General features: G+C 36.2%; 2 protein-coding genes and 1 long non-coding RNA gene across 3 annotated transcripts in view; 1 reads left to right on the forward strand and 2 right to left on the reverse strand.

Moving 5' to 3' along the window:
• The window catches only part of LOC136800739 (von Willebrand factor D and EGF domain-containing protein-like), an 18,507-nt gene extending 1,303 nt beyond the window's left edge, over positions 1-17,204 (reverse strand). The window contains exons 1-23 of the mRNA XM_067057396.1: positions 17,104-17,204; positions 16,584-16,868; positions 15,866-16,048; positions 14,657-14,863; positions 13,258-13,317; positions 12,326-12,585; positions 11,461-11,547; positions 10,457-10,623; positions 9,530-9,689; positions 8,564-8,701; positions 7,949-8,134; positions 7,353-7,584; positions 6,058-6,252; positions 5,109-5,392; positions 4,545-4,656; positions 3,771-3,902; positions 3,342-3,478; positions 2,805-3,068; positions 2,363-2,477; positions 1,846-2,112; positions 1,390-1,483; positions 876-916; positions 368-487 (exon numbers count right to left, since the gene is read on the reverse strand). Of these exons, the coding sequence (XP_066913497.1) occupies positions 368-487; positions 876-916; positions 1,390-1,483; positions 1,846-2,112; positions 2,363-2,477; positions 2,805-3,068; positions 3,342-3,478; positions 3,771-3,902; positions 4,545-4,656; positions 5,109-5,392; positions 6,058-6,252; positions 7,353-7,584; positions 7,949-8,134; positions 8,564-8,701; positions 9,530-9,689; positions 10,457-10,623; positions 11,461-11,547; positions 12,326-12,585; positions 13,258-13,317; positions 14,657-14,863; positions 15,866-16,048; positions 16,584-16,868; positions 17,104-17,173 (3,796 nt within the window). The 5' untranslated portion in view covers positions 17,174-17,204. The remainder of the gene's footprint in view (positions 1-367; positions 488-875; positions 917-1,389; positions 1,484-1,845; positions 2,113-2,362; positions 2,478-2,804; positions 3,069-3,341; positions 3,479-3,770; positions 3,903-4,544; positions 4,657-5,108; positions 5,393-6,057; positions 6,253-7,352; positions 7,585-7,948; positions 8,135-8,563; positions 8,702-9,529; positions 9,690-10,456; positions 10,624-11,460; positions 11,548-12,325; positions 12,586-13,257; positions 13,318-14,656; positions 14,864-15,865; positions 16,049-16,583; positions 16,869-17,103) is intronic.
• A 16,084-nt stretch (positions 17,205-33,288) lies between these two features.
• Positions 33,289-41,113, forward strand: LOC136800772 (uncharacterized). The gene is made up of 8 exons (XM_067057429.1): positions 33,289-33,722; positions 34,221-34,341; positions 34,909-35,153; positions 38,029-38,134; positions 38,577-38,771; positions 39,083-39,205; positions 39,660-39,774; positions 40,357-41,113. The coding sequence occupies exons 1-8, from the start codon at positions 33,297-33,299 to the stop codon at positions 41,111-41,113; spliced, it is 2,088 nt and encodes a 695-aa protein (XP_066913530.1). The 5' UTR covers positions 33,289-33,296.
• Positions 41,114-53,805: 12,692 nt separating this feature from the next.
• LOC136800602 (uncharacterized) lies at positions 53,806-54,572 on the reverse strand. The gene is made up of 3 exons (XR_010845733.1): positions 54,346-54,572; positions 54,117-54,211; positions 53,806-53,856 (listed from the first exon to the last, which is right to left on the reverse strand). It is a non-coding gene; the product is annotated as an uncharacterized lncRNA (long non-coding RNA).
• Positions 54,573-63,017: the final 8,445 nt, after the last annotated feature.

Consider the following 63,017-nt stretch of genomic DNA (forward strand, 5'->3'; position numbering starts at 1 on the left):
ATGAGTGTATTGTTTGTAACAGACAAAGGTTCTCCAAGGAAATCAAAAGAAGATGAAGAATAAAATAGCCCATAACAAAAGAGATTAGACAATTAGAGATAGTAGAAATTTACCTTCTTTAGAGAGATAATGGACAAAATGGGGAGATGGGGAGATGATGGAAAGACTCACTCGTTTATTGGGCAACAGAAAGTATAATTTTCTTGGAAAACATTAGAAAAAACCTTTCTTAAGGAGATAACATATAATACCTTGAGTAAGGAGATGATAGTTCAAATGCCTTGCTTATGGAGAAAATTGACAAATTGTCTTCCTTAAGGAGATAATAGATAAAATTTCTCCCTTACGGAGATAAACGACAACTTACCTTGTTTATGGAGATAATAGAGGACACCACAAGCAGCGACCAGTATAAGGATCACTAAAACAACAACAACTGCGATGATTGTTCCATTGCTTGACCCTTCTTCATCTTTCTCCTTCACAACTAAAATCGAAATAAAGAAGTAAAAATGAAATATAGTTGACGCTCTCTAATTTGGTTTTTGAGGGGGTTAGGATTTCCTCGAATATTGGAGCGTATTGATTGATAAAGCGTCTTTTATATGAGTTTCTTGTTGACGGTGACTTTCAATATTATGGAATAAGGGAGCGTATCAAAAAGTAGAATGTCGAATTAAATAGTGTCAACTGTAAATAGCTTTAGTGGACACACAGCATTGGGATCCCTGGTGAACTTCTCAATGAGTTTTAAAAAAATGATAACAAATATTTGAAATTTTGAATATTTTCTCTTTTCTAAAAGTCAAAGTTTGACTGCCGGCATGGTTATCGATTTCAAATCGGGTGTCGCTTCAAAAATGACCATACCATACCTTTAATTGCGCAAACGCGAGCTTCCTTTGCTATGGTGCACCTAAAAATAAAAGTGTATTTAGATGACTTTTATGGTGAAGTAATTGATATCTATGATGATAATGAAAGTTTACAATCTAAACCCTACAAGGATTGGATTGGCAACAGAGCTTTAAAGAATACTTGACGTATCTGGAAGTAACAAAATTGTTAAACCATCTAAAGATTAAGCACAATTAATTAATTAATTCATATGAATTTTATCCAGAAAAGTTAACGGATCTGCCTAATTTTAAAAGGTACGACTAAGCGTTGTCTGTACCAAATGGACACCTTTTTGGATGAAATTTTCAGAAAATTTCATGGCAAAAGCTCTATTATTTCAGGAGCTATTAACATCAGTTTGACCTCTGAACAGAAACATCCCCCCTAGTACGAATAGGGTTAAGACACCTTTAAGAAAAATCGAAAAATAATGTATTGGTCTGGGAAAAGCGGGGGTGAGTACCGCCAAGTGAGAAAACATTAACTTACGTAGGTGCTTGGCAACCGTCGTCAGGGCAACGACAATTCGAACCGCCCAACATCCATTCACAATATCCTCCATTGTTTCCTTCACAATAACATTCTAAAATTTACGATGATGAAAGATTATGAATTAAGATTAGTTTAAATTTTGGAAGATACAATCATATCTCAAGACATCTGTTATTAAAGAAACCTAGCCAGAAGTTTAATCATTTTTACGAACGCAGTAGAGGTCGATACATATCCTTACGTATGGTAGATTCAACTGAAAGAATATTATGGAAAAGTATTAACCTCGTCTTTTCTATTTCGTTTAAACCTAAAATCATTTCTCCTCGCGTAGTCACGTTTTTCATCTATCTACGCTTGCTTACTTAATCTCTTAAATCATCAATTGTTTAAGTCAAGAAATATTGACAATGGAATGCAATTATTATGATATTTTAAATTTGAGAACATTACTTCTAGTTTCGACAGAAAATCTCCCTTCAGCGCTTTTCCCGCAAGGGTCAGTTGCTTTTATGGTGAAAGTATAAGTTTCGTTGATCTCTCTCGGTGTCCATGTGATTACTCCAGCAGAAGAGATTTCCATGCCATGGGATTCTCCAACAAACTCGTATTTCATTGGTTGTTTCTCAGGGTCTTGTACGGGAACCTCGTAACGCCATTTTTGACCCTTGAAGATCTTCAATGGAGCACGTGGCAGCTTGAAAACTGGGGCTTGGTTCACTAAAACGAAAGTTTATTATTCTTCAGTTTGGAATAGTTTTTCACTGCCTCTTAGGTTTTGAACAAAAGTAGAGTATATAGATATCTAAATAGAGATATCTAAGTAGAGATATTTGCGGGGCCGAAAAGTCTTGTCAGATAATTTACGATTCTCTCATAGCTATAATGTAAAATTTCTCTAAATAAAATGATATCAAAAAGTCATTATCATACACACGCCGGACATTACAGAATTGTAAATGCTAATTACCTAATCTTTTGACAAATGATGTGTTGCTACGGGCAACATCACAAACTTGGCACCAATCCTCTGGATTGTAATCATTTTGTGCGAAACAGTAATTGTTGATCTTGCAAGTACCGGCCTGAAGTGAAAATAAGGGAATACCAATGGTTATCAATAACCAATGACAAATTAACCACAGGATCCAAGCATACTTGTCATGTCATTAGAAGATCACCCCTGTCTCACAGCCCTGAAGGAACTTCTTCCTACAGTGGACTCGAAACTGTAGGATATTTTTCCCACTGAATACGAATTTCGCCTAGGGGTCCCGGCGGGTCTGTGACACAGGGGTGTAAGTACACGCAGGGTCGCATTTCAAAGGTTTCAACTCTTTGAGATTTTTACAATATCTTAGTAAGTAAGTAAGTGCATTCCTTTAAACTTGATACAAAATGGTCACACTTACCTTCCATTTACAGGTTCGCTCACCAGTTTTTGTACATTCCATACATTTCGAATCATAAACCAAAAGCAACGATTTGTTTTGTGAATAATTCACCCCATCGTTTGAAAGGCGAATGAAAAATCCACCGACTGGCGTACCCGGGGTTTTTGCGTAGTCAATGTCGACGGGTACCCTGGGTAGTGGACAACTCAGCTCAGCGAAACTTAAAAGATCGGCTTCGTCAGAGTCAGTTCGACCAAGTTCTTCAACTGGTTTGTCTGAGACCTGAAATGTCGATAAATAAGTTGGATTCGAAAAGGGTAAAAAATATATTGTCCAGGAGTAATGATAATCGTGAAACTGTGTTGAATTTGTTAGTCAAGTTCTCCGTAACAAATTGAAAAGGCAGAGATGTCATTTCAATTATGTGTTTTTTTATGGTAATTGAAGACTCTCCTAAAATCGCCAAAGCTTTTGTAAAGCACTAATACTGTATCGTGAGAATGCAATGCAATTAGGATGATTCTAAATATCAATCTGAACAAAATTTAATCAAACCTTGACTTGTGAAGTTTGACACTTGAGGTTAGGTGAATCGATGAAGTTGTAACCAACAACTCGAGTTCGAACGCAATCTTGTGATCGAATGTCACACAGGCCGTCGTACGCTACACCGTACATCACTGGCGGCTCGCCTGAAACGGGAAAATGTAAAGTTAAGATTTTTAACCTTTGAAACACTAGTATTTACACAGAATCACTTTCAATTTAAGATTTCAAACTTCCATTGTGGGTCTTAAATTGGATTCCAAACAAAGAATTTGGCCCAATTGACCTCTTTCTAAAAACTGCATTTATGCTGGGAACTGCCCGAAATTTGACCTCTTGGAATACTTAGAAAATGAATACAATTATAAATACAAAGTGTTAGTCGGATTGAAAGCTTTCATGGGGATTTCCTTTGGCGCACTTCCTGAACTCACTCACCTTCTTTGATAGAACAATCTGTTGAGATGTATCCCTGGTCACAAGAGCAAGTAGCATTCAAACATTTTCCATGACCACTACATTCGTTTGGACAAACACTGTTCTCAATTTCTTGTGGTGGTTGTAGTTCTCCTGAAATGTGATGTGTGTTGTTTGTTTGATTAATGAGAGAGAATAGACACTACACGTTTTTTTTTATAAGAACAAACTATATAAGAACATAAGGCTTCGAGGCCCAAGAATTTAAGAACAATCTAAGAACATTCTAAGGCTTTGGAGACTTAAAAACATGCATTTTTTTCTTAAGAAATTACATCAAAATGCTCAAAAAATGCTGAAAATAAGAACATTTTAAGAACATTTTTAGGCTTCAAATCCAAAAAACTAAGAACATCCAAAGGCTTCGAAAATTTTTGACGTTCTTATAAAAAAAAACGTGTATCGCATAATTTCGATATAGAAGTGGTAGACTGATGGAAATGCGAGACAGGGGTGTCAATGAGACAAAGGCGTATTTAACAAATGTCAGACGGGGTAACCGTGGGACAGGAGTGTCAATACAACACTGGGGTTTAACGAGACAGTGATGTCAGAGAGATAAGGTTATTACAATGAGACCAGGTGTCAGTAAAACAGAAGTGTCAATAAGGCAGTGGTGTCTTTGTTTCATTGTTGTCAGTTTTTCAATAACAGAGGTTGTTATGGATGTTTCTGATGCAATGATACAGAAGTGCCAGTGACACCAGTGTTTTAGTGAGACATCATCAGTATTACCTGAAGCATCCCTTTTCCAATACTTGTTCACTTCGCGTAGTGTGATTTCTTCGCATTGATCTGTCAGTGTATTGATGGCTGATTCCGTTGCTACTTCGATACTGTCCAAAACCTGGTGATGAAAATACATCAACAAAATGTTTTGAACCGCGGAAGGGAGTTTGACTCCATGTGCAAAGAATCCAAATGTACACGTTTCATAAATTTCCCGCTCTTCACTCGTTCACTCAATTTATGCTTTTATATTATCAGATTTTAAAGATTTGCTATTTGGAATAATTTTTTTTCTGAACCCTTTATTATGCATTTCAGTCAGTTTAAACAAAGGTTTAAAATTCTTTAAAGTTGAAGTAACATGTCGTCACGTGTAGTTCACTTGCAGATTATCTTGCAGATTATCTCAAAGCCCAGCATTTGGATAAGACTTTCTTCGAATAACAAACAGATAAAAAAAAGTACCGGCAGTGTTTTCCAAAGACGCCTATCAGTGAAATAAGTGCAAGAGTTTCAGGGTACGAGAATGAAAGTACAAGTGGCTCTGGGTACAAGATTTGAAATTCTCACCTGTACGTCTAAAACACATTGTTCCTCAAGGTCCGAAATACTGAAACCATTTACTGTCTTCAAACAGATTTTGCCGGTTTCCGAATTCCTTAATCCTTTGTCACATTCAGAACGCGCTTTAGCCTCTGTGATGCCACTATTGGTTGGCCAGTTGGGAACAAAGCCTGTATTTTGATCAGGAGTGTACTCATAGATTGCATTTTGACCATCTTCGGGAAGGATGATGGATTTCTCGGCATCATCTGTATCTCTTCTCTTTCGGCGTTTTCCACAATTCTTAGCTCCTAAGGATTGAATATTTAATAGATTTTGCATTGGTTATAACATAAATGTTTTTGCAAAGGGGTTTTCTATTCATGCTGATTGGTTGTAAGTGATGTAAAATCAGTCAATACGTCACTTGCAAACCAATCAGCTGTTGGGTCCGATGTGTGATATTAGAAGACATTGCAGTGGTGCATATCATGGATAGTAATAATACCTTAGCCAGCCTTTAGCGTAGACAGGGGTGAAGGAGCATTTGCGTAGGAGATCAGATTGAAATGACACAGTAATTATGTTTTTATATCACGAATAGGTAAGTGGTTTTTCGTAAAAATCTGCTCTCCTACGCAGATCGTTCTTCACCCCTTCTACGCTACTGTAATATTAAAGGGTTGGTCTGTTAATACCATCCTCCAATTCAAGGACCATCCTGACTTCCGTACGATATGGGTTATCTGGATGGATATGGTTCGTTGCCGGAGAACTAATCGATTCTACCAATACCAATTTCAAGTGTCAAAAGGCACTGACACCTGTACGTCAAAGATTTTTTTATCTGCCTTGTCTCGTAAGAGTGCAGTAAATTTGGTATACTAAAGTTTGGGTAGTGACTAGTTTTAAGACGATGTAAAATTAATGGTTGTGACAAGCTGTGTAAGAGTAGAACGAATGAAAGTAGCCATACCTGGAAAGTCCAGTTTTTTATAACCTCTAAATCCTTTGATGTATTTAGGTCGTTGAGAAAAACCTTGGAAATCACAATTCACTCTTCGTTTGTCGCCACAACAATTCTCACTGCACGTGCAATAACTTTTGAAACGTTCTGCTAAACATTTCTTTTCGCCTCCCTTGTAGTAGAATAAACTTTCAGCTTGAGATAACAAATGAAGGTGATGTTAACGTAGAACTCAATTCGTTACTGTAAAAATGCTCAAAGTAGGCTATCCATGTAGATAGTCCAAATAAAAGTCTTTACAAAACTCAACTTTTAACATTGTGCGCTCTATTTGTGGTGTCGAATTTTAATTTTGTGGAAAGTTTGTTTGAGCAAGGAATTATAAGAGACACTGGATAAATGACTCATAAAACGGCGGAGAGCAACCATTGTATTTTCTTTGTTTCAGAAAACAATTGATGTTCTAGCTATGTCCGCAAAGGACAACTAACATGGCGGCTCAAATGTATCTGATTTTGAAAAATGTTTAATAATCTCATTTTAAAAGAGTTCTTTAGCCTTTTCTTTTCGTACCTTTGCAGGGAAAAAACTTTGAAAGTAAGGCTATAATACCAAGCCAGATACATTTGTGAAATCTGATGTGAGAAAAACATCATTAGACAAGAAAAATCAAACAAAATGCTTATAGTAACACGAGATATTCAATTGGGAATTTCTTTCCAAAACTGTTACCACAAGAGCTAAAAATAACGAACATTAGACTTGAGCTTCTTGGTGTCACTTTTAGAGGCACGTGATGGCAAGGTGGTTTTTTTTGTGGTTATCAATTTCTTATACACAACACATCTTTTTTACCTTTCTCACAACTTGAAAAGTCATAACGACTTATAATTGGCAATTAAATAGAAGTATCTGACTTTCACGGGAAAGTTTTAAGTCTCTTGGGAATTAGATAAGTGATTTTTGATATAAAACGCAATTAAAATGTATCGAAAAATAATTTAATGAGGGAAGGAGAGTGAACAATAATATCATTACTGCGGACATAGCTAGAACATGAGAAATCAGCAAAAATCAGGTACTTGTATATCCAGTGTATAATAAATCCTTGGTTTGAGCAAACCGGTACCGCTGGAGTACTATTTTAATGATATGAAAATCCAAATAGATTTTGGAAAGACACGATTCAACCCTTAGTCTATAAATCAAGTTATTCTTTAGCATAAATGGATGGTTTGTTTCCATGTCTAATCTTGGAGAAAAGAAATATGTCTAAAATGTAAGTTATTTAACATCAAGTTTTTACTTCCAACTCTCGGTGAATCTTGGATCCCCAATTCTTCGACTTTTCAATCCATAAATATTCCCATCTTTGGCTGTCAAATCATTGTTCTTAATTCGGTCCCATGTCCCGCATAAACCTTTTGTTTTCTCGAAATCGTCAGAGGGGACTTGGATAACAATATTTGCGTAATGCCATCTTCCAAACCATTTCTTGGCTTCAAAGCGAACATATGCTCCAGATGGAAAATTGAGCTGAAAAAAAAATCATTTTGAAATTACAGAAATGGGTTAAAGCAATCTATAATTTCACACTAGAAAATGAATCTTTCATGCATGCGAAAAAAAATTGACCTTCTCAAGCCCTAAGAAAAAGATTTCAGCTTCTAAAGCTTTTGGTGATAAATGAATGGAATAGTAGTTCCTTTGGATAGGACTGCGAACAAGAAAAAACCTTTAAGAAAAGTCAGAAAATGAGCATTAGCCTTAATCAACCAATCAATTAGCCGTCTCCGTAACTCAGCAGTAACATTGGCTAATCTTACGGCCCTAGGTAGGATTTTTATAGCCGTAAAGATGCAGGGTCCTTAGCAGGGTCCTTAAAATGATCAAATCTTACCACAAAAACTTTTCCGTTTTGACTTCTTTCAATGGTTGTCTCTTTTTGTGGTTGGACTGTGCTCGCATATCTAGCCCGTGGAACGTTATCGCGACACATGTCTACCACCAATACATCATCACCTTCTCTAGCCGCTACTCCGCAATTACACGAGACTGTGTGACAACGGAAAGTTCGCACGTGGACCTGCAAGAAGATAAAATTCATATATTCCATATTCATATATTCTGCCTACCATAAAATTCCATGTTAAGCTAGACTGACCAAGATGAAGGAGAGGGGAACCTGCTCTTTTTGTTAGATGAAGAATATAGCGAAATTTCGAAAGTATTTTCGTCTTTAGATTAACTTATAACCTAAACAGTCATCCTCCTAAAGAAACTCGTTATCAGTCCCTTTGTTCGATTTTTGTTAAACCTGATAGCATGGACGAAAAGTTCGATTTTACCGCGTCCAAATGAAGAACTAATGCGTGCATGTGAATGGTCCTAGAATACGAAATTGTTCCCAAGTAGATTCAAAAGTATGGTGGAAATCATTAGTGGTTATTAAACATCCGCTTTTTAGTCTATATGCCACAAAAGTTGGTTGAAGGATTAGACCGTTATATCTTACCTCGAACTTTCTGGCTTCGGATTTAACAAAGACGTAATCCCCGACTTGAAAATGATTGTAATAATATCCGTCAAATGTCGTTAAATGAGGATCGCCGGTAGACTTGCAACGCGCTGTTGTGACGTCACGCGTTTTAACCTGAGTTGTAAAAATAAATTTGTAAATATCGGATTATTTTGAAACATCATAATCAAAGTTTGGTGAAGGAGAAGGTGTTGGTCACATCAACAGCTTCTCGAAACCACGCTGTCTCTTTTTATATCTGTTTGGTCATAATACAAATTGTAAAATTGCCAGGGTCGGATACAGGAGGTAGGCTATCTTATTCATGGAGAGTAATTAGTTTCCATATAAGGTAATACGATAATAAAGTGCACTCTCCTCCATTGGTTATAGCCTCCCTCTGTATCCGAGCCTGATTGCCATACTTTTTAACGTGAGAGCAAAACCTCGTTATTTCACACCTATGGCTGTTTTCTAAATTGAACATTTTGCCTTCAAGAATCGCCCGTTTGCTCGATTGATTTAAGAAGAAACGAATTTTATGTGCTCTAGTTAGTGAACCCGAGTTAGAGGATAAAGATTCAACTTTGTTAGCAATCTAACGTCAAGAATATAAGAGAAGAATATTGTGCGAATATCTCTATAACTCGAAGAATAATTTCATTTGACCCCCTAGCTGTTCGAGTTATGGAGACTGCACTCTACATACACGTTTTTTTTATAAGAACAAACTATATAAGAACATAAGGCTTCGAGGCTCAAAAATTTAAGAACATTCTAAGAACATTCTAAGGCTTTGGAGACTTAAAAACATGCATTTTCTTAACAAATTACATCAAAATGCTCAAAAAATGCTGAAAATAAGAACATTTTAAGAACATTTTTAGGCTTCAAATCCAAAAAACTAAGAACATCCGAAGACTTCGAAAATTTTTGACGTTCTTATAAAAAAAAAACGTGTACATTGATATCGGAGATGTTTTTGTAGCAATTCCAATCAACAGGGTCCACATGATCAGGGACGAATAATTTTATCTTCATTTGTTGATCACCATCATCCACGAAATCACGCTTAGCAACAACTTGTAAATCCAGGGAACGACCTTTTGGCCCTGGTTTGAACCTAAAACAATTATAGAAAGATTGACGGTATACTCAATAGTCTTTCTGAACCGATCGCTGAGATTTGGCAGAGCCTGTTGAACTAGTTTTCACATTAAGAAAAAGATCTTGAATATCGAACTTGGTGAGTTTTAAAACGATAAACACTTCTAGCGGAGATTTAAAAATATTTTTCAGCTACTCATATTAGATAATTTGCTTTTCCTAGTGTTCTCAACAAGACCATTTTGCTTTTTGATAGCTGCATAACTTTTTTGAGATCTTATTTTACTAGCAGGTATTTAGGACTTTACAGCTAAAACAGTCTCAAAATCAGTTTAATCTCGTAAGATTCTGAGCATCATGGTACAAAACGTGCTATATTCATTTCTAAGGCTATTTTGAATGTTCCGATATAAATTTGGTGAGACACTTGTTGAAATCCCTTGAGTAAAGTCTTGGGGACAAGAGAAGTTGTTTTCGCGCTTGTGCAATGCAACATGCTTTATCCCACCAACCTGAAACGCTTTCTCGTGTCTCCACCCCATTTTTCTTTCTACCAATAAAAGTGAAATCCCATTTTTGTCCCAGGGACAAAATCAGCGTGTCATTTGGGTATTTCCCTCACTTTTTGTCCCATGAAACAAAAACAAAAAACCATGAGACACGCACTTTCTTTCTTGTGTTGGTGGCATGCAGCATGTTGCATTGCACCAACGCGAAAAAACTTCTCTTGTCCCCAAGCCTTAAAAGTGAAAGAATAATGATATGTTGAATCGCTCTCCTTACTTCAAAGTACAATAATCAACGAAAGAATCTTTGGCACCAGATTGTCCAACTTCAAGCTGCACGTGACAATTTTCGGTTCCATCCTGACAAACAATGGGAACTGTGGATTTGATGTTCACGTTGACCGGTTTGGCGTTTTCACCGAGAACCACCTCTTTTGGATCGATCTATTGAAAGAGATTCTCATGGTTTAAGTGCATAAACTCACAAAAATTGAAAAGATGAGAAAAAACAAAACATTAGAAGTAAATTCATACGCCTTGTATAAACATTTTGTCACTATGAACATATCACAGTTTAGCACTTCATGGAAAATTTGCAGAATTTTCTCTCTCTCTACTATACCATAAAATGAGAAATAAACTCCCAGCCCCGGTGGACTGTGTTCACAACGGGGATGATTTCAGAGTTCAATTTCATTTCCAAGTTGGGCTGAATTGTATGGTTTTTCCCACCGGGAGCCAAATTCTGACCAAATGTGCCAGGGGTGGGGGGTCCCACCGGATCTGTGACACGGGGGTGAAGGAGGGCTTATTGTATAAGTATTATTGAATCCTTTCTTCTACCATTATGGTGTTATGTTTCTAGTACGTGAAGTATTTTTCAATACTGTACCTTTATTTGCGAGACATCAGAATAAGGAGAAAATACTTATCTAGCACCCAGATGAGGAAGTTTTCATCCGACACGCTAAAGCTCTGAGGGACGGGAAAATTATCAAGATCTGGACGGTTTATATTACTGCGTCAAGGATTTTGCAGCGGGAGGCCTGGTAACCCAGCCCTGGTTTTCTGAGATCCAACTTAAGCGGGTCCAAATTAAATATTTTCAGGTTTAACGCAAGATTAGTTTAAGAATGATTGGGCCCAACTAGGATGCGGCACTCATCAAAGGCCGACAATCGTTCCTCTCCGATGGGAAATTGACCCGCTCCTTTAGAGCATTAGCGTGGGCGGCCGCCAACCCGCCATCATAATATCAGATGAAGAAAGAATCAGACTTACGATAAGACCAGCGTAATATTCGTTGCTCTTCCGTTTAAAACCAAACTGTTCTTTACCGACGTAGTATGAACGAACTTCGCAATAAATCTAATAATCAAAAATTGAACTTTGCAATAAATATATTGATCAAAAATAGAATCAAGTTTACATAATGGAGAAACATCCTCCACATTGCCTGATGATGGGAGAAAAATCTCGGGATTCAAGCAATGATAAACTTCCGATATGAATATGAGTCGATAAACTTATTTAAATTTACATAAGGTACTTTTTAGTCTGCTCAAAATAGTGAATAAGAATAATCATTGAGCTTCAAGCCGAAAGCTAAAGACAAATCTTCAATCTTCTCCAAGCCATAAAAATAGAAGCTTTGAAAATACGTGCTCTAATTCGGATAACAATCTATCAATCTCTTCGTTTCTGTGTTTTACGTTTCTCAAAATTTGGTGGTTAATGCTACTTCCAATCCAGCGTTCGTATGAAAACCAAGCGGGCCGCGCAACTTATGTAGGAGACAAATGGCTTCAAACCGTATATAGAACAATAACGTTTTTTGTCAGTTACAATCAATGTATACTAAGTATAGATGAGTCTACTACAAACGCTGTGCTTAGTTGTAGGGGAGTGACATAAGCAGGGGTGGTACACTGGGAGAAAAGCTGTAAAATGGGGGCTCAATATTAAGTGATTTTGAGGTCCAAAAAACCCTAGGAAAATTAAAGTTTTTGCACTTTTTCAGTCTTTTTCAGGAAAATTTCATAAAATGGTGGGGGGGGGGGGTCATTATAAAATGCTATTGGTGATTTTTTCCAAAAATTGCAATTTGACCCCCTACAATTAAGCACAGAAGAGTAAGTATACTTACATTTTGATTCAAGCAGAAAGTCGGTTTTTCACCATATCGATTCGTATTTTGTAAATACGCTTCCGTCGTATCACCGTTGTAATCTCCACGTGCAAGGACCTTACGATCCAACTCGGCCTCTGGGGGTCCACCATACCAGATCACCTCATGACGGACCTCAGCTCCTTTATCTTTCGGGTCGAATTTACATTTAAATCTCATGCGCTTGTTGTGAACATCCACGCTGATTTGTGGATCACCGTTCAGTTTAGGGAATTTACCTTTGAAAGAAAAGACAAAAAATGCTATCAGGTTTAAAGCAGTTTGATTTTGATTCTTTTTTTATCATACACAATGCTTTACAATTACAGCGAAATCTCCATAGTTCAAACACAAATGGGAAATTGAAAATTGTCAGAGAAAATTCTGAGTTATTGAGTATGACGTTTATAAGGGAAGGGACCAGAAAACTTGTTTGAGTTAAGGAGACTTTCGAGATTTGAATTAAAGGGGATCCACTATACAATATTGCAATATAGAAGCTTCTTGATTGACCAAGTCAACTAGCTATCTTCTGAACTCTAATTAACCCATTGGATGACATTAGCCAATTGACCGTATCGGAGTTTTTGATTTTTTTTTTAAAAGCGATGCATTGTGGGATTGTTTTGGGAGTATTACCATAGAATTCCTTCAAGGAATTCCTAAGAGATTTCTATTGTAATACTCCTGAAACAATCCCACAATGCATCGCTTTTTTATAAAAATCAAAAACTCTGATAAGATCTATTGAGAGTAGATTCACAATTAAAGGTGACTCATATTTTCCCGTATGTAATCTAATGTGAACAAAACTATTATTCAAAATTCTCAGGTGGAAAGAAATAGAATCTGGAGATTCTGGAATGGACATTACACCGTAGCATTTCATTTCTGGAGAGAAGTGTACTCACTTGAGCAAGGTGTAAAGCCTGTAGCAGAAGACTCTCCTTGAGGACATTTAGTTTCTTTACCTGAAAATGAAATACAGTAAAATCTCTAATCAACGGACACTCTAAAAGGCGGACACCTCTGATTAGCGGACAATTTCATTTTCCCCGGCCGTTTCCTAGTCAAATCCTCATAAAAAAGTTTCTAAAAGGCGGACACTCAATTAGCGGACCCTCTGATTAGCGGACAAATTTTTTCGCATGAAATGGAAAAAACCCCTATTTTAGCTCTCCAATTAGCGGACATTGAATATCAAACGGGTCACAGACGTCCAAAATCGAAAAAAAAATTTTAGATATTTTTATTTCAAGATATTTTATTTCACTTATTAGTCTTATTATTCAAATTATTTCTACAAATTTCCAGTTTTCCCTTGACCCATTCAACGAATTTAAGTGGGCCAAAGAAATCAGAAAATTACTGATTTTATTTTATTTGTTAAAAACTAAATTGTTCTCTTGCTCTATGGCCTAGTGTCTGCAGATTAGTACTTTAGACCCTAATTTTGTATTTTCGACACCCTGGGATGGCCTAATTTTAAAATTGGAGCTCCATGATCAAAAGTTTCTAAAAGGCGGACACTTCTAATTAGCGGACACTAACCCTTTCCCCCCGACGGTGTCCGCTAATTAGAGGTTCCACTGTATTAAGTAATAAATGGTGTTTTGAAATCAGAAACCATCCCAGTCGACACAAGAAATAGCAAGGCTGAAAAAACTCGTTCTACGCACTTGGCCAAATTACAATTATCTTTGTTATTAGTGATTAGTCGTCAATTGTAATTGATAATGTGCGATTCTTAATAGAACTTTTCTTAAATTACGTCACGAGCAACGGTTACCTCGTTTTCAAAATGGTGTTATGATAATTAATTCCAAGAAAAGTTCGTAAGAAGTTGACTCTTTTCATAAAAGTAATACTTGAAAACTCAATTTAATCACCGTGGCAATGGCTTCATAACGAGGTAGTTGTTGCCCTCAAAATAATTTATGCAAAGGTCCATCGGAGAATTCTATTATTTACGGTATATATATACACCTTTTCGACCGTAGTCGCCACTTTATTATTTAATTTACCACCCTAAACTCAATACAATCCGTTTTTACAATTTTTTCTATTATCTTTAGGTGCAAAAAAAGACTGGGGTGGTTTTAGTGTGGTGAAACAGACAAAAAAATACCCGGACGGCAATTGGCGGTTACGGTCGAAAAAGTGTATTGGGTCAAGAAAGAACCGTCTTGGTAGCGAGGCTGTCACACATATGGTTCGATTAATTTCCATCGAGCGTACATGAAGATAAAGTTCAAAACAACGCTGGGACCGAAAAAAATCTCCACTTTAGGGATGCTATTTAAAACTCACCAACACAATAACTCATTGCACATCCAGGAACTTCTTGCAGATTATAAACAAAAAATTCTTTTCCATCTGCCGAGCATTTCTTGACATCCAAATTCCAACTATTTGCGCAACAACTGTCTTTAGAGATTTGAACGCAAGCTCTGAGTGTCTTCTGTTCTCCAACTGTGTCTGGGTGTTCACCGTTAAGCCAGATTGGGTTTCTGGTTCCTGTTAATCACAAAGTTCAATAAATAAGCCATGTTAGTTATCTCTCTTTCTTATTTCCATTATCTTCCTTTGCTTTCAGAGGTTAGCACAATGAAGTAAAAGCTAGGGCTAGAAGCGAATCTCCTACGTCGGATTTCAGAAGCCGCTCAATCCTACAATCATAGACAAAAAACTTGCGACAAAGGAAATTTTAAACACCACAAATGATTTTTAAGCGCGTTAAACTACAGTTGGAAAGTAGATTTTTCGCTCTGAGTTTTAACATGAGACTTAAGACTTACAACCTTAGGATCGCAGGATTTAAAATCTCATCCGAAATCGAAATATCCGATGAAAGAAAGTGGAAGTGCCAAAATAGCAATTCTCGCCCAACTTTAATTCTGAAAAACGCTTAAATACACTAAAATCTCAATATATTTCGACCATGATTGTACCTAGAGTCAAGTAGAAGAGTCATCTTTATACAAATTCCAGTTTGAAAGATTTTCCGCTAGATTTCAAAAAATATGTACCACTCGAAAACAAAGAAACCACTAAATCCGTCGTCAAAAATACGGCGTATATTCTAAGGTTTCACTTTTTCCTGACGAAGAAAGGCTAAAGATTCACTTCTAACCCTTCGGGCTTTTACTTCATTGGGCCAGCATCCACATTTCAACAAGAGTTTGGTTTAGGTATATTTTTCAGACCATTAAAACTCTCGACAAAGCATCAAGTGCGAATTTTCAAAAAGAGTAATTAAAACATTTAAAATTTAGCCAAAAGTCTCTTAGGCTCATAAAACATCAAAAATCACCAAAATTTTTAAAATTCCGTATTGATCTTATTGTCCATTTTACCTTCTCGGACATTATGATCAATTTGCAGTTCTTGTAAAGCTCGGTTTTATAATTAGCAGCAAACTTGATGATCTGTGAAGGTAGTGTAGTGTCAAAATAAAAATTGACACTATCAATAACAATCTTATTAAAATGATTGCCATAAATATTGAATAATACTTACCACAAGCCCTTTCAGGGGGACAAGTTGTTGGCATCTTATTTCCGGCGCCACTGTTGAATCTATACCAACCGGACCTGAAAGGTCGATCGCATTTTTCCGTCTTACTGTTGATAGGGATGATGTAACCAGTGCTCCGTTGCCATGATGTTGTATCCGTATCCAGGGTGTAATCTTTGCACGGGTCTGTAAAATACACGAAATGAAATATATTTTGAATTTCGAACGTTTAGATAAAAATATTCTATAGTACAATTTATGTTAACGAGAGAGCGTTCGCTAATCTCGCAAATTGACTTGGTGTTATTGCAACTTTTGCTGTATACCACTTGAGTGAGACTTGATTGAGACTTTATTTCTGTAGTTATCATTGACGGTGAAAATTAAATTATATAGTGAGCTCTCTAGAAATCTATGTGAAAAGTGTAGCAATGATTTCGAAAGCCTTTCCCATACTTATTCTAACCGCTATTTATTTTCAGTTTTGCGGCTGTGTACTCGGCACTATTCTTCGCGTAGTTCGCGAAATCAGAGGATCTATAATTGATGCATTTTGTGTTCGCTTTGCTTTTTAGTAACTGCACGTTCTGAAGCTCCATTCAGATCATAAATAGCCGAGTATGTTGGCAGTGCACCCCACAAAGAAATCGGAAGACTGTGTTGAATATATTGTAGGTATCAACGCAAGATATTTAAAATCACTCCAACGTCAGCCACTCACCTCCAGTTTGAACAGGAGTTTTCGCCTCACAGACATAATCAACTTCAAGATACTTCTGTACATTGGGGCATGTGTCCCCGAATACTGGACTCTCCACTTTTACGTCACACTTTTGCTTCGCTTCGCACCTTGATTTCATTTGTTCCGTAGTTTTTGTCGAACGGCAATTAGTCCGCCCGGTGCCACATATATTATTTTTTGTTCGACCATAATTAGCGGATTTTATTCGAATGATTTGTGTATCAGGACATTGTATTTTGAGCGTTTTGTCTTCGCATGTCACGACTGAATGAATGAATGAAAATGAATGAGTGGATGGTATTTTTAAATGCTGCGTTTCAAACGCTCTTGATAATTTTTTTTGGGTGGCAAATCGAGCTGTTTTGACATTTATTTAACGTTTGTGGACGTTAACAGCGATCTTAGCAATGCGGAGAAACAATTTGTGATTGGGATTATGAAAAGACCTTATATTTGAATATTGAATTATTTTCGAAAATGAATTGAACTTTGGGCTTACCGCTGTTTTGAACTTGTGAAACATTGATACAAAGAATGACAACATATAATACCATCCAAATCATTTTCATTTTTCTAATCTTCTTTTTTTTTAATTTTCTTTTGTGTTTCTAGAAATACAGAAGACCCAAATTCATTCCAACCTTTATTCATCCAGCCAGTTAACTAGGTTCTTTGGAATGAAGAGGCGTCCCCTGCTGTTAGGGTTTCTGCGTCACCTTGTTACATCAAGCATCTTTTTAGGAGCTTGATTTGAAAGTGTTTTTTTTTTCAAGTATTCACTTTACAAAGCCTTTTTGACTGCTTGAGACACCGTTTCAAATCTGAACAATCAACGCAAGAAATTCACCAAACCTGAAATATCCCACACTTCACTCTTTAGAATTACAAGTACAATCAAGGTCGTAATATTTTAGAAATATTTTAGGAAATTCACACGAATTTTCAAAAACGCAAAAAAAAAATTGGAAGTGCTTTAAGTTAGGTTGGAAGGGTAGAGTTAAGACCTTAGGATCTGAGGATCCAAAAGTTCAAAAATGGTCTAATAAGGGTCAGAATATAGCCTGGAAGTTTATAAGCTCATGCCAAATTGAAATATCTGATTAAATTTAAGAAATGGCCCACTTTCTCGCCCGAATTCCAAATTTCGAAAAACAAAAAAATAAGCTAAATTCTCAAAAGATTTTTTCGAACCACAGAGGGATTCAAAGTGAAGTTTTTCGGGTTTCCACAGCAAGTACAAACGCCTCTTTCCTCATAATTCTCATCAGCTGGGTAGTAAAATTCTAACCATGTTATGTGTAGAAGACTCAACCCAGCTGGCACGCAACGTTGTTTCAACGTTCATCTAGCGTTATATGGACGTTATGAACGTTAGATTAACGTTGAAACAACGTTGTGTGCAAGCTGGGAAACATAGAAAATTATAAACGAAAATCAACCTTACCAAAGTGACCTTACAAATCAGAGAGTTTTTTTTTTTTTTTTTTTTTTTTTTTTACTATTTCTCAATATATTTAATCGCACGGAGGCAGTTCCGGCACGCCAAATATTAGACCTTACAAATCATAGAGTTTGACGTCGCAACCCCGGCCTCGATTTATAAACGACGGCATGTGACACCAAAAAAGTGGCTTTCAAAATTCGACCCTACCAAAAGTACTTGAAAAACCTACCATTAAGTGCAGCACTTGCCGTGGACATGAACCTATTATTGCCCCCTCTCCCTGGTCGAAACGCTGTGAACGCCTGAAAAACATTCTACGGGATACTAAACTTCGGTGCGTAGAGGTCTGCAATGGAACGGGTGCTTCTGATATTGGAGGATGTGATAGTTTACGCCGGTTGTGTGAAATGTTAAGATATGAATGTGTGGGGCATGAAATAAAAGATTTTGCGTGTGTATACATATGTGTAGTCTAAAGTAAGAAGTATATCTGTATGTGCGTGCTTCGTGAAAGTTGCCATTGAATCACATTTTACTCACAATTTGTAATGCATTGGTATTCGACTGTCAGATATTTCTGAGTCCCAGAGCATGGATCACCAAAAACTGAATTCGACGCTTGAACTTTGCATCTCTCTTTTCCTTCACAGTTTCTTTCCACAATTGTTTTGGAGTTTCCAGCCCGGCAATTTGTTCTACCAGTTCCACATCCATTGTATATGAGACGACCGTACATCGCGTTTTGAATGGATAATGTTTGGTTTCTAGCACAGTTGATTTCTAATGTTGCATGCTCACATACTGTTTTTACTGGAAAGGAAGGTTAGTTGATCGAGGCACCAATTTATGTTTATCTCTCCTCTCTAACACAGGTATAACCGACTCCTATCAAATCTGATTGGATGAGCAAGGCTTTGAGCATTTTTTGTTCCAACTTCGGGTTTTTTTTTATTTCTGAAAATCAAGACTGCTAACAGCCACAAAATTTGTACTCAGCAAGTCATTTAAATTTTGAGAAGAACTGTTTTTACGTTTACGAACACTTAAATGAAGAAGACTTCAGTCAGCATTAGTCAGTGATTGATCCAAGCCTAGATAATTCATATCTTTTTATTCAAAAAACTAAAATTCCACCCCAACTAGCACACAGCGTTGTTTCAACGTTTATCTAACGTTCAGGACGTCAATTTAACGTTAGATTAACGTTGAAACAACGTTGTGTACCAGCTGGGACTCACCTCAGTTAACTGAAGAAGAGAGAGGAAAGATTTTTGATGTGCAGCCAACCGATTCTTTTTCAGTTATTTTACCCTACAGGGTCTAGTTTTTTCTCAGGTGATCTCCCTTTAAGATATATTTTAACACCCCTGCGTCACAGACCCGCTGGGACCCCAGCCCCACTGGGAATTTGACTTTGATTTCATCCCCATTTGAGATCCAATTGCCTCCAAAACAATCCCGACTGGATTTTTTAACATTTGAACAATAAAATTTCTATCCCGATTGAGATTTTAATAGGAATTTTTTATCCCCACTGAGGAAAAAGTTCCATCGGGGCTGTGAGATAGGGGTGTATTTTAGTCGGTACTGACACAGAAGAGATGTTTAAAACAAACGAAAGCTTACTTACCGGCAGATTCAACGGAAGCTGCTCCAACAAGGATTACAATAGAACACAAAATGCATCCCCAAGACATCACTTTTATTCTTTATTATTTTTTTTTCTTGAGCTCTTTTTCTTTAAGAAAGAAATTTGATGTAAAAGTCTCTCTATTTCGAACCACTATCATTCGAACTTCTCTGTAATTCGAACTAAAAAAATCGTCCCTTCTGCTTTAAACTAAAGTGTTAGTAATCCCCCCCCCTTGAATATCGAGGTTAAGAAGGTCGACAGTATGTAATCAATCTGAAGATAAAACAAATCATATGTTCATCATGCTCATCCAGTGTGAAACGCAAAAAAAATACAGTGAAGTCAAGGGCCCTATTTTTCTGATGCCTGCCATTTTTCCTGCATAGTAGTAAAAGTTTAAACACAAAGCGAATGTTCAAAATAAAAACATGCACGTGCAAGGGAAATTTCACTTTCAGTTCCGCATGCACCTTGATCAACCGGCCGGTTCTTTTACTGATTTTTCCTGTTGTGCCAGCCAGTAAAATAAGATCGGACCATTCTTAAAGCAGTGAACGAACGTGTGAAAAGTCCCGCGCGACTACCGTCGAAATGATACTGTGAAGTCGGGTATCCGTGGAGGGAAACTTACATAGTCCTCAAATGAATGACCTGGCTGGTCATTAAAATACAAAGTTTAATCAAACCAAAAATGGTAGAGTAGAGCAGGGAGTGGAGCTGCGTAGTTAATTAGTTTTGAGATTTTGCTGCTTTGATTGGTCAGTCATATGCGTGTACTCTCCACTGATGCAAGTTACCCGACTTCACGGTATCTGAAAATCTTAGAAAAGATTTTGAAATTGTCGACTGACCATTCAAGTTCGGAGAATGAGTTGTGCGGATTGGATGTTTATGCGTGTGAGTGTGGGTGTGGGTTGATTTGTGAGTGTGGGTTGATTTGTGAGTATGGGTATGTTTGCTATAGGTGGATTTTCTGGTGGTTTTCGGCTGCTTGGTCGTATGTGTGTGTTTGTGAGTAGTTTTTGGTTTCCTTGTTGAGTGGGTGTGGCTATGATGGCTGCGAGTCGATTTGTTAGTCGTTTTTGGCTTTTTTGTGGTGCTTTTATGTTTTCTTGAACTTTGGAAATAATTAGATACTTCATTGAGGCTTTGACGCGTCAAATACATGAAATTGTCTAAACGAGGAAAGAGAAGGATATTTGAATGTACCATTTTTGAAAATATCGCTTGGTTCCTTCTTCTCCTTGGGTAAATTAAACAATTTCATGTACCGTTCGCACGAAATCTCTTAAGAGGTTCAAGAAAACAAAACAGCACACGGAGAAAAGATTTTTAGCTTTTGTGTAACCTCGTTGTGGGTTTTTTTCTGTTAAACGGAGCGTTCATTTTTGATGCAAGCCGAAAGCGAGTTTATTTTTGCTGTTTCATAGGCAGCAGAGAGGGTTAATTTCAATGTTCAAAATCCTGATCGACTGACGACGGCCAGAAACACGTCCTACAATATAGCAATTTTGTAACCAAAGCCACTTGTACCACTTTTCAATTTTTACTGATGAAAAAAACATGCAAAAGGAACTGGGTTCGAGTGATGGTAAAAATCAAAACTGCAGATTGTTGCAAATCATTTTAGTTGCTCCCCCTCCTCAAAGAGATATACCACAAATTTCTGAGTCAGTAGTTAGTAATGAAACATTTCAACGTTAGTACCTTTGTTCGCTGGCTTCGTTGTTATCATCGTAGTCGGAGGTGAAGTACTTTGTGGATTACAATCGAACCGATTGCAAGGTTTGAATTCTTGCATGGTGAAATGGTCACAATCATCCTGATCGCCTGCGATCTTCTGTCTCGATCGTCGCGAAATACCTGAATCACCACACGTCTGATCGCAGGTTGTCCACGTGCTCCAAGCTGAAACTTTGCAGTCAGGATCAGCCCGCGTATTGTGAGCAACAAAGAGAAGTAAGAGCTGAAGACAGGTGAATCTCAAAATAATTCCATGCATATTTCTAGTGAGTGTTTGTTTTCTATAATTATATATTTAGGTTCTAAAAAGTATTGATAAATAAATCATGCAAGAATATATATCCATTACAGTCGACTCTCACGTGAGCTAGAATAAATTCAATTCTAAAGTCTATCCAGATATAATTGGCAGTGGAAACAAGAATGCCTGTAACTTTTGATAGTCCGAAATAATTTCGAATTTTTTTTTGCTTGTTTTAGAGAATCAAAAGTGCTAGATTTAAATGTACTTTTGGCTGAAAAATTCGCGATTTTTAGCGGTTGAATTTGCGGCGATTGCAAAAATTGAGCTTTTTTTCTTCTTACAACGTTTTTAGTAAAGTTTTGGAGATTTGGTATTAATTTTTGATAGCAAGGGGTATTTTGGGTCCCATATCTTCCGAAGGACTTTTCTGTTTGCCTTCAAATTTGACAAACTTCTTAAGTTAAGATTGAACTACCACTGGTGTAAAAATAAACGTTGTAGTATAAGTAGAAAAAAAGCTCAATTTTCACAATCGTAAATTTAACCGCTAAAAATCGCGAATTTTTCAGCCAAAAATACATTCCAATATAGCGATTTTGATTCTCTAAAACAAGCAAAAAAAGATTTTGCAATTATATTTGACAATCAAAAGTTACAGGCATTCTTGTTTTGACTGCCAATTTTAACTGGATAGACTTTAATCAAAATTAGATTATCGAAACTTTGACATTCACCTAAACAACGGGTTTTATGTAGAATGAAAAATTTAAGAACAAGTTTGAATTGTGTAAAAATTCAAAAAATGGAGTTTCTAGATACTGAGAGTCAACTGTAAAATAAATATATATACCTTTGATAAACTTCACTTACTGTACACTGAACTCGACTTCCCTTTCAAAATTCAAAATCAACCAAAGAGGGACCATAGCCATTTCACAGTCGCAAAGCGTATTGGGTAATCAGGACCGCTCGCTAATGACGAATTATTTTTGCGTCTAATCAACCAGAAGTCGAAGTTAGAGCGCAGCGAGTCCTGATTACCCATGATTCATTTCGACTGTAAAATGACCAAGTAGTAGTCATGAACAACACTATCAGACACACTACTGAAATAAAATGCTCCTCAGTAAATTTAAGTAAACGATTAGATCCCACTATTAGAAAAACTAAAGGAATAAAAATGAGTCAGAAAAATCGCGTCAACATAACTTAAACATTAGCATTCTTGTGGGAGTTTATTTTTCGATACCCTATCTCTATAACAACCAAGTATCAAATTTAGTGAAAATCAGACATAAAAGAATATATATCAAAAGCGATATCACGAAACCCGCCTGGAAAATTTGACTTTAGATATTTGGGTTAGTTTATGAATTAATTTTAGCTATCGTCAAATCGTCAAATAAGGAATAAAAACATTCGAAATATAATTTGTAGACATGATAAGGCATGATGGGATCAATTTATTTTTGAAATATTTTCTACCTCTGTTTGTTTATCTCTTTAGTTGAGTTTTGTCTTTGGATTAAAAATGATGTAACGAAACAACATTGCAAGAATTTATCGCACTGAGCTCTTTAGGCGTATTTTCTAATATTTACTTTTCTGCTGCATTCAGATTAACCCATACCAAAGACCCGGCAGAGTCCCATATAGGATTTTGAACATCATCTTTGTTTCTAAGCATTTCTGTTCAATCCGGATATGTCCATGTCAACAGATAGAACCCACGAACCCACTACACTTCTAAAAAACCACACCTCTCCCACATCAGCATTCTTTGGTTCTCCAACGAAAGATATGGTTCTCCACAACACTCTCTTGTAAGTTTTAATTAGGGCCAGATAGACATCATCTTGAAGATATCTTAAAAATACATTCACCTTCAATTCATGTCAATACGAGAAACATTTTTTTAAAACTTGTAAAAAGAAGCTTTTCAATTCAGGTCATCATAAAAATAATTCACACAAGATTTGATAAAACACTGAAACTTTGCACCAGCACGTATAACATCACATATTACTAATGGAACACAGGAGAAATTTCATATCATATACTGTAAAGATTGATTTTTCGCGCAGTAACTTAAAACTGTTAAATCGACTTTACATCCAAAGCAAACAAAATTTGATGAAATTTTATTTGAAGAAGGCTCGACTTTTATTTGGTTACAGCTTTAGGATAGAGAAACGTATCATGACGATCTTTTCAGCAGGTATCAACATGCCTATCTATATCGCCCTATATGAAGTAAAGATTATACTAAAGTGGCTGAAATCTACCAGTATTTTTTCATTTAAACACACCTCTTCATCACTACCTTTCAGCGGGTGTCAACATGCTTTTCTATATCGATTATGCTAAAGTGACTAAAATCTACTGTTCAGAGATTAAAACCAGCGTTTTTTTCATTGAAACATGCCTCTGTATCACTATCCGACAACAATCAAATTCTGTGTGCTAATACAGTGAGATGCCTTGGAGTTTTTACAAGATACTTCTCTAATTGGTCATTTAAAGTGATATAGATGACGCGTTCTTTAGAAAAAGTAATAAGATTCTTTTATTACATCTTAACGACCAACCAAATCAAATAAGAGCTTGTAAAAACTCCAGCTTGTCCCAATACAGTGGAGTCTTCATAACCTTATAAGGTATTGTTAACTGAAAGGACGAGAAAACTTGTTTGAATTAAGAAGACATTCGAGTTATCGAGGTTCGAGTAAAAGAGACTCTACTGTATTTAAAATATATTCCGTGTTCTGTTTTTAAAAGGTTTTATAAAGAGCTCCTTTTTAGAACCGTTACACGTTTCTATTTTATAAGAACATCCCAAATTTTTGAAGCCTTAGGATGTTTTTGAGTTTTAAACCTAAAAATGTTCATAACATGTTCTTATTTTGACCATTTTGTGAACATTTTTGTCCATTTTGCCAAGAAGTCAGGTGTTTTAGAGCAGTCCACAAAGTCTTAAAATGTTCTTAGCTTGTTCTTATAAAAAACGTGTAGTATCACATCTTGTGCATTCTTTATATTACCAGTTATAATTTCAAACGCTGACTGTCACCAATAAGGGGCAATTTCTAACGTAATTATAAGAAAATACATTGAAAAGAATTTAAGATGAAGATCTTGCATTTCCATATATCGATAGTTTATAAATCATTATAGTTTTTAAAATCATTTTAGTTCAGATATTTGAGAGTAAAATTTGTATTCAATTCTAAAGAGAGCTTCTACTAAAAAATGAGAAATATGGACATTTTTGCCTTACAATTTACAGAAATTTCTAGAAAGTGCACAAATTTACTAAAGTTCGGCTGAATTTTACCTGCACTGCAAGCGTCAAAATTCTAGGCTCGTGCCCTCACCTCCCCCCTCACACGGACTAATCCAAAATCTCGACCAGAATAGTGCCGTGTGATTTTTTTGTAGAAAAGTGATGGAATCATTAGTAAGTGTTTAGCTGGGTACTTGATATGATATACACCTTTTTGACCTTTGCCAACAATTGCCGCTCGTGCGTTTTTCTGCTTTATCCCACTAAAGGATATGGAGTATCTGGAAACATCTTGAGATGGGTAGAGTCTTTTCTGACTGACAGAAAACAATTGGTTAAGGTTAACCAAACTCGATCTAAGACGGATGATGTTATAAGTGGTATTCCCCCAAGGAAGTGTTTTGGGACCACTTCTTTTCGTTATCTACATCAACGACCTCCCTGTCAATGTGCTGTCTTCGATTCTCCTATTCGCTGACAACACGAAGATTTTCAGACAAGTCACTTCGATCGAGGACTCGTTGGCTATCCAACAAGACATACACAAACTTGAAAAGTGGTCAAATGATTGGCTATAAGATTTCACCCAGATAAGTGTCACGTTCCCACTCTCAGTAAATATTGGAATAATGTCCACGCGCACCCTTATTCACTTAGAGGTGGCGGACAACTCGAACATGTTTTTGTTGAAAAAGGTAGATAGACTCTAACTTATCCTTTGAAGAACATATATCAAAACAAGTGAAAAAAGCAAATTCCATTGCAGGAGTCATCAGAAGAGGTTTCGAAGACCTAAGCCTTAAAACTTTCTTCACTCTGTACACAACCTTTGTCCGGCCTCATCTCGAGTATGCCCAATCTGTATGGTCACCAAAACTTTGTAAGAACATCAACTTAATTGAGAGCGTTCAATGAAGTGCCACTAGGATGGTCAGAAGGTTAAGTAATCTACCATACGAGCAGCGCCAATGAAAACTTGACTTGCCTTCTCTCGAATTCAGAAGACACTTCGGAGACATGGTTCAGATCTACAAACACTTGCACTTCTACGATAAGGACACCAAAGTTGGAAAGTTTATTCGCAGCGTGTGTCCATCTCGAATTCGCGATTACAAACTGATACCAAACTTTGCAGACGATGGATTCCAGATGGTGTCCAGACCAAGTCGTTTTATGAGGCCCACCAGCGGTTGGCGTGATGGCTTTTCGTGACGTGATGGCGTGAAATTTTGAAAAAAACGGCGTGATGACGTGAAAAAGAAGTGCCGGCGTGATCGTGAAATTGAGTTTTCTTAGGCGTGATAGCGTGAAATTTGCAGTTGAGCGTGATCGTGAAGATTATATTTATTACTTGAATCGTAATTCTATGTCCATTTTAGCCAATTTAGAGGGTTTAAATTTCAAAATTTTCTTGATTGGCCCCAACTATCATGGGGCCTCTATAGATCTCATTTTAAAACATAAAAGAAACGGTGTAAACAGTTTTATGATCTGCCATTTATCCTTGTAGCTTCCAATTGTCTTTAGCAGTTGCTAGCTAGTCTTCAAAATAAAGTCGAATGCTATGAGTAGGAGAGGATCGAAAATTGAAAGTTTCTCCTGTCGGTGCAAACAATGGTTGCGCTCACAGATCTGTAAAGCCCGAAGGGCTAGATTTGCGGCTTTTATCGAAAAGTGAAGCCTAGGTTTGGAAGGTTTTCCTACCAAAGTCCACGTGACTAAAATATGCAATTTCACCGGTTTAAGAGATGTGAAATAGCATTTGCCGCCTACTTTTTTTGATCTCGCGCTCCGAAAACAATTAAAATGCTAGATCCTATCCATCGGCACGAAATCTAAAAAGTCAAATTTTTGCTTCACATTTTCCTCTCTTTCTTAGATGCTTATTCTTAGATCCATCAAAGACATCAGGTCCTTTATTTCAGGAAAATATACATTTGTAGCAAAGCCTTAAACAGAAAGAAGCAACAGGTTTATTATGACAGTGCCGTAGCAACTGGGGGGGGGGGCAAGGGGGGGGCTATTCCCCCCCCCCCATTAATTTTGTCAAAAATGGTTATTTTGCAAAATGCTAAGTTTTTCTTTTTTAATTTGTCATAATTGTCTTTATGTGCATGTTTTGGGTGTATTTTTAAGCAATTTAGAGCTCAAATTTTCAAAATTTCCCCCCTACTAAACTTCAGCCCCCCCCCCCCCCCCCAATATGAAAATGCTTCCTACGGCACTGTAATGAGGTGTAATTTTGAGCAGATTGGTATTGATCAAAGGAATAATGTGATGTTTAAACCATATTTTAGAAAAAAGAGAGTAAATAAGGGCGATTTTAGCCATACTGAATTGAAAATTTTTCCCTTCGGCGCAAACTATTCACGCTAATTCACAATTAATGCCCATGGACCAGGGGGCATGGTCCCTCATGTTTTTACCAAAAAAAAACTTACTTGTACATTTTTTTAAAGATTTCCATTATTTTTACTAGCCTAGATATCTAAGCCAGTTTTCAGTCACTTGCTATAAAATATGAAAGTTAACTTAAATTTCACGGGTATAAAAAAATCATTAAAGCACCGAGAACGCTATATCACTTTTATGCAGAATCGCGCGCTGTAATATCTGGCTTGATTAATCAGGCTATATTTTTACATGAATTATTTTTCAAATTGAATTAAAATGAGTCTTAAAATAGCACTTTGAACCCTTAAAAATTCAAAAAATTTCTCCGTTGCCCAACCATGGTGGGCTTTGTCAATTTACCCAAATATACCTCAGCCCTCAAACCGGGTTCCTTTGATGTGACTTACCAGTTGTCAAAACAATTTTTGATATGCATAAGTCAAGATTGCGTCACTTTTCCTCTCAGAAACACCTGAAAAAACTTGACCCCTGTGTATCACTAACTAGGTCACAGTGTGGATCTAAACCACACTGAAACGACCGCCTTCCATCACGCATCACGCATCACGCGAAAAAGCGCGCGCACGTTATTAACGCCTACATGTCATCTCCAGTACATTTTAGATTATTCATTGAAATCAGAATACAATATAGTCATTTTTCACGTCTCGATTATTCAATTCCGAATAATGTGTATTACTAAAAATAGAAAAACCGAGGTCAAATCTCTTCCAGATTTTTCGAGTGTTTCCGATAGGAAAAATAATATAATCTTGATATTGGATTTAGATAAATGCAATGCATTCTGGTTTCTAGGGACTCTCAAAGGAATTATAATCTATTATAATTGATCTATTATAATTCCTTTGAGAGTCCCTAGAAACCAGATTGCATTGCATTTATCTAAATCTGATATCGTCTATTGTAGACGATAGATCGGTTTAAAGGCCCTTGTGTGCCTGGACTGTAAATCTTCATAAAAAAATATTTAAAAAACTGTTCCAGCCTTTTTTTCGCGCCAATAGACAATAGAAAAATGCGTCAAAAAAGGATTGGGACGGTTTTAGTGGGATAAAGCGGACAAACAAATGCCACACGACTACGGTCGAAAAGGTTTATTATAGTCAAAGTTATGTAAGGTCGAAATTATCTGAGAAAGTTTAATGAAATCTCCAGTGAATGACTAATTATGTTTTTTCTTTCTTATTTAATTTTCCTAATTAAATTATGTGAAACGAGTGGAATCGCAGTATTTCGAATTCTAATCTTTTATAAAGAGTATTTTGCAGTCTTATCTCGTCTGTCGGGTATTGTGGAGACTACTGTAGAAAAAATCCTTTTGGATCTAACTCATGAACAGCACACAATAGAACATAATGGAAAGATAAAAGATGTAGGGTGAGTTTACATGTAGGAGAGAATCGATTATGAAATATAATGGTAAAAGCACGACCTTTTTAAGTCATTATTGATCTTACCAAAGCTTTCTCATTGGTTAAAATTTTATCACGGAATGCTACGGTGGCTTGTTTCTGCCTTTAATCGCGTTGTAGTTAGCCTTGCAAATACATACAAATAAGTAGACTACAAAATTCTATTGTTAACAGAGCTACATGTCGGACATGTTAACTTGATAACATGTCCGCATTTTTATCTGGTCAAATTAGCTTATCATGATAACTGGCAAGTTATTATCGGAAAAAACGACGCCAAAAAATATGCCAATTATTTGATCAGGTTCTCATTTAGCAAAACGGGTAAATATTAGAGCTAAAAAAATTTTTTCCGACAAGTTAAGTTTATGCTCTTCAGGCAAATATTTAAACATTGTTTATCCGACAATTTAAGTTGGAATTATCTTCAAAATGTCAAGTTATTTGCCCGAAACGCTCAAGCCTATAATTGGGTGATTTGTTCCTGTCCAAATTGTCAAGCTAATTGCCCGAAACGCTCAAGCCTAACTGGGTGATTTCATCCTGTCCAAAATGTCAAGCTATTTGCCCGAAACGCTCAAGTTTAATTGGGTGATTTTCTAAAAAGTCAATATTTTTATTATACCGTATTATTTTTTAAGTGCGCGACAAGAAAAATTACATTTTATCGTAACACGAGTTTTTTTTTATCGTAACCTTCTAACAAGGTTATTTTTATCTTGCTTTTTTCAAAAAATATTTAATAAAACTTGATTTTTTTAGAGAGTTATCAAGCGTTTTTCCTCAAAATGAAGCGCACCTGTGAGGGGTCCCTTTTAGTGCCAATGGGATTTCTTTTGAACGTGCAAAGTTCTTTTGTTTTGATCGTATTTTAATTGCATATTTTCTCACGACTGATTGAATTCTTTTCAATTCTGGAAAATTATTCACATAATTAGAAGATTTTTGAGCGGAAATTTAGGGCACTTCGGTCCTTTTAATCGAAATAAAAAATATATTTTTGAATTCAGCACCATTTATGGACATGTTTTTTTTTTGATTGTACCAAAATCAGGTTTTCGAAAATCGTGAAAATCACTTTATTTTAATTATTTCGTCATTCGCATGATGAATTTTCCCAAAATTTTGATATGTATTGAAATTTGGGAAGGGCTTTAAAATGAGCTATTTGACATTTCAAAATTCGGAGTATTTCAGGATTAATTAATCATGGAGTGTTTTGGATCATATCTCACTCCATGACTCATTATTCGGTTCTGAGGAGGTTTCTATGCATTTCTGAGGTAGCCTAAAATCATAAAAGAGCCTGAGGAGTAATTTTTTTAAAGGCCGGAGTGAGTTATGATCAAAACAATCATCACGACTTTTTTAATCATTTTTCACTCATTATAACAATTCCCGTTTTCTTTAGTTCGTTCCTTTCTTATCAACTAAACAAAAATCTCAAATCACTTCCCCGATAGATAGACTTGTCAGGAAAATATATACGATTAGAATTAGCACCTAGATTTCAAAAATGATCAATTTGATCCCATTTTCCTCCGGTTTTTTCCAAAAAAAAGAGGTCGATGTGAAAATTCAATCCTTTAGCTACACCCTGATATAAGTTTCGTATAAATTGGACACGACAAAGGCCAAATATAGAGCCGACTTTATAAATCCGAAATAGACTATGATTTTTTTCATCCTGAAATACTCCAGATTCAACAAGCGATATCTTAAGTTCCATAAAAGCTATTAAGATCGGACAAAAAGTATCGGACAGAGCTACTAATCTATTTTCTTATTTTTGAATAACGCCAAGAAAGGGTTCAGCTGTCTCTGTTAGTGCCGATTTGAACCGGGTTGGTTGAAAATCGGCATTTTGGTACAGTCAAAAAAAAACATGTCCTTATATATTTAACTTGGGTGGTTCAGAAAAAACATGTCGAAAATTAATTTTAAATTACACAAAGAGTTTTTTTATGTAGGTCTACCAAAATTTGCACAGTTAAAATTTGGGCATATTTAAAACTTCGTGCAAAAAACTGGGCTTAAAGGATCAAAATTGAGAGAACTGCAAGTATTTTAAGAAATAGTACAATTTTTCTATTGCATGAAAATGAAAAATTGACGTCAAAAAATGAAAATAGATCTGATAAATCCAAGTTTAACAAATCGGCAAATTGAATTTTTTTTAAAAAGAAGACTTAACAATGTTATTCCAAAAATAGACCAGAGCTGACAGGACTCTTGAAAAGAACAGATTCGCAAGGAAACTCAAACTAATTTTGAAAGCCTCTCTGTTTTTACGTTAATTCTCATACAACTTAAAAATGATTAGAGAACTTCTAGAACCCATAAAAAAAAATAAAACGATGTTCGTAAAAAGATAATTTGGATTTACACTCTACATATGTTAAAAAATAAATGTAGAAAATTTGAGTGATTTCTGACAATTACTTCTCGAGATATCTACGTTACAAGTTTCGACATGTTTTTTTTCTGGACCACCCTATATAAAAACTATTTGAAAACGCTTCAAATTTTGAGATGAAGAAAAATGAAACTACAAGAATTTAGTTCCCAAAATTTCAAAACAAAAGGTAAAGTACATCGAAAAATATCAATGGTTTTCAAAAATTAAAATCTGTTGATTTGGAGAAAACTTCAGTGTAAACGTACCCTTTTCATGAAATTTTTTTCCACGCATCAGATTTTGAGAAACTGTTTTTATGACCAATAATTGCTTTTAACAAAAGATCTCTCTCTATTAATTGATGTCTCTACATATGGTTTTTCTACAGGGTGTCCCTAATAAAAGTATCGAGTTTGAACATGCGATTGAGTAAAAAAGTTTGTGTGTGTTATCTCTAAAATATAAGAACGTTCTCCATCACATAGGCTCATTACAAAAGGTAGTTACAACGTATAAATTAATCAATAGCCCTTTTTACAATTCCCCTGTTGCATAAATGTACGTCTTTAAAAATAAAAATTAATTCTTTGTGATTGATGTTTTTTAGCATTTCTACCGCTGCCTAGTTTTACTTTTTTATTGTTCCATACATTCCATTTTTATTATTTTCATAGTTTTACATACGATTCTTTACAAATAGTTTTAATTGTTGCGTTTTTCTCATGATCGTAATTTCGTTGCATTTGTAAACAGGCAGAGTATGTTTTTATTGTTACGTAATGACAAAGAAAAAAGAGGGAGAGCTTAAAATACAATTTTGTGAATACACACTTAAAACTTTCTACTCAATCGCATGTTCAAACTCGATACTTTTATTAGGGACACCCTGTATATTCAACCGTTTATACATATCTACACATGACACCATACAAGTTCACGCCGCATGGTAAAGCTGCTTGATCAAAAAAATCATTTGCGTACATAGTTATCATCGAAATCATGTTCTAATTTTTTACTCATTTGAAATAAATTGGAAAAATCGTTCCAATCTTAATGGATCTCCTCCTCGTTACATCCTTTGTTTTAAGAGGTACCCCAAACGAAAGATCCCGAAAGATCGATTATGTTTATAAAAGAATTCGTAAAAGATGTAACCCCCCCCGTAGGCTTGATCACCTTAAACCTTGGTCTGATTGCACTGTTTGCTTTGATAGGATTTTGAATATCAGAAAATTGCAGTAAAATGTGTGACGTTATAAATTGTCTGTTGGAATATAATTGATACACTGTTTTGTAAGCTTTTGAATGGAAACATTGTCATTGTTTTCGAGGCTGTGAGTTATTTGCTTACTTTGTTGTATCTGCTATTTACACCTTGGTCTACTCAGATATACTTTCAAACCAAGGGTCGGCGATTTTTTAGCTTCATTCAATATTGAAATTAACAAAGTACGTATGCGCTGCCTTCTGATATTCCGTCGATTTTGTATAAGATTCCCATTTCCGCACTAAGATTCTTGTCACTTTTTCAAGAAATCTTTCCGCTATTTGCCTCCGGATAGCCAGCATGAGATTGGAAAGGGTATGCTTCTAAAACTATGGAAAACCTTGCGCTTACCCACGAAACTTTCCAAACTTTCTTTCATTTTTCAACTACAGTACCTGGTCTTTCTCCACTAGAGAAGTAGCAAAAGAATCTTAGTGCAGCACTGCAGCAAAACGAGGGTTGCTTGGAATGCATTCGCTTTAGGAATACCAGGTGATAAACCAGAAACATCTGGTTTTTCACATTTTTATTTTAAAGGTTTTATTGTGGAGCAAGATTGTCCAGAAACAGGAAAAGCTTATGCTTGTATATCATAACAATAGGGAGACACTGTCCTGATATGAAACAGGAACACTTATGTAAAGATAAAACCTTTAACTTTGAATGTTGCTGATTTTAGCGGTTGATCGTACCTTTCTAATAAGGATAAACATTTCGGGTATCTCTATTGGGTCTGTTTGAAATGAAGACGGAACACCTAACGTTCATTGGCCTATTATCACTTACTTGTTTAATTCCGCTTCCTACTTAAAAAGTAACGGTTTCTCTTTTCTCTTCACAGTGAATTCAAATAATGATCATGTTACGGCAGTTTCTCATAAACTGTTTGTTGCGGCGCCACCGTAGGTGCACCATTTATCTACCAATCGTCATCATGGTTTTTCTGGTGATGTTGTTGGTCAACTATCACGTGTTCATAAACGCTCCAATGCCGGCTGTTATGAAGAAGGTATCTAGCTTACTGAAAATTGATGATAGTGAAAAAAAGGATCTTTCAAAATCCTCTGCAACGCATCAAACACACTCTAAAGATACTTCATCAACGACAACACGGTCAAGATTACAAAGGCATCAATCGATCAACGGTTTGCCACAAAAATGCAAGATCCCTCTGTTAGATCCTTGCCACCCAGATGTTAGACCACATATCAGGAGATTCACGTCATCCACTTGCAGTCACCCAAAGCTGACTGCAGTTACTGATGATGGCATTCTTAAAGTATGTATTGAATCGAGTTACGGTGTGTCCAAAGTGCTTTAATCTATACAATACTCATCTTTAAGTTTACTCTTCTTACTAAAAGCTAAATTTCGCCTTTTTGTTGATAACTTATAACTTGATTTAATTATGTCGTTTTCAGGGCAATTCCCAGGAGTTCTTATTCTGAATATCTCTTCAACGATTCATTCATTTTTGTTGACCGAAAAGTTAAATCTTGAAGCTTGCCCATAAACCCAAGTACGACATATTCTCTGAAAACTTAGCTGAAGGGATTTAACTCGAGAAACGAATCTTACCCATAAACCCAAGCACGACCTATTCTCAAAAAGCTCGGCTGAAGGGAACTCGAAAGAAGAATCTTGCCCATAAACCCAAGCACGATCTATTGTATGAAAGCTGAACGGATTATAACAATTAAACTTGAGAGACGATGTATAGTGAGTTTTGAGAATTACCAAAACGTCTAGTTTAACAAGGTCTCTTCTATTTTTGTAGGTGAAAGATTTGGAGAAGGTTTTGTTTGCCAAGTTTGCATATATGGAAAGAATCGATGATGATTCACAAAAATTCACCGATTGGATCGACTTCTTCGATAAAAATATTGGCAAAAATGAACGTATGTTCTAATCATTAAAAGTTCCCTCACTTCAAAGCGAGATAAGATAATGAAATTACCTATAATCTAATTAAAGAACACCAAGAGGTCATTAACTAGCAATTAACTGATAACGTGGTGTGATAATGAGATGTTTGTTAGAATGGGTGAACATACTGAAGTCTGTCTGGAATGGGGCCAGGTCTCTAATATAAGATCATAGTGTATGTAGAATCATCCTGTTTAGACAAAGAATATTCGTGGGTACTTGATTTTAAAACGACGGTATGTACATTTGTAAATATTTTCTATTTAAGGCAAAAACTGATCAGATTTTCCAAAGGTTTTTCAAACATTACAGTGCTCTTGGAAAACGCACCTTTACTTTTCAGGGGATCTGTGTACTCAAAGACAATATTCACTTATCTTTTACCTGTCAAGCAAAATTTTCTTTTAATGTGATTACCTCTAACACCAGCGGAACCAACCGGTAGGGGGGTCCTCAAAATTTAGTCATTTTTCTTAAATTACTAGCTCAATATAACTTATTCAACCTAAATTTATTCTTCGCGTGCTTTTGTTTTATAGAAGTGAAGTTGGAGCGCGATGTTGTCAAGGTTTCAATCACCCCCAACGATAACACACGACACGAAGAATTTCATGTCTACCCAACACGAAAAGACCAATCTGGTGGAGAGCGAAAAGCACCAAAAGTAGAAAATATGAACTTCGTGTTCATTATGATGGACTCCATGTCGCACTCTTCCGCGGAGAGATATTTGATGAAAACTTTGAAGAAGTTGAAGGGAGATCAAAACACAGTCATTATGAATGTAAGAAGGAATGTCCGCTTTATTCGACCGCCGGAGGCGGGTTTTTTTTCACATCTCGTTTGGTAGACTAGCAAGCGTCTGTCTTTCCTTGGACACAGGAACGCGGGAATATTGCTTATAATAAAGAGTTCTTATAAAAAATAGAAATTGCTGCGAGAGAGTGGATTGGAAAGACTGATTGTATTCAGATTGTATTCAGTGAACATATAAAAAAAATAGATCTCTTTACAAGTTTAATCTGCAGTGAAATACAACGACGTGGTTTACTAGTCTATGTTTCGGTTGCACTCACTACTTTGACGACCATCTTTGATTATTCTTTTGACTCGATCAATTTACTGCTCACCGTATACATTTTTTCGTTACAAAATGAATAATCGAGTCTTATCTATTTAAAATGGTAGCGTTGCTACGATAAATGTTTTGCCGGCGGTCTTTTCAGTTTTGTATGATATAACATTTGAAGGCGTTTGATAGAAGATTGAACGAATATTCGTACCCCCCCCCTGGAAGAATAAATGGTTTGGGGGTTTATTCGAGAAAAAATACTTTGTGATAAAATACACTAAGGACGATGAGACTACAATCATGGTCAAAATTTATTGAGAATTTAGCTTATTTCCTCGTTTATCGAAATTTGGAGTTCGGGCGAGAAAGTTTCTTTTGGGCTAATTGATAAATTTATTCGGGTATTTCAACCCGGGAGGGGTTTATAGAGAACTTCCAGGCTAAATATCATGGAGACCGATTTGACGCATTCGTTACTGTTGGATCCTTACGACCCTAAGTCTTTAGTATCCTAGCGTTAAGACTCGAGTTTAATCCCAACCAATACCAACCTAATTTAAAGCAATTCCCAAATCGTTTGTGGTGATTAGAGGTCTAAGGAATGCCTTTTTCCGTTTTTTTTCTCAAAAATGTTAATGTATAATGATATTTAATGAGAGCACAATAGCCGAATTCAGTCGTAAAAGGTGGTACGTCAAATGAGCGTCATATTTAGTGAATACGCCGTCGGGGTTGGTGGAATGTCCATATTAAATAATGTCTTATTGTAGGGCCATACGTCGTTGGGGATTGACCACGCCCATATCTGCGCCGATGTTTATCGGTGATTTGGAAAATATGGACCAGAAGAAAAAGGGGTACAAAGGTGCTGTAAGTCCTTGATCCTTAATAGAGAGGGGTGTCCGGCACTTACTAATTAAAGAGCTAGGTTACGCTAGGTGGTCTACATTATCACAGAGAATAGACGACTGGACTTATTAACTGCCAATGAATAGGATAAAGGTTGTAGTGGTGGCTTTGGAGTCTATACACCTTTTCGAACCGTAGTGCTGCCGAATTACCCGTGCGGAAAATTTTTGAGAAACTTGATCACTACGGGAAGCAGCAAAAACCGACACACATACAAGTGATGTTACTGAAAGTGACAAATTTATTCGGCTGTATGTAGGATTGCCTGATCTTTGAAATGGAAACTCATAAGCCAGTATGCTATCGTTTCGGTATGTTACGTATTAACTTTTGTGGAGAATCATCTCCTCTAGAAATCTCGATAGAAAGAGCTTTTTATTTATGTATATTTTTAAAATGTTTGCGTCCTCACAGGCCTCATCCTGTCCGACAAGGGGACGTGGATTGCTTTCATTTTGAAAGATTTCAATTTAAAAATTAGCTAAACTCAGCAAGAAGAGTCACCGCCCAACCGCCACTTCATTACTGCCTACACGGTGCGATAAACCGCCCGCTGTCGAGTTACTTGAGAAGTAACTGGTTGGCTTCAGAAGCGATGTAACGAGTCAGGGGGTTAAAACAAGGTTTCTCAGTTTTCTTTCTACTGCCCTTCATATGTTGGGAGCTAAAATAATACCTTAGCAGCCTTTTTTTTTTTTTTTCTTTTTTTTTTTTTTTTTTTTTTTTTTTTTTTTTTTTATTTTTTTTTTAAGGTTTTTTTTTCTTTATTTATTTTTTTTTTTTTCTTCTTTTTTATCTTTTTTTTTTTTTTTTTTGGTTTTTTTTTATTTATTTTTTTTTTTTTTTTTTTAATTTTTTTTTTTATTTTTTTGTTTTTTATTTTTTTTTTTTTTTTTTTTGATTTTTATGTTTTTTTACTTTTTAGCTTTTATTTTATTTTAAGATTCTTCAGCGTCTTTCCACACAATTCATGGATAATTCAGTTCCAGAGAACGCCCACGTTTTCTTTCCGTATCATTCCAGCTCTCCCCCATCTGAATTCACAGGTCAAGTAGGAGTTAAAAAAGTGTGATATCAATTAAAAATTTGTTGTGGAACAGAAATATCTAGAAAAAGGTTCGCACACTTCAACCTGTTCCGTTTTAGTTCGCACTTTATGATCTTGGCTCGCTCTTCCATCTTATTTTTTTTTTTTTTTTTTTTTTTCGTTACAACGAGTTCGTTGGTCATTTGAAGGCATTGAAAAAAAGCTTTGTGTCATTTTTTTTTTTATCGAAATTTGGAGTTCGGCGAGAAAGTTTCTTTTGGGCTAATTGATAAATTTATTCGGGTATTTCAACCCGGGAGGGGTTTATAGACTTCCAGGCTATATCATGAGCCCTATTTGACCATTCTAGAACTTTTGGATCCTTAGACCCTAAGTCCTTTAGTCTAGCGTTAAGACTCAGATTTAAGTCCTCACCCATCCAACCTAATTTAAAGCACTTCCAAATCGTTTGTGGTGATTAGATTTCGTAGGAATTTCCCTTTTTTCTCAAAAATGTAATGGTATAATATATTTATGAGATGCACAATAGCCGAAATTCAGTCGTAAAAGGTGGCCGTCAAGATGAGCGTGCATTATTTAGTGAATAACTGCCTCTTGGAATTTCCATATTAAATAATTCTTTAATTGTAGGGCCATACGATCGTTGGGGACGGGACCACGCCCAATATCTGCGCGATGTTTATCGGTGATTTGGAAAAGAATTTACCAGAAGCAAGAAAGGGGTACAAAGGTGCTGGTAAGTCCTTGATCCTTAATAGAGAGGGGTGTCCCACTTACTGAATTAAAAATCTAGGTTACCTAGGTGGTCTACAATTATCACCAGAGATAGACGACTGACTTATTTAACTCTTGGAATAATGAATCTTAGTTGGCTTTGGAGTCTAAATACACCTTTTCGACCGTAGCTGCCAATTACCGTGCGGGAAAATTTTTGAGACTTCCTCGTCACAAAAAGCGAACATAAAGTTTGTCTGAAAGTGACAGATTTATTCTGCTGTATGTAGGATTTCCTGATCTTTGAAATGGAAAATATGAAGTAGCATAGCGTTCGGTATTTTATTAACATCTTGTGGAGAATCATCTTCCTCTAGAATGCTCTATAGAAGAGCTTTTTATTTATGTAGTATTTTATTTAAAAATGTTTGCTCCTCACAAATTCCTCATCTTTTCCTTACAAGGGTACGTGGATCGCTGGCCTTTCATTTTTAAAGATTTTCAACAAAAGAAGAATTACGTAACACTTCTATCAGAAGATTCACCGCCCACCGCCACCTTCAATTACTGCCTACACGGGTTCGATAAACCGCCCGCTGTCAAATACTTGAGAAATTACTGGTTGGCTTCAGAATCTTATGTTAACAAATTAAAACAAGGTTTGCTCAGTTTTCTTTCTACTGGCCCTTCATATTTTGGGAGCTAATATAATACCTTATCAGCCCTTTTTACGCCGACTTTATCTTTTCGTCTCTGGCGTTATATGAGCCGGCGTAAAAGGGACTGGGTAAGGTAAGCATTTATTCAGAATCTTGCTGAAGTTTATACCGAGGTTGAGGAACTGGTTTGTCACACTGAAATATTGTAGATATTTTATTCGGAAATTAAAAGGAAAATGTTGTTAAAGTTAGTTAATCATGATCTAATTAATCCATTTTTCTAGATTCACGAATTTTATTTTTACTTTCAGATTCCATGCGTTGTCACCATCAGATTGCTTTCAAGTATTTCCAACAATTCATGGATAATTACAGAGATCAGCCAACTTTTTCTTTCCTTATCATCTCAGATCTCCCCCATATGAATTCACCAGGTCAGTAGGAGTAAAAGAAGTGTGATATCAATTAAAAAATTTGGTTGGTGGAACAGAAATATCTATAAAAAGTTTCGCACACTTAAACCTGTTCCGTTAGTTCGCACTTTTATGATCTTGGCTCAGCGCTCACGATCTTACCAACGTCTGTCTCATAACAAAAGTGTCTCTCGGTACAACGTTGAGTGCCATAGCTTTTTATCTACCCAGCTGGCGCACAACGTTGTTTCAACGTTCACCTAACGTTATATGGACGTTATGAACGTTAGATAAGCGTTGCGAAAACGTTGTGTGCCAGCTGGGTACACAAGAAATAACATGAAATTGTTGCTTCGAGGAACAGGGAATGGAAATGAAGCTACTTATTTCCCATCAGAAACGTGGGAAAGTTTGAGTGTTCCACTCTAGCCCTTCAGGCTTTAAATTTGATGTGATCAATCTATTTGTCTATCAGGTATTCAAGTAGCTGATGAAGATATTTTTAACCTCGTTGAATCTCTGGAGACATCTGGACATTTTGAGAACACAATGTTTGTCCTGTTTGGTGATCATGGGGATCGATCCAGCGCGTAAGACATTTGTATTTGAAGAGTTGATAACCCAGGGCCAGCGGAAGCGAGGAGACTAGGGAGACTTCAGTCTCTTCATTTTTGAGCAAATGAGATTTTTTCTCAAATTTCTAGCGAATTCTAGCTTGTAGATCTCTACTATGTATGATAGTGAAAAAACTCTAATCCAAATCACTTTTTCAAAAATCGCTTCTGTCTCTTTGTTGTTGTTGTTTTTTTGCTGAAAGTGGAAAAATTCAAGCCTTAAAAAAACTTGAATTTGGAAATTATCTGGATTGAAATGATTCTGAGGTATTTCTTTTCGTCTTTGAAAAAAATTTGGTAAATTGTCTGCTTTTAAGGTTTTTTTACCAGAAATTGACTGAAAAGAATTAAAAAAAACCCTCAAGAGCCATTTAATAATATGAGATAAATTTTAGGCTGATGAAAGTCACGGAGATAAAAGAAAACATAAAATCAAAATTAACATTTACAATTTTATGAAATTACTCCACATTTCTCAAAGGCCAGTGAAGGGAAGCGCGATGAAAGGGAAGAACTTTGACGTTCAAACCAACTCTTTTCTTTTTTGCTACATCATAGATACCGTGGCACAATGACCGGAAAACTTGAAGAGCGTCTTCCCTTTCTCTCGATCACTCTACCTGAATGGTTCACCAAAGAATATCCGGACAGTTTCAAAAACCTTCGACGTAACTCCGACATTCTGACGTCACATTATGACGTGTACGCAACATTACGTCATTTAATGACGTTTCCTGAAAACAAATACGAACATAAATATGGAAAAAGTCTTTTCACAGATATACAAAAATTGAATAGAACTTGCGCTGAAGCTGGTGTTTTAAACCATTGGTGTAGCTGCGTAGACTATCAACCGCTAAAAATTGACGACCCCATTGTTATGAGAGCTGCAGAAGCTGCGGTCGTCTTCATTAATTCAAAAATAGCCAAGAAGCCAAGCATTAAAGAGCAATGCAGGGAGCTACAACTTCAGCGTGTTATAAGAGCAGGCACTACTACGCCGAACACAGACGTTCAAAAATTTGTAAACACTTTCAAAAACGGGGACTGTGATGACTGCGGTGTCAAACAAATCAAAAAGAAGAAATTTTTAAATAAGGTTAAAGAACCAATGAGTTATGAGATTGTGTTTAGCGTATCCCCTAGCAACGGTCAATACGAGGCTACAGTATCATACGATGCTTCGAAAGATACTTTTCTGGTCAGCCAAGGGATGAGTCGGATAAATTTGTATGGAAAACAACCGCATTGTATTCAAAGAGAGTTTCCGTATTTGAGACCTTTCTGTTTCTGCAAAGATCAACTACAATCTTGATTGTTTCATTTTTATATGCTGTATTTTTAGCTTAGTAGTTTTCCAAAAGAATTTTACATTTTTAACTAAAATGCCAAGCCGTTCTAACGTTTTGTGTCATCTATATATTAATAGCGGTAGTCTGTATGTCGTTTTGTCGTCTTTCTTGCTGTCTGTGCTACTTTCGTTTTCGCACGCAATGTTTTTGTCCTTCCAAAAGATGACTTTTATTAAATATTTCCTATCTATATAGGAAATATTTGTTAAAACGGTAATTTTTCTTCTCCTTCTTCTCCTTCTCCTTCTCCCTCCAAGTCTAACGCTCGGTTTTGGTCAATTTCGTGAGTTTGTACATGAGTCTCTTTTTAAATCAAGCTCCGGCGGTAAAAACAGTAGGTTATTCTTTTTTCGAGGCGGAAGACGTCATTTTTTCGAGAAACGTCTGTGGAAAATATCCGTACGGAGCTCTATTCTCCTTGTCGATCGGGCAACGTCGGCCGTTTCAGCGTATTGTTGATCGGACCATACTGCTTTGTTTCTAACTGTCAAAACAAAGATGGCAGAAAATAGACAACAACTTTTGCATTTGTTCTTTCGCTACTTTTCTTTGCTTTGGTTTTTATGCTTTGATGAGTTGAATTGGATCATGATTTTTGTACGATTGTCACAAGGAATGGTCGATAGTGAACTTTTCTTAATATTCCTTTCTGGATTTGATGTTTCGTTTACATTCTGTTGGTTTGGAATGAGCTGGAATGAGAGATGATACAATCTCTTGCTTGGTCTTGGAAAAACAGGACATTTTATCAACTTTCACAACAAACTAACTTCAATTTTGTTTGTATATTTACATAAATCGTACAAAGGCAAGTGACTGTGAATAAGTCTGACCATGTTATACCTGAAAAATTACATTACTTGCAATATGAAAAAAGTTTGCACACAACGAATGCAATGCCGACAATACAATGCAACAATGGGAAAATGGTTGATGAACTGATTTTAGCTAAAAATTTAAACATGGAGCAAAATTGACTGGTTAATGATTGAATTTCCCTTGGTTTTTTTATCTACAACAATGAATTAACTGCTAGGGTTATAGTGACAGTTTATAGTGAAAACTCTTGCGGTTATAAATTTCAAATTTTAAAGCTGATAACCGGATCCGGAACACCACGGCCCCAATATGAAGATTGTTATGTTATACTTCTTAAAAGGTTTATTGCATTGAATATGGATGTAAATAATTTGAAATCACCTCACATGTACAATTAAAATTTTTCTTGAACTTGGAGATTTTCTTCCCGCGTGCATTTTAAAACGTGGAAAACCATAGTTGTGAATTTAGAGATCTTTTGCAACGTGTGTTTTAAACGCGGAAACTTTTGTCGTGGATTTGGAGATTTTCTTACCGTCAACTGCTCCAACTTGGGACTATCTTACAAAAAATGGGACGGCAATTTGGCCACCATTTCAACGAACCTCTAAAGTCATTTGATTTGAGTTAATGAACGACGTATTAAAAAAATGGCAAAACGATGGAGCGTTTGACGTCACTCCCACTGCAAGTTACACACGCGTTATTTGTTGATCCAATCGGGCGTTCTCTAATTCTCCAATCGGCGTTATCAGTGAAAGCTCGTGACTTGTTATGAAAGGAAGTATGATTGATAAACTTGGTGGAGTTATAAAAACAAATTTGTTGTCAAACAGTATAGACCTAACTCTTTATACAAAAATTACGGGAAACGCATGTTTGGACTTTGGACCCTATGCTGCACTCAAGCACTTAAGCCAAAGTCCCGCAAAGGCGGGACAAAAATCAGTTTTTTGAAGTTTGCAAAAAAACGCCACATAGAAGATCTTTCAAATTCAGTATGTGAATAGAGCAGTAAAAAATACAACTTTTCTATTTTTCCTTTTTTTTGCAAAAGTTCTAGGAATGAAAATAAAGGGATAATGATGATTGAATACTATCCATTGATGTCTCGCGGCACTATCGTAAAGCTAGAATCGCTTTCGCGTACTCTTCGCTTGAGAAAATGATTGACAGATTGAAGTTTTCACCCGCGCAGGAGTTCGCGGAGTGTTCTCGGCTCAATCCTCGGACCGCGCTAAAAATGGTAGACTGAGCTATGATAGATCATTTCGATGGAAGTTGTTGGAATGTTTACAAGGCTCTTGACAAAAAAACGTTAGTTTTATTGTCAATGATGACAGTGCGGTTATTAATTTTGTTAGATCTGACAAATTGATGTTTGTAACACAGGAAAAAATTATTGATTCCCTAGCCTAGGGATTGTTCATTTTCAGATGTGGTTTTTTATTCGATCACATTGGTCTAGAATTTTAAGTGTGGGAAAGTAAGGAAACTAGGGAGACCTATTTTCCCATGCTGGAAGTGTATTACCAATGTGCTAGTGAAAACGGATTTCAACATGTGGAAAACTAATATTTTTAACTTTCTAGTTGCCCATTCAAAATTGCATCGGGAAATTAAAAATCCCAAGTTTTTCTAAACTGATTATAGATGAGTCGGGAAAAGAGAGATCACGAGTTTTGGAAATGATTACTTTCTACAAGCTAGGGAAAGGAAATATCACGAATTGTGACCTTGCTTGCTTAATTCTATTCTTTCTCTGGATCGGGAAATGTGAATTCTCGAATTAAGGAAATAAAATTTCCCGGATTGGGAAATGCGATTTCCCGAACTCATTAATTTGAGTGTATCATTTAATTAAATCAGAACTTATTTTTCAAACCTTCAAATAAGACAATTCAATCAAAAGTTTTAAACTGTCACAAATTAGAGCGTAAGTTCAGGAAAATTATTTTCAGGTTAGGGAAAATTGATTTCCCTAACTTGTATTACGCATGCGTGAGAAAAAAGCCACAAGTGATTTTTCACTCAAAAGTGTTCGAGTCGTATGTAAAGCAAACCATTATAATAGTGTATTCGATCAGTGTGTAACACAACGCTAAAGGTGAGGCGTCCCGCCAGGGCGGCCTCATTCGTTCGCAATGGACTTACGTCGCAAGGGCTCAGTGGATCGGTGAGACGGGTTTGAGGTCATTAAGTTGGCTCTCTAGTGCAGCTCCACTGTTGTGACAAAAAAGTGCCGGGATTCTCAAAGTAGCGCAAGTACATGTCAGAACGAATGAGAGCTATCGAACCAATGCTCACAGAATGATAGAATACATTTAATTATTTTACCAGATTTCTATAAATCAGGATCGTGAATATGGGTAACCCTATGGGGTTTTATTGGGGTTCGCTCGAGAAAAGCACTTTTCAATAAAAGGGAAATTTAACATTCCTAGGTAGTCATAAGATCGGGAAATTTCATTTCCATAACTAGGGAGTGGTTGCATCTTCCCTAGTTAGGGATTGGTTAGGGAAAAATCCAGATTTCCAGATCTGGAAATATGCATTTCCATAGCCCAGGGAATCAAAAATTTTTTCCTGTGTAAGTGCACTTTATAGTTTTGATTCCCATTGAAGAATCATATTCTGGTTTTCATGTTATTAGATGCTGTTTAGAGCTTTAGGTCTACACTGTCAAAGAGATTTACCAAGTTAGTGAAAATACAGACCAGATATCCCATCTGCAAAAGTTTCGACCAATCGTCCAAAGTTAAAGCAGTTGACGGTATGTACATTTAAAACGTGGAAACTTTTGTGATAAATTTGCATTGGAGATTTTCTTACATGTGCATTCAAAACGTGGAAAACTTTTGTCGTGAACTTGACATTTTCTTCCACATGCATTTAAAAAATGAAGAAAACTCAAGTGTGATTTCCTGGCATGACAATTTATTTTCATTTCTGACATTTTTTGGAAATTTTGATTGTTTCCAAGTATGTGACATTTTTTGCTCTTGCAGCATGCTTTTGGAAATCATAAAATGGCTTCTGTTAGGGGAATTTTTTCCTATCGACATTCTTTCAGATTATGAAATGTTTCCCAGTATATAAAAATGAGATTTTTTTTTTTGCATTCTGTCGGAAAATATGAAATTGTTTCCCTATTTTGAAAGATTTTTACTTTTTAGCACGTACATTATTTCAAAAAACTCATTTTTTACAATATTTTATATATGAAAGTATAATGCAAAACATTTCATCTCATTTTGAAAATATATAAAATTTTCTTTGGTTTTCTTACTGTGAAATATTCTCCTTTTTGTCATTCTTTCATTTTAAATATTTGCCCTTTTTGGCTATATAATATTTCTGGAAATCAGCGCTTAAAATAATAATAATATAATCAGGTCTTTTGATGTGTTCAACAACACTCTACTTGGCGGTACGACGCCGGGTGACCGCTAGTATAATACTAAAATCCATTTAAAGTCCACCCAACGAAAATTAAAGTTCCAGCCAATTTGATTACTGCATTGTTGTTCTCAGCTTGGATATATTCCGTGATCCGTAGCTTTGAACCTACAGTCATCTTATGAATAATCCTGTAAATACTGGCAATAACATAAATGGAATTTTGAAATTCTTAGGGACTTGCGTTGCTTGATGTTATCTGAGATAAAGTACTTTGAAATCTTTTGAGGACATCAATAATTATTTTATCATTTGTAAAGGAAATATTTATCCGCATCTTTGCGGCTCTTGTTTTGTTCTTGCTCCACAAATTTGTTTAACGATATTCGCGCCGTTTTATAAAGACTTTGTTTTGATTGATAGATTAGACTTTTTCTTTTCTTTTTTCTTTCTTTTCTTTTGTTTTATGTTTTCGAATGTAATTAACGACCTTTTTTGATTTGAGACACTTGAATTCTTTTCAAAACAAAACAAATCTTTTAAACAGAATCTATTAAAGAAAAGAACAAATTTAAAATAAAACACAAGAATCACATAACAAGTTTGTTAGAACAACAGCAACATTAAAAATACATTCAAAAAGGCGGTAAAAACTAGAATTCTTTCTTCGTAAAAAGGGACCTTTAAACATGTATGTCGAAAATTATTTTGCTGTAAATCTAAGTCATTGTTGAATTTGAAAAATTATTGAAATTATGGCGAAGTTATTTTATAAAAAGCAACATAAAATTGCGCTGTCTATCACGCTTTTTTGTCTGCGTGTCCTAGCTGCCTTCCGGGGGGGGGACTATGGTTGCGAGCTGACTTTCAGCCCTGCCCCTCGGACCCTTAGCCGAATAAAGAGGAGAAGAAACAAGGGAAATTGTGTGAATTTTAATTCACTTTTTGGAACTAATTTGACCAAATTTCTATCTTTCTGGGGGCAAAAAGTTGAAATTTTCTTATTTTTCCAATTCTTAGTGGGACTGAAGTTTGATTTTCCGATTTTTCAAACTGCCATGTTTCAAAAAAGGCACCCTTAAGGCTTGCACAGACCCATACCCATACCCTACTGGTCACGTGGTCAAACTGTCAATCATAATTTCTATTCCACGACATTCCCCCCGAAAATATAAATCACAACACTCACCCTACCAAAATAATCTAAGTTCCTATAAAAAGTGTAACAAAATGTTCTAATAAATCGAGTAAAATCCTAGTTCATAAAACGTTCATAAAGCAGGTGAGGTCTAAATACAAATACGCCCTTTTGACGTCATTCTATCTATTGATTCGTTATTCATTCTGTAAATATCTCTCTCTGGTAAACAAAGTTCCATGTGTTCGAAAAAAAATTCCAGAGGAATTTTTTGAAAATGTTTTCTTGCGTAAACACAAGTCTCCTTTAACAGAATCTCTCAAAAGTAAACTTCTTTCGGTTAGTGTAAAACGCAGGTCACAGGTCACAGGTCGCAGGTCACAGGTCACAGGTCAACAAAGTGCAGACCGGAAAAAAAAATAAGATCATAACATATACATAAAATAACATCAATACATAGCGCATTAAATTACAAAAAAGTAATACATGCTATTTAGATATTATAAAATGGCAATTGAATAGAATAACAACCTATTTTGACATAGTGACACTTACTTACAAAAATAATGACAAAATCATAAAATATGATGCCTAGCAAGACAAAAACACGAAAAATATTTATTATACAAAATGTGATGTGGATGGTGTGAATGGATATAAAATGGCACCAAACAGAAGCTTGCAAGGACCCTAAGAGAGTGGTTTTAGAAGGATGGAACTAATTAATTATTCAGTTATTATTTTAATGTCTTAATGACAATTTTTGACAAAAATATTAACAGAATCATAAAATATGATGCAAGAGCAGACAAAAAAACGAAAATATTTATAATACAGAATGTGATGTAGATAGTGTGAATGGATATAAAACGGCACCAATCAGAAGCTTGTGAGGTCCCGAAGAGAGTGGTTTTAGAAGGATGAAACTAATTAATTATTCAATTGTCATTTTAATGACTTAATAACAATTTTTGACAAAAATATTGACAGAATTACAAAATATCATGTCTTACAAGAGAAAAATACCAAAAATATACAGCATGCCGAATGTGATGATAACAATACGGCTGGATATAAAATTACACCAATCAGAAGCTCGTGAGTTCTCTGAGAAGTTAGTTTTAGAGCGATTTGTTTTATTATATGTAACCATCATATAGCATTACAAACATTACAATATGTAATATACCTGTTATACGTATAATATGGTTTCAAATATTTTATGGTCTGCGTTATACACGGCGCAAACTGCGAAAGATCGATAAAAGCACATGGTTAAATTTTGATGTTTGAAATGGTTTTATATGCCTTATATGGATGAAATTGCTTGAGAATTATGTTTTCCAAACATTTTCCTCTGCAATGACATTGTTTAGAGTTAACCTGTCATCACTGACCTGTGACCTGTGACCTGCGACCTGTGACCTGTGACCTGCGTTTTACACTAACCGAACTTCTTTCAAAGTTCCAGCAAAAAAGATTCTAAAGTTCGACGTTTTCCCAAACAAATCTCCAGTTCCAGTAAAGTTTCCCAATTTTGACGATTCAAAATGTCTTGCTTTCTAAATACGTACAATTCTCAACGTTCAAGTAACCAATTTTCGATATATTCTTTAGTCGTAGGGGCCAAATTTCCAATGGGGCCGAGAAAATATCAAACTTAGTTCCCGTTCGTTAAAGGTCGTAAATCTCAAATTCTCAATCAAGTCTGAAGTATCCAAATCATGTGTAACAATGTACTCCAAAGTTCTCAAATCCTAAAATCAAATGTGTAAAGATCAAGCTCTCAAATCAAATGTGTGACGATATATTCCCCAATGACGGATAGGAATTATTCGTAAATTTGTATCCAAACTTCTCCAATTTTCGATACAATCTATATAAGTCTCAAAGGTTTTCAATTCCAGGGGAATTTAGGTTTGACCCAAAATTTGCGTACACATGGAATTTTTTGATTGAAATGTGTTCATTGGGTCATTGGGATTGAAAAACCGTCGAGTGCCACCTGGCACACCTTGAGCATTTTCCATAATGGCGGAATTTTCAAAATGGCGGATTAAAAAAATTTCAAAATTTTGATATCTTCAAACCTAAGCACATTATATACCGTTGGAAAGGATTTTTTATGCTGAACAATTTTTTTGTCTACGAAAAAGTCTGAAAATGTACTCAATGTGAGTAATAAGTGTCCGAAGCTAGGTCGGTGATGTCGTCATTTTTCGGACAAGTGCTTTTTTCGTTAAAACTATCAAGTGTAATATACCGTTGGAAAGGATTTTTTATGCTGAACAACGTTTTTGCTTACGAAAAAGTCTGAAAATATACTCAATGTGAGTAGTAAGTGTCCGAAGCTAGGTTGGTGATGTCGTCATTTTTCGGACATGTGCTTTTTTCCTTAAAACTATTATGTGTTATATACAGTTGGAAAGGAATTTTCATACTGAGCAAGACTTTTGCGTACAGAGCAGTTAATAAGAATTAGAAAAACACAACAGAATGGAATCAACAACCCTGATAATAGAATCAAAAAGGAATATTTAGAATACTGAAGTAAAAAATATTATGGCTCTCTATTTGCATAAATCTTTACATAATTTACTTTCTGTGTAATAAGTTGAATAAATTGTTCAATAATAAACCTTTACATAAATTACGTGACGAGCAACGTTTACCTCGTTTTCAAAATATTGATATGGTAATTGATTCTCAGAGGAGTTTATAAGAAAAGATTTACTCTATTTATAGAGTAATATTTGAAGACTCAAGGGATTTAATCACCTAGGTAATGATTTCAAAACGAGGCAGTCGTATCAAATAGTTCGTTCAATAAAAAAGTCTCAAGTCACCTGGAGAAATTTTTAAGTGCTCTTACAGATAAAGCTTCTTTTTTTCGAATAAAATCCTAATAAATGAAAAAGTTGATGTTGATTAAGAATTAAAGTTTTCAAAGAATCTTGTTCAGAGCAAAAACTAATTCTAAAATGGTAATCATTCTTCCAACTCGTGCGCGTCTTCGTTCTCGTTCTCCTCTTCGTCATCGTTCAAATAATCATCCTCCTTATTCGTCCATTCATTGCAACACGTGTTTTCACTTTCATAACATTTGCAAAATTTGTTACAAGACAATTTTGCACTTGCACATGTACAGTTCTGCCTTGAACAAGGAGATTCACTTGCACAATTACATTTAATCATCTGAAGGACTGCATCCGGTGCGGCGAACACGCTTTCGGGAAACATTATTGTAGGTAATAGGCACTCGTTGATATCGTATTTAGTCCATCCATACTATGGGATAATGAAATTAGAAATAAAGTATCTAAACTTTCAACACATTAAGTAAAGAAACTTTTGCGATTGAGCTTAGCATTTTTGAGAAAGTTCCTTCTCTTAAAGTATCATTTCGCAAAAGTAATGGCCGTGAAAAAATAAATACATATATAATAAACCTAACAATCCAATTCAAATTCAGTGTTTAAATCGACACTGACATTTAATACCTTAGTTGGATCCATTTCTGGTGGTCTTTCATCAAGGCAGCTGTTCCAAATACATGCTTGGTAATGGGCTCTCAGCACGTTTAAGAGAAACACTTCGGTTGTAGGTGGAAGAGATTCCAATTTTGGTGGTTTAAGGGTTGTAGATAGCTTCTTCTTTGTTCGCTTGGCCCACAAAAAGAATCTTGCTTTTGAGAGATCGGGTTCATCCAGTTTTATGCCATAGCATGCAGCAATGAGTTTGGTGCTATCTTCAAGGATCGATTCTTCAGATGCATTGATATTACCAAGAGACTCTAATTTGTAGCCTTTTTTCAACGCATTTTTGACTTTCTTCTTTCCGATACCTAGCATCTTTGGAACACTATCACATCCTGAGAGAGCGTGTGCAGCAATGAGCTTTTCCAGAAAAAATCCGTTCATGGGGGGTGGAGGATGAATTGTCCAGGGGTATTGAAAAAATACCAAAAAACTGCAATGTCCAGGGGGTAAATTCCAATGTCCAGGGGTAATTTTTTGTGTCCAAGGGGTTGATTTGATGTTTGTCCAGGGGTATAACTCGTGTCCAGGGGGTTTAAAATCAAAATGTCCAGGGGTAATTCATGAAAAAAATAATATATCCTCCACCCCCCATGAACGGATTTTTTCTGGAAGAGCCCAATGAGCGATGGCATGATGTCAGCATGTTTCTCCGCTGTCTGGTTGATGTTAATGAGTGCTCGAGCATCTGAGAAAGATTCCATAATAACTAATGCTTCCACTGAATACTTATGGACATACGACGCTAGCAGAACAAAGACATCAGTATCGTCACATATCACTTTGATTGGGGACTGTCCTTCCTCTGCACACTTCATCGCTTGTTTGATAATATTGACATCAGCTTCTTCGTGGTAACTTTTTAGATCATCTCGGGTTGTGATGACACCATTTTCCACTTGGATGGGTGTTGCCTCTGAGCACGTAACGACAAATCGTTTGGAGAAACGATTGATGGTGAGCATTTCGATAATGTATTTCGATACAATGTCAATAACTTGAATCTTGTTCTTGGAAGACTTCATCACAATTTCTCTCGTTGGTAGAGGTGAATCGAGGCTCAAAATATGATTGTGAGAGATGTTTCCCGTCCTTTGATCCCTGGTCGCGCCTTTGATTGAGTACTTGAAGTACCGATCGAAAATGAGAAACACGTCAGGAATTTTCTTTTGACAGCTGATAAGTTACATACTGGTACATCTTGTAAGCCAAATCTCTGACGGTACCATTCGTTGGCCATCTGACGTCCCAAAACTTGGCACACCCATCCACGATGATAACTTCTGGTTTGTTGGTTCCTTTGGGAAGTCGTTACCTTTAGAGCCTCCTTTAACTCTGACTTGGCGTTTGGAGGTCTCATTTCACCATTCTTTTGAAATATTGACAGGGGTATGGGAGATAGCTCAAATCTCAAGACTTCCTCTAACTTGACCCTGTCAATACTCAATAAACACATAACCCGTGAATAGATTACCTCTGTGTTGAAAATTTTGCTTTCTCCAGAATCGACCGATTTCTTGCCTGACTTCATAGTGACTATTTTGCTAGATATCTTTTCGTGAAACCCTTCTGGTAGGTTCTTTATAAATTGGTTTCGTTGGCTTTGTCCTTCCTCGACGGCTTTATGAACATTCACTTCACCTTTGGCAATGAATCCCGAAAAGATATTGACCAGACCATCTAAGCCTTCCTTGAACGGGTCGATGCATTTTTCTAGTGTTTTTGATACCGGAATCGGTCGGTTCATCACTTTTGACTCTTCCTTTGGATTCCTCCTTGTGAACGTTTTGAGATTTAGGCGTTGATTTCTCCCTCATATCATCAAGATCCGACAAGATTTGGGTTGTTATGTGAAGACTGTTGGCCCACTTCTTAACAACAGTTGGCTTGAGTGTTACACCGACGATTCCGCCTGGACCTTTCCCATACCGCATGAATGTAGTTTCGATAAACATATCTGACCAAATTCCGTTCCAAAGTCCCTCTTGATGCCTCATGACGTGTTCCCCCTTCATAAATCTTTGAAGAATCTCCTTTGGTATACTTTCCATGTTCAATAGATAATACGAAGCGTATCTAGCATAGTTTTGGTGGCCCGCTGCAAAGAAGTATGGTATCATATCTTTAACTGCTGATAGATGAAGCAACCACTCTCCTTCTCTTTCAGCACGCACGAAAAGGAGGCAAAGAAAAACTGGTTTGATAAGGTTGTTCACCCAATGTTTTGCTGTCGAACTTCTCTCAGATACTGTCTCCAAGAATTCCGAAAGTTTGGTGCTATCAGAAATTTCTGTGATAACATTCCGAAACAGTTCCTCCACCACCATTCTCAAGGCTCGAAGATTCATAGGGAACTTTTTGCCAGGAGCATCTTTTTGACACCAAAAAGCTTTTTTCTAAGATTTCTTCAAGCCCGCTATTTGCCATAAGAGTTCCTATACATCCGATAAAGCTCATGAGAAGATGCATACCACCAAGTCTAGGAATGAAGTTCGGGAAGATTTCTGGATAAACCCACATAATATCTACCATGATATTATAGAGTTGTTGGTCACAGGTCATTATTGTGTGCTTCTGGCCGGTTGCATTAGTGATTCTCTTTGTCTCAGACATTGCTGTATAAATGGTTGTGTGATCGGATGGCTTTTGATCAATGAGAGGAGTGTATACAGCGATAGTTTTCTTTGATTTTAGAACTCCACTTTCACGAACTTCACGGGTATTGAAGCCAGAGTACTCTGGGGTGGTTGGCTCAGTAGCCATCGCATGGAAGAATTTAAAGTCCTGTTCTTTTCCTCGTTTTAATAAAAGGGCTTGCTGGGCTAATGTTTCAAACTGGAGGGTTCCGTCCTTTTGTAGACTTGGTATGGCAGGTTTCTTGGTCCGGTGTACTCTTGGATGGGACGTCAGGAAAATTCAAGTTCTTGATGTCTCCTTTTTCACTTTCGGAAAGGCAAGGGATTCTTCATTTTGTCGGAATCCTCGGTATTGGCTTTTTGAGTAAGTATTATAGCAAGCGAATGTGTTGTTTTTTACCATTTTGCGAAGAATGGTAACGTCAAAATTATCGCTTACGCCTTGAACAAGTCCATCCAAGTGATTTCTCAAACTACGGTAGACTTTTTCGAGTTCTCAATTGCTGCTGATGCACGAAATCGTTTGAGTTCATCGTAGGAGCAAACAACTTTATAATCGTATAGATGATCGACTAGTTCTTTTTTTTGGACTTGAATTGCTAGATCGATGAGCAGCGTAGTTGGTTTCTTTCTTACGATACTGGTTATGATGTTTCCGATGAGTATAGATGGTAATTCATTCTCGGCCAGATCTTGTGATATTTTTGAAAGAAGGTTCGACAAGGTTTCACTCACGGGTTCTTTGGCGATAGATTTGTTTATTCGGCGTTGGTATTCGGTTGTGTTGAAATCGATATCTAAAATCTCCTTTTTGATCCGATTGGCAATCCGCTTCCACGTCGATTGGATCATCGTCTGATCGGTAATTTTCATTACGTGATGCGTGTTTTCGAAACACCAATACATGTGCTATTCCCGGAGAAGAAAGTAATATTAGCTCATTTGAAAAACTTCTGACGAGCTTCTCGATAAGAGTCTTTCTCGTCAACTGTGAACCACCGTGATTTTGATAAATCTGATTAATTTTGATTGACGTCCACATGCCAGACCGGTCATTGTCAACGATTGAATATACTATCTCAAATGCATCATCTACAGGGTCGTGTGATTCAAGCTTTCTTTGTGCAGCGGTAACGTTCCTCTCGGCCATAAACTTTAGTCTACAATCATTGTGGTACCTATGGCAAAGTTATTATAATTTGCTGAGAGGAGAATATCATCCTAAGAGATAAAATAGTCCTAAGATATGAAATAGGTAATTTCCGACTTATTTTCAGTTATAAATTAACTATTGAAATGGAAATAAAATTATCATCAAACTCTTTCGATTGATAGAAAGATTCCATGCGTTGAAGCCCCCCTGGTCCACAAAATTAGAAGTTGATTCGTCTGTCCCTCTCAGAAACCTCAACGAATCAAGTCAAGTGGTAAAAAATACCTCCCAAAAGCAGCGTGTAAGTCGGACGCTGCTCGCGTATCACTCAGTCTTAATTGTACTTCATCTGCCCAATCATCACCTCGTTCGTCGCAAACCTGTAAATAAGTGTGTCATCATTTTAGATCTTCGGGGCTAAGCAAAGATTTATGCCACAAGATCTAAAACGTCTATCAATTACACGTGTTACACTTGTTGTCTAAAAAAGACTATAATGGTTAAAAATAGTTACCTTTAAGATAGCGTCCTTAAAAGTATCTTGTCCTTTTCCCCTGTCTGCTGTTCTACATTCATACGATTCTCTCCACCGGCTAGGATTCCTCTTGTCGACTTTTACTTCGCATTTCTCCCCGCAAAAGAAACACTGTTCTTTCCAGAAGAAAGGCTTCCGGGAAATCTTCCTTCGTTTTGGTTGCGTAGGGTTGTCGTTTGTTTCTTTGCGCTTCAAGTGACGGTCAATATGTGACTTTGATGTATACGTAGATAAACAATTTCTGTGTGCAGTAATGTCAGAGCTTTCTAGTGTAACATTTAAGTTGGCGTCTCCTCTACTTGTACATGCATCCTTGACTGATAATAATCTTTGCTCAGAAATCTGTATTAAATCTCTATCATTATCTCCCTTGCAAGTACTGAGATCCCGGGGGGGGCACTCAAGGTAAATGACCTACCAGACGTTCGGCCCTTAAGGGTAGGTTTTTCATAGTTCAGCTAGTGCACTGTAAGGGTAGGAAATTACAAAACTGCACTGAACTGCACTGTAAGGGTAGGAAATTGTGATAAAAGGCCAATTTTTTGGTAAAATTGGCACAAAATTGGTCAATTTTGGAGGAAAAATTCCACATTTTCTTGGAAAATTGCTAAAATTTTCGCCCTTACGGCCGAGAAATTTTGAAAAAGTGCACTGTAAGGGTATGATTTTTCATGGCAATTCACTGCACTGTAAGGGTCCGATTTTAGAAGCCAAATTTTGGGCCGAACGTATGGTCGTTTTCAGATCGAGTGCCCCCCCCCCCCGGGACTGAGATAATCTGTGAAGATGCAAGCCATACCTTAAACGGGCAAAATGAGAAAATTTGAAATCAAAATATTCCTTGATCAAGACTTTTGAGCCTCTTGAGCTGGTTAGAAAGCATCTTCTAATGCTAATTTAAAAGATCTTTACTAAAGCTTAATAGAACGAATTTTAAGACTTACCAGAAAATTCCAACGAAAGCAAACTTTTTTCTGTCTTCAGCTAACTTTTCTGTTCAATCATTTTATAACTTATAATTTTTCTTTCACTAGAAAATAAATAAAGAGAAACTCAATTCTATTAATATAATAATGTTCTTCAATTAATTCAATTTTGAAGTTTGACTAATACAGATAAAAGAATTCTGACGTAGCTTCACTAAAGTCTATTCACGATAAGTGTGCACTCTTTTTTCATTTACCTATAACTTTTGAAGGAATTCTTCAATCTTTATAAATTTGGTATCATTGGAAAGATATTAGTGAGTGGAACAATTTTAAATAAAAAAATATTTAAAAAAATTCTAAAAATGAAGATGAAAATGAAGAAGAAAAAAATGAAGATCTTGTAGAAAAGTGCTATAACTATCATTTTCACTGAAGTGAATCCTTAATCATCGAACGTCATCACTGTGAAAAAAATTCTCTAAAATAATCATTCAGTCAAAAGATATCAAACAAAGTTATAAGCTGATTGAAGTCTAAAAACGCTGTTTTCTGCAGTTTTTTGCTGTTTTTTGGGGTCAATCACTCATGAACTTTGTATCATAACTTTATATTGAATAAATATTTTAATAAAATTTCTTCACAGTGATTATCTCCTAAAATCAAAGAATCTCTCCAGTGAAAATGAAAGTTATGGCACTCTTCTACAAGATCTTCATTTTTTTCTTCTTCATTTTCATCTTCATTTTTAGAATTTTTTTAAAATTTTTTTTATTTCAAATTGTTCCACTCACTAATATCTTTCCAATGATACCAAATTTATAAAGATTGAAGAATTCCTTCAAAAGTTATAGGTAAATGAAAAAAGAGTGCACACTTATCGTGAATAGACTTTAAATACAATATGTAGTTTCTGAAGATTCGATATTTAAGCTAAAAGAAAAAGACAGGTTTCTGAAAAGTGATGACATCAGCTACATGCCTTCAAACACTTATTACTCACATTTGGTGCATTTTCAAACTTTTTCGTAAGCAAAAAATTTGTTCAGCATAAAAAATCCTTTCCAACAGTATATTACACTTGATAGTTTTAACGAAAAAAGCACATGTCCGAAAACTGATGACATCACCGACCTAGCTTCGGACACTTATTACTCACATTGAGTACATTTTCAGACTTTTTTGTAGACAAAAAAGTTGTTCAGCATAAAAAATCCTTCCCAACGGTATATAATGTGCTTAGGTTTGAAGATATCAAAATTTTGAATTTTTTTTAATCCGCCATTTTGAAAATTCCACCATTATGGAAAATGCTCAAGGTGTGCCAGGTGGCATTCGACTGTTTTTCAATCCCAATGACCCAATGAACACATTTCAATCAAAAAATTCCATGTGTACGCAAATTTTGGGTTCGGTAAAATATGACCAAAATTCCCCTTGACTAGTGGTAAATTAAATAATAAAATGGAACGCGTCTGACCACTTGACTACAGTCAAAAAGGTGTATTGTCAATATCACATGGGTTGTCCATCAGAGAATGATGGATTATTTCCAACATAAGTTCTGAACCCAGGAAAACTTTTGTTTGCGAGGGTTCTTTCAGGTTTCCCGTCTTCAAAGAAGGTAATTTAAACGGCGGATAATTTTTTGGTGTAACCTTGAATCAAGTCTTTGAAATTGAAACTACACACCGAATAATATGTTCAACATGTTTTCCAGATTGGAGCTCAATCGGGGACAATTATTTCGTTTTTGTGGCTTTACTGCTTTGAATGAGGCTGTGATTCACTTTTTAGACAACGCCAGTGACTTTTAAAATGATTTATTGCAACAAACACCCCTGTGGGACCCCCAAACTCACTGGCAAATCTGGTCAAAATTTTGTCCCCGGTGGGAAAAATACCCTATACAATTTCAGCCTCACTGGAAAATTGACATTGATTTCACACACATTCGAAATTCAATGTAAAAAAATTGGACTCAAAAACCATCCTCAGTGGAATTTTAAGTTTGGAACAATAGAATGTTTTTATCCCCATTGGTATTTCGATAGAAATCTTTATTTCCGCTGTGGTAAATAATTACAACAGGGCTGTGAGACAGGCTAGTAAATAAGAACAACACGCTCATTCAAAAACCGCCTCATTCTTATGACGTCCGTACATGGACGTTGAATCAACGTTAAGTGAAGAGCAATCAATGTCAAGTTACAACCCTGTCTCCTGAATCTTATATAAAAAAAGTCTTGTGACTTTTCGAGGCAAGGTTATACCATTTATGATGGAAGAATGCAGAGTTGAGAGCTACTTGTATGAAAGGGTGTCGAATTCTCGAATGACGTCATAAGGGGAGTGCAAGAGGTTATTCATTTCAACCTGCTCGAATTGTTTTGCATCTCTCTGCAAACGTGTCAAGAGAGAAAAAGGGGGATTGTTGGATTTAGATGCAAATGAATGGGAAAGAGCAATATTGTCCCCAGTGGAATATAACACTTCTTCGTTATGTTCTTATAAGACCTTTGAATCATTCCCCTATTTCTTAAAAGTTGTTTTTGTTTTCCTGAATAAACAAACAACTTAATATTTTGGCCCTTTCGTACCCTATTTACCTACTTTAGGATGTAAGCATTATCTTTATATCTTCAAGATTTCAAATTTCTACAAGGTCCATGTATAACTTCTTTTCATGTCCCCCCCTCCCCCAGTGGTTTGCGTGAATGCGTGAATGGGCTTTTTTGGTTGCGTGAATGCGTGAAAATTGAAAAAAAATTGCGTGAATTAAAAAAACTTGCGTGAACGTGAAAATCCATTTTCTATTGCGTGAATACGTGAATCTGCCCTGTTTTTTACGTGAACTCGGGGAATTTCCCTTTTCACCCAGTTTGCAGAACGTAACGCGTTTGTTCGAGATTTTGAGTACAAGTACATATTTTTTCTTTTATAAGCATAACGTTTATAAGCATATGCAGGCTCAGTTTTTGGTCACTAAACAATGGCTCTATTGTTTGAGAACAATAGAATGCTAAGCATAATGCGAGCCTGATGTTGGGGCAGACACTTGCTTATAAAAAAAAAACATGTATAGTTTAGTCAGGCCTCACCACAAATTTTTAATTCAAAGAAATATTTAATACCCATGATGCAGACTTTTGAGAACCTCATTTCTTGGGAAAATCAGTCTGAAATGGAGTCGTATTTAAGCACATCAGAGTGTGAAAATAGAAATTTCCCCTGTCGGCGCAAACCATGGTTGCGCCTCCCTTAGTCACTATGTTTTCGGCCCCTCCACGTTAGGAAATCAAGACGCGAGCCCTGATTAAAACTATTCTTTTTAAAATTTTTGTTTGCTCGCTTCGCTCGCAACAAATGTTCATCCTTTTACCTCATTTTGCAAACTATCAAGCGATCGTACCTCACCTCTTAACGAAATTAGACTACATTCTTTTTCAATGGTGTTAAAGATAGCATTTTTAGCCAACCGCGAGGTGACAGAAATGCAAAAAATTTCCTCTCTGCGCAAACCATGGTTGCGCCTCCTTACCCCTTAACTAAGCATTATGGTGCCACCCTGGAGTTTGTTTGACCTATTTTTAATAATGATTAAGATATTTTTTGTACAAAAATTCGCCTGCGGCGCATATCTTTTCACTTACTATCGCGTTACCTTAACTGGAGAAGTTTCACCTTTTCTAAACGACAGTGACATGTTAGAAGAATAAAATATTTTGCGTGATGGCATGTGATTAAAGTTAAAAACTTACGTAGCGCTTTAAGCTAATGTGCTTATAGTCAGGTGTACAGGAAAAAATCACTACTGAGTTAAGTTTTTCTCAAGTGCATGACCAGATCCGGTCGAAAAATCTCGAGTGTAGCAGCCTTGCCATTTTGGTTCCGCTGGGGCGCCTCGTATACGCGGGCATTCTACCATTTATAGTAGATTGCAATGTCTAACGTCTGCCCCACTCTCGACTACTTAACAAAAACAAACGACTTCTCTAATAATTCAGACTCTGCAAACTGGTTTTTCACCCAAATGTGTAGAAATGTTTGACAATTTCCCCGATTTTTCCGAAAATTTCCCCGATTTCCCAAAAAATCGGGTTTGCGTGAATTTCGAGAAAAACTTGCGTGAATGCGTGAATTTCGAGAAAAACTTGCGTGAATGCGTGAATTGCGAAAAAATTTTGCGTGAATGCGTGAATTTAGGGTCCGCTGGGGGGGGGGCCTCTTTCATGGTTTATTAGATTTTGTTCCTGTTCAGTTTTGCAAAAGCCCTTTACTAGCTACTGTAATTATATTGCATCAGATATCCTAAATTGAAAGAAACCAATTACTGAAACGGTATAACGGATCGATGTGTAGACGTTACTTTGATTGTGGGAGTACAATAGATTGGACTGTGGATTGAAAGTCTGCACCCACGCCCTCTCAATCCCTCCCACGTCTCTTTATTAACAGCCATCTGTTGATAAGTGTGTCTGGAGACGTTTGATGACTTCTTATTAGAGAGAGTTTTGCAACAATAAGGCAAAATACTTCTTCAAATAAAGAGCTTGGTCAAATTCTTTAAGTCCATTGTCTCTCTTGATGTCGTAAATTCGGTCAAACAACACTGCACACTGCACACAAACACACGAAAGTACTTCAATATTGTGTTTTGCAAAGTATAGCGGAAAAGACCTAAGTACAGTCGGACAATGGTGAAAATGACGTCATTACTGTTATAGAGCCATCTCTGATATACGCTGGATAATATTTTAGGGAGAAGAGTCTTGAATGTACCGTGTAAGGCATGGTTCTTTGTAGTTTAGCCTTCATTTTGTTTGTCGATTGTTTCTACATTTGAACATCCTTTTTTTTAGATTTGGATTTTATGCTGAAGATCGGAAATCATCTCTGGTACTTCATAGTTATTTCTGACTGTTTGTTGATGCTGGAGGATCTGGATGTATTTTTTATGCAGTGGAATCTCCATAACTCGTACTGGTACGGGGAACACAAATTCGTCCGAGTTAAGGAGATTTCGAGTTATGGAGTAAGGTTTATAAGATATATTGGTAACTGAAAGGACCATGAAACTTGTTCACCCTGCTGGCACACAAACACCCCTGAGTCAGTGGCCCGGTCAGATCCACCCCGGTGAGTAGCCCGGTGAAAAAAATGCCTAAAAACAGGCCAAATTTTGTCCCCGGTGGAAAATTGGTAAACCCCGTCAAAAAATAATCAAAAATTTGAACCCGGTCAAATTTTAGAAATTCATAGTTGAGGCCCGGTCAAATATCATCCTTTTTAGGTCACCCCGGTCAAAAAAGGGAAATGCTTCTCGCCCTGTACCGAAAAATTGAAAAATTGAACCCGGATGTTTATTGGAGTTATTTTTTTATCAACTATCAATTTTTTCAATGCTTCCAGTGAGTCTACATTCTAAATACAAGGTCAATCTGAAGAGTAGTTCAAGATTTATGGCTAGTTTTCTGTTTAATTAAATCATGCCAAATTGAGGTTTAGTATTACACGCAGGGAGTATAAAAAGCATTAGAACAATTTGAGGCTTAAAATAACAATAGTAGTCATAGCATCAAAAGATTTTACTGGTTTTCATATAAAAAAAACTGTACCCCGCTATGGTTGGTTTTTGGTAGCAATATTCAACAAAAAAAATATTCTTTCAAAAAAAAAAAATTATATTCAACAATTTCATTTTCATATTCAAGAAATTAAAAATTGGTTCAACAAGATAAAAAAAAGTATCCAAGAATGCTAATTATATGTGCAAGAAAAAATATGCATGTTTAGAAAAAATATGTGCAAGTGATTTTAAGTGGACTGGTTTTCATATAGTTCTACATATTCAGGACATTGTTCAAGTACGTAATATAAGCTTAGTAGTTCGTTATATCAAACTCCTTAACAATTTTTAGTATAATAATTAATACTGAATCAAATGTCAAGAAGAAGGTGTGGAAGGTGCCCCCCCTGGCTAAGGAGGGCACTGACCTTGACGGCTGGTAGGGCCGCTGGAGTTTGAAAAGTGGACCCTGTCAGGCAAGAATGTTTGGTAAATTCTCCCCTAATAAGTGCTGTGGTGGAAAAACTCTCCATATAACTCTCTTTTAGCAAATATTTTGGTTTTTGAACCCGAGAAATAGGTCATTCAATGTTAGGGAACAGATAACTTTCCAGACAGACTATTGAAAAAGGTCTTTGGTGAATGCTTAGCTTTTCTTTCGCATTGTAGCTTTCTCCCAATCCTGGCGCGAAAAAGAGTTTTCTTATATAATATGATAGAATAAGCTACAATATTATTACACCGTATTATTCTATTACACTTATTATAGGTATGTCGCTAATATGCTAACTTATATGAAGATCTATCCACTCCGCGACTTGGACCTCATTTCATTTCCTTGAACAAATTTTAGTAGTGTTGAATATAAAAAGCCATGCTTCTAATCATAATTTACTTTTTCTTGAATGAATATTTTTTTTCTTGAATGATTTTTTTCTTCTTGAATATAAAAATGAGATTGTTGAATATAAATTTGTTGTTGTTGAATGGATATTTTTTTATTGAATATTGCTACCGAAAACCAACCATACCCCGGTGAAAATTTACCTTAAATTTTCCAACCCGGCGACTTGTTTCAGTCAAAAATCTGCCCCGGTGAAATCCTGTTATTTTCTTAGCCACCCCGGTGAGCTTTTAAACTCTACCGGGTTACTGAGACAGGGGTGTACACAACGTTGTTTAAACGTTAATCTAACGTTATATGGACGTTGTGAACGTTAGATAAACGTTGAAACAACGTTTTGTGCCTACTGGGCTAGTTAGGGAGACATTAGAGAAGAGGTATAAAGGCTAGAGCTACACTTTTGTTTTGTAAAATTATTGGTACTTTGAGACGCAAATTGTTCTTAACATGTTCTAGTCTATAGAGTGCAATTGAAGTGTTTTAGGCGGTGATTTACCCAAATTTTTACTTCTTTGACCCCTAAATTGCTTGAAATTGAGTAATTTCATGCTCAGCATTGTTCTTAATTTTTGGCAATTTTTTGGGGGATTTTGAGCCTCATTGTTACCAGTTCAATGGCAGGGATAAGCTATCGCACTTAACTAATTGGGTTGAAATTAGTTTTTCATCAAATTTTCAATGTGGGTGGTTCTGAAGAGCGCTTTTTTCTCCATTTCGTAGATCGTGTTGTGACTAATCTCATAACAAATCATACATTCTGCGCACATCACGCTCTCCTCTACGCTTCTGTGGCGAATGCAATGATCAGATAAAACTAGTTTCAAAACCTGTTTTTTTTTCTTGAAAACGAAAAGGAAAATGAAAACTACTGAGTTCTTATTTTATAATTGACGGGATGGTCTTTGGGGTAAATACATGTTATGCGATGAGCGATCAGAATCTGCTAGATGAAATGGTTGTGACTGCAATATACTAATGTGTCAAGTAATTAATCCGCTAATATTTTGCTTAATGTCAGGAAATTCATGTATTAATTTCTCATTGAGCTGAATATATATTATGAAATATCACACATTTTACGTTAATTGGCGGAAATCTAGAACTCATATGCAAAAAAGATTATAAATGTCAAATGTTTGTGGATTAACTTCACTTTGAAATCATGGCCCAACAAATGCACTGATGATGGCCCGGAATCCGGGCTATGGAAAAGTTTGCTAAGTCAACCTAGTTTTGATTGAAAGATGGACGA

This window comes from Clytia hemisphaerica, unplaced genomic scaffold (assembly GCF_902728285.1).
Source record: "Clytia hemisphaerica strain Z4C2 unplaced genomic scaffold, Clytia hemisphaerica genome assembly, whole genome shotgun sequence".
Taxonomy (NCBI): Eukaryota; Metazoa; Cnidaria; class Hydrozoa; order Leptothecata; family Clytiidae; genus Clytia; species Clytia hemisphaerica.

Bases quoted from the DNA above. Each gene is read 5' to 3' on its own strand.
- LOC136800772 (XM_067057429.1), top strand. From the start codon at position 33,297: ATGATCATGTTACGGCAGTTTCTCATAAACTGTTTGTTGCGGCGCCAC. The intron at 33,723-34,220 runs GTATGTATTGAA...CTATTTTTGTAG, and splicing joins CTGATGATGGCATTCTTAAA to GTGAAAGATTTGGAGAAGGT. The intron at 38,772-39,082 runs GTTTGCTCAGTT...TTTTACTTTCAG, and splicing joins TGTTAACAAATTAAAACAAG to ATTCCATGCGTTGTCACCAT.